Source organism: Manacus vitellinus, unplaced genomic scaffold (assembly GCF_001715985.3).
Source record: "Manacus vitellinus isolate BGI_N305 unplaced genomic scaffold, ASM171598v3 scaffold_13_pilon, whole genome shotgun sequence".
NCBI classification, from domain to species: Eukaryota; Metazoa; Chordata; class Aves; order Passeriformes; family Pipridae; genus Manacus; species Manacus vitellinus.
This window is the reverse complement of record NW_021938999.1, coordinates 8,767,443-8,837,952: the sequence shown is the minus strand read 5'-3', so window position 1 is coordinate 8,837,952 and position 70,510 is coordinate 8,767,443. Positions and strand designations below refer to the sequence as shown.

Here is a 70,510-nt window from a genome sequence, read left to right as displayed (position 1 = left end):
TCTTGTACATCCAGAGGCAGCTAGATATTTGTAAGAATATGCACCAAGTGCAGCTACGCAGAGAAACGTGAAAAATGTAGCACATACAGGTTTTGAAAGCACTAAATGAGCAGGGTGAAACACCAGCACTGTAGCTGTGTGCTCTGCAAGATCTGCAATGCCAGAATACTCGAGTCAGCTCAGAAACCGCACTTCAGAAGGATCTGGTAAACCTGACAGCTGCCAGTGAAAAATGACATCCTTTCAGGAGCAAACACCTTGCTCCAAGTCCACAAGTCAAGCACTAAGTGATCTGCTTTAAAACATTTTTAGTAGAACAAGCTCTTAGGAAGAGATGCTGAGCAAGAAGGGAGGGAATGTGAGGGAATGGAAGGGGCACGCATTTCTGTCAGACACAAAGACATAAATAGTTTGTTATGGCAGTCTTGAGTTGAGTGATTAAATCCATGTTAAAAACTGTGATTTGTAAGCAGATGGCTCTACAATACTGCGGCTGCTGCATGCAAATAAACAACACCAAGTACTAACATCAGCAGAAATAAGTTCTGGTCTTCTTAATGGAAGACCTTACTAGAATAATAGCAGATGGCCTGTTGGTATATTCAGCCTTCCTTCCCCCATATTACTTAGAAATCTGATGCCACCCTTCAATTTGTTTGTGTCTTACAAGATGACATGCAGTCTTTGACTCTAACTGGAAGAGATGCACTTCACTATAGATCAAAGAAAAGCTGGTTTCAAAGTACTTATTTTAGATTTGCAACCACAGGCTCAACTAGAGCAAACCAAGAGCAGGATGAGTGGCTTTTGGCCAGCCTTGTAGTACGGATCTTGTCAAGAGCATTCAGATGAGCATCAAAATTGGGTGACACATACTACCACTAGAATAAGGGCAACCAAAAGTTCACAGTGACCCATATAGGTGGTCTTAGAAAAAAACCCTATATTTGTATAGGGTGTATATATATATATATACACACACACATATATATATGTATATTTATATATGTACATACATAAATGTATATTTGGGCACACCTTCAAAAACACGGAATCTGTTGGAGTTCATTTAAAGAAGGGTAACTAAGTGCCTGGTCAAAGCTGATGTGATTTCTTAGGCTTGCAGGAGAAAGATTGTCATTTTCAAATTCAGACTGCCCTTCACAATACCTTTCTCCTCTTTTTCATCAAACTGTTACAGTAAAAAACTTTTAGATTTTCTAATAATCCAGAAATGCACTCACTGACCTGAGTGCCCCAAATGCCCCTGAGGAGAGCTCACCTGCTGCCAGTGGCCACACCGATCCCACCAAGACCAGCTTTCCACCTCCTTCCCTGACTTGGGACCTTCAAGACAGAGAGTGCGAAACCCCTCCAACTGTGCTATAGACTAAGACAAGGTCTTGACTTATTTTCCCAGCTACATGTTCTTCCTGACCTATTTTTCCTGTCACTTTACTTCTATCATCATAGTTTCAAGCCAGCATTTGGGGTCGTGGCTGCACTTCTCCCTTCTCAGCGAACAACCTTCTCAAAGTGGCTCAAGTGCCAACATCAACACAGACTTATTTCACGGGATCACAGGATGTGCTGAGTTGGAAGGGACCCATAAGGATCATCGAGTCCAACTCTTAGCCCTGCACAGCACCATCCTCAAGAGTCACACCATGTATGGAGTATCATCCAAATGCTTCTTGAACTCTGCCAGGCTTGGTGCTGTGACTGCTTCCCTGGGGAGCCTGTTCCAGCACTCAACCACCCTCTGGGTGAAATACCTTTTTCTGATATCCAACCTAAACCTCCCCTGACACAACTTCAGGCCACTCCCCTGGGTCCTGTCACTGCTCACCACAGAGAAGAGATCAGTGCCTGTCCCTCCTCTTCTCTTCACAAGGAATTTGTAACTGCAGTGAGGTCTCCCCTCAGTCTCCTCTTCTCCAGGCTGAATAGACTGAGTGACCTGAGCCACTCCTCATATGGCTTCCCCTCAAGGCCCTTCACCATCTTTGTTGCTCTCCTTTGGACACTCTCTAACAGCTTAGTATCTTTCTTATACTGTGGTGCCCAAAACTGCCACAATATTCAAGGTGAGGTTGCACCAGTGCAGAGCAGAGCGGGACAATCCCCTCCCTCGACCAGCTGGCGATGCTGTGCCTGATGCCCCCCCGGACATGGTTGGCCCTCCTGGCTCCCAGGGCACTGCTGAATCATATTCAGCTTGTCATCCCTGAGATCGCTTTCCATAGCACTGCTTTCCAGCATCTCATTCTCCCGTCTGTACAGACATCTGGGGTTGCCCTATCCCAGGTGCAGTCTGATTCTATTTGAAGCTCATTTTGGCAAGACCTATGGACAACAGACACACTGGCAAGGGGAAGTAATTTAAAAGGACACCTTCTCTGCTCTCCCTCTTTCACCCAGAAATCCTGCTCCAGGAAAGGCTTCGCATTGTTCCTGTGTCTCCATGCAGCAAAGCCAACATGGTCCTCAGAGTAGTGGGATGAAGGCCAGGAGGGACTGTCAGTTCATGCCAGAGGAGAGGACAGTGCCTTCCCCCATCCCAGTCAGGCCCTCGCAGGAGACACCCCCAGGGCAGGAGCCCCAGTACAGTGGCAATGGGTTGCACTTCCTGCACCTGATGGGAAACCAGGGTACTCAGCAGATAAATGCTTGCTAGCAAGAATAATAAAATGAAAGCAAACTCCTCTCTTCATCCTTATTACAAAGATGAGGAAATGGAGATAAAAAATCAGGTCTCCCTGATAAACTCCTGACCTTAATTACGCATTCTCATCAAACATGATATTTTCCTCCACTTCATGCTTTTAAAAATAACTCTGGGAATGTGGTTTTTAAGTGTTTTAGAGATGATGACACACTATAATACAGGGTAATTTTTCACTGTTTTGTGGATGATTAAAATAGAAGATCCAAAGTACTACTTACTATAATGTTAATCTCCCACACAAAGACTATCTGTCTCTCTTCCCCCAAAATCAATTACAGGCTTTGCTACTAAAATAGTGAATCAATCTGCAGACGTACCAGAGTCATTGATAACTTTGCAATCTTCTAACCCAGTCAGGCTTATTTACTGTATATATATATATATATATATAGACTCAGTTACTGGGCAGCACGCATATGTGAATTCATATTTCTTGCAAGTATTTGTTATTTTATATTAGAAATACAATTTTTAGAGTTACCCAATTCTTCCTTTGGGATCCTGATGCTGAGGACAATTTTTTTTATTATTTTGGGGAAGGTGTGTTCTGCAGAAAAAGGATACTTTGGCAAAGTTTAGCATACACTATAGTAAAGAGAAGTTATAGTTTTGGAAGATAAACAAGAATGAAAATACCATTATTTTTTAATTATAGCAAATAGTTTATGTTTGTACTATGATTGGTACTAGATTTAAGGGTCAACATATCAGGTTTGAGTCTGATACACTCATTTTCTTTGAATCCTTACAGGTGAGGCTTCAGCAAAGTGATTCTAATGGATGCTCATAACGCCAATGGTGAAACTCTAGGACTTTGCTGATCACAGTGTCACTACCAGTTTCACTATCAGTTGTCACTATCAGTTTCAATTACAATAATTCGTCTCTGGTCCAATGGATCAAAATCTGAGTGATTTTAGTAACCAAAGTTTGAGTAAGGGTATACTCTTTTGTTTGAAATCCATTAGGATCAGAAAGCTCTTTTTCCCTGAGCTGCATAGTCATAATTATTTGTGAGAGATGGACATATTTGGAATAGCTCCTGATACATTGATATGTCTAATATCATGTGACATCCCACTCCTAAGGAGAAGGGAACACCTGACATTTGTAGATGCTCAGTTGAACAGGAACAACAAAAGTCAGAGGATCCACAAAACTTACAGAGTTTTATTAGTAAATTACACACTTGGCATGGAATCTGGTATAAGTTAGTCCTTTATATTCTAGTAGAAGCACACATCCGTCTATTGCTGTTTGAGACATACACATTAGATATCCTTATCTACTGCGCTTCTACAGTAATAAAGGAGGAACTGGAACGGAAACGACTCGAAAATGTTGGTGAGATCATAGAAAGTTGTCCAGGTTTGATTGATTACATCTCGACATACAGTTCCTGATGCTTCGTCAGTGTTGGGATGTAAAATTTTATTCATGAATCCTACGGATGGGGATTTGAAAGGATATTTATCAGGAAGGTCGACTCTGACTTTCCATACAAAGAGAAAGGAGAAAGATAAAATACCCTTTCAGATTAATTCCAAGGAACCCGGTATCTATTGAACAATATATTTAAAAACAAAAATAAACAAAAGCTTTTGAAAACAAGTCATCATCTCTTACCTCTCCCTGGATTCTGACCACAAGAACATTACAGACTTATTTTCTTTGCATCTTCTTTAATTAATATGCCTTTGGAGGAGCAATGGCAGTGGTAGCAGGGACCACTCCTGACACTAACTGAATTCCAATAAACATCTTCTGTCCTCCTGCAGACAAGCTTTATTTGACAAGTGCTTCTTTCTGGCTGACTAATATGCTTTGGGTCATGTTTATGGTTAGCATAGATACTTGTAGAGCAGATATGACTTATTACAACATGTGCCAGTTGTAATGGAAATCTCATACTCTCCAAGAGAGGGAAAAAAGAAATAAGCAACAGCTTCATAAAGGAACATCTTTCAAGATGTTCTGCTTAAGCAATACCTAATTACAAACATACCAGTATTTTATTTTCTTTTGGACAGAAAGTGATTACTTTTTGAGGCAGAAATGCTTTGTGTTAGAGAGATGCTATAAATCAAATCCAGTAAGTTTCTAATAGTAAGCTACTCAAGAAATGCTGGGTATTTAAGAGCAACACAGTCCTATTTGCAATGAACTGAAAAATTGAAATGACAGTCGGTGCTAAGGTCTCAGCTTTTTCCTTATTATCCATGTTGTACAGTAATAGGTGAGGTGAAGAACGAAAAATGTCATTGTTTGAATCAGGAGCTCTCAGCCCTGTGGCTTTCATCAGTAGGTCACCTACCTGCTCTCAGGTTTAAAACTGTCAGCAATTATTTTAAGTTTCTGTGAAGAAAAGGGAGCAAGTTGGGCATATCGCCAGGAAAGCAAAAGCTGTTGGGAGCTCAACTCTTCAAGAAATACAAAAAGTATTGCAAAGTTGCCTTGACTTCTTGAGCACCATCATGGCACCACTGCTCACTCCTGTGAAGAAGCTCTTCAGAGAGAAGGAGGCAGTCATCTTACTAAAAATTTGGAAACTGAAAGACTGCTGTTGATAAATACATAGTACTCAGGCTTTTCCTCTTCGGTTACCCACTTCGGGTTTTTCTTTCTCCAGAAAATATATTTTTATTTATGTTTTATTTGCAAATTATTTTTTTTAATTTAACAATAAAGGGAAGGTTTAATAGTAACAGTAGGAATTAGAGTATATTGACTCTTACTGTTCAAGAGGGGAATTAATTCAAATTGTGCTTTATGATTGAAGCCAAAATGCAAAGGTTAATTTTTAGAACTCTATTTTAAAGCAAAATTTCTTTATCATTAATGATAAAAGATTAATCTTCAGTTTATTGTTTTTCCTTCCCTGAGGATGTGTATTTTTTTAAAACTTACAAAGAAAGGAGACTATCCAGTACATTTCCCTCAAAAAACACTGGTTGTAATTCTTTTTTGGGTTATGTGCATTGGGAATATATTTATCCAAAGCAATTTTTAAGTATTGCAAAATAAATAAATTATAGAATGAGAGACCAAGACTGGTTCTATGTAATTAGTTCATCTTCTGTTTATAAAAAAGCCTAGTTGCCATAAGATTCAGGGAAAAAATAAAGGCAACACATACAAAATTGGACAAATATCCTTATCGAATAAGAGGAAACCCAATTACACCAGTTTGTCTAACATCACAGATAAAATGCCAAAAGAAGAAAATTATTTGAAATTAAAGGAAAAAGCCATTCACAAGTGCCACTTGACCACATCAGCTACTCTCATGCATTTGGAAGGACATCAAGTATCATGGGCTACCAGAGAACCTGTCTCCCCAGCAGAAACCAGTCTAAGGTCTTTTGGTCTTTTACATGGACACATGGAAAACAGTGAAAAGTGAATATTATTCAGTAGTCACACGTCAAGTAAAAAATATTCTTTTATATATTATCTAATCCACTCTCCACTAAATTCAATGGGAAACCACCTGACAAAAAGTACAGAACAAAGCAAGAGCGCTACAAAGTGAACTTGGATACTTCAGTTTTCCCTATCCATTTTCCCTATCCAAAACTACACTTAGTGTACCTTTGACTACAAGAAATTAAGAAAACATAACAGAAATTGTCCCTTCCTTTTGATTGTACAATCTCAGGATTTTTGGAGCCTGAATCATAAGATTTAAGTGCAGATCTGCATTTGTGCCTTTGAAAACATGTTCCATAGGTGAATTTGTGACACAATTTATATTAACTCAAACAAGAGCCAAATAGTTTATAAGTTCAGGAAACATCAAAAAGCAACCTTTGGCTTTTGGGTTGTGTAAAAATCCATTCTCAGGCTGAGCAAATGCTGATACTGCAACATCTCACAGGAGGAAGCCAGGCTGGGCTAACAACCGACATGTAGTTTTATGCCTGTCTTTAGTGCTTCTTGAAGGTGGAGCAACACAGCCTGCTGAGCTCAGATGCTTTGTAACCATTATCTCAGGACAAGACAAAAGGGCTGTTAGCTCACTCCAGCTATAAAAGATCAATCACCTGGAGAGGCCCTAATACAGCTAGGAAAATCAAGACAAGCAAAACTCCCACACTGCAAATTTTGCTTCTGACAGCCAGGGTAAGATTATCACACAGTCTTTCTTTTCCCAGGGCAGTCTTTTTGATCCCATCCCATCAAGCTGATGATAAGTACAGCCTACATTTAGATCTCTTGAAATCCTTGCCCATATGAGCATTGAGTCTTGTTTTCCGGCAGAAAGAACGAGACAAAGAAACAGTCTCAGCATGCCAGGGCGGCTGGGATGAAAGCAGTCAGAACTGTGGACAGTCTGTGTCACGTGCTCACATGAAGAAGAGAGGGTGGCACAAAAGGAAGAACAGCCAAGCAAGAGGTACAGCATATGGTGGAAGGAATGTGTTAATCCACCCTAGAGAGGGATGAAAGCAGAGGCTGAGGTACCATGACCATGGAATTTATTCCTGACTTAAGCTCCCTACAAATGCACACGGCATTACTTTTTATCTTTATTCTCCATGCAACCCACCAGGAACACCCCTCAGTTTGTTCTTTTATTTGTTATCAAAATACAGAAGTCTTAGCGAAGGTTCAAAGAAAAACATCAGATTTATAAATGTATTTAGGATAAAAATGCAAATGACCACCTGCACAACTAGATCCACCTTTTCAGACTTGGTACACAGCTGCTTTCTACCTTATATAAGCTGACAACAGAAAATCTGTTGGAAAAAATCTTTTCAGCTTTGAATTTCCTTGTATTGTTCCATTGTTGTAAATATCAAATGGTAGTTTTGAAAAAAAAAATAGCCACTGCTGAGTTTTATTTTATTTTTTAACATTATGCATTCTAGTGAATATACCAAGTCCTTAAGGTGCTTATGCCTGTTCTTTCAGGCTGTAAGATTGAGAGCATGCAGCTGAAGCACTTCAAGAGGGCATTATTATTTCTTTAGTGTGTAGTTCCTGTTGATTTAGATCCTCTAAATAGCATCCTTGGAGAATGCAGTATTGAAATGAAAAAAGACCCATCTCATGAAGTTGTACGTACTACAGTTTCAATTAAATTAGTGTATTGGAATGGAAAAGAGACTTGGATTGTAATTACCTTCTTCAACTTTGCCTTGGAAGGACCAAAGGAATTGTCAATATGCATACACTTGCAGAGTAACTTGGAAGATCAAATCTGATACTAAATTATCCTGCCTACATTATGCCAGAGAAATAAAGTATTGAATGTATTTTGTCAATACATACCATATTGTTTGCATTTTGACTGCAGACTATAGATCCATTTGGACCAAGTACTTCTTATGACTTACGTTAATGCATACACTTCTTTAACTTAAAAAAGACCTCCAAACCAATTTTTTATCTAAGAGCCAATAAAGCCAAGTTCAGGGAATAGGATCTTACATTGTGAAAGCAAACACACAAAGAGCTGAAGAACATTTATCATGATAAAGGATCCATCACAGCAAAAAATCCACCATAGATCTTTTAAAGCTCTTTACTAAAGAGACTACAAGCTGATTTTGACATGCTAGTTTTTTTGCCAAGTAACTGCAGTCTATCAAGATGTTAGAACTACCTTTAAAGGCTTTTCTTGCTTGCTTATTCTCTGACAAATTGATGGGCAAGAAAATTCAAGAGCATCACGTATTCTACTGTGAGTGACTTAAATAGCAAGGTAGAATCTTTGCAGGTATTTAACATCTTTGACTCAGATTCAGTCACAAACAACTTTAACTGATCTTTGCTATAATTGTATACTAAGATTTACAGAAGCCTTAATTGCTAGTAGGATTGACATTTGTTTTCCAGAAAGACTCTATTCACAACGAAGTCTTACCTATAAATCTAGGATTTGGAAGAGCAAGAGGAATGAGCCCACCAATTGGTGGTGGTGATTTGGTTTTTGAAATCAAAGGCTTCCTGCAAAGTTAGACAATATGATAGTTTTTTTAAAACAATGCCTAAGGCCCTCTAGCTCTCAAGTGGAGCAATTCCATGTGTTAGAGAATACATAGAGCCCCATCAGGGCAACTGCAATTTGGTTTTGGCAGTCTGAGGATAAGAAAAGCAGGCCTCCTCCCAGAGCCAAAAGCAGGCCTCCTCCCAGAGCCAGCCAATTCTCATAGTCTGAATACCTTTATTTCTAACCAGACAGAGAAGGAAATTTGTTGTGCTCAAACCTCACTAAGAAATCTCAAGGCAAACACAACCAAACTCTCAATACAACAGCAAGTTACTTTAGTTAGCCCTGGCTTTACAGACCAAGATAATAGTCAAACAACTAAATTTACCTCCATAAGCATTTAACTTCAAGGACCTCTACAGAAAACAGCTAAATCATAAACTACTCAGCCAAACTGAAACTTCACATGCCCTAACTCTGCTTGATTCTCCATGTTTACCACTACAAACTGTCTTGTATATCTCCAGCCACTTCACTGACAAAGATGAAAATGGTTGTTATAGGAATTGTTATTATATTTATTTTGGACTGATTTTTCCATTAGCTTGACTTTAGAAGTCAAAAAATTAATGCTTCACATACAAAGTAGCCAGGATGCTCTTCAAAGTAAGGACATCCATACATACAAGGTTGCCACAGAGTTTGTTTTGGCTAAACAGAGAAGGGTGCACAGGTCTAGGCAGATGACATTTCTTTCTTATAAAAAAAGAAGAGCTAAAAAGTTATTGTGCAGTCTTCAATTATAACAATCATACTTTTTCATATGCTGAAAATAAAGCCAGAAAAAGCCAATCTAGAGGTCTGTAGGTCAGTAGGTTAGGAGGCTGTTGTGTTGTGATCTGCATATATAAATGGTGTGTAAGTGCATCATAAATGGTGTGTAAGTGCACACACAGAAGAGGAAAATGGGGAGAACTGTCTGTGCACAGATGTAGCAAAAAGCTTGTAACTAGAGAGAAAAGTTTCCTAGGAGTAGAAGTAATTAATCTCTGCAAAAGCTTGTCCAATGAAATGGCAAATTCATCACTACTTTATGGCTTTAAATAGAGTGCATTTTCAGAAGATGTGCTCCCTTTCAGCTTTAAAATATTAAACTCTACAGGATTCACTTACATAATGTGGAAACTAATCCCATCCTCAGTGGAAATTCTTAGATAATTTTTGTCGCTTCCTGTCAGGCAAACAGCCAGATCAGGTCATTGTAATGCTACTTCCTCCTCCACCCCTCAAAATTTAAGCAGTGTGTATTTTATAACCAGTATAGAAGGGAGAAGGGAAATTACTATTATCTATCTTGAAGGTAAACTTAAAGCTTCTCTCAGACAACAGATGTTTCCAAAATCCCAAATAGAATTTCTTCTTAATTCTTAAGAAAACTATCAACCACCTAATTTCCTTTTGGTTTTGAGAAAACTAGTCTTCTTCCCTGTTTCAGAAAAGAAGACAGAAAATTCCATCCTAGTAATAATTCAGGGAACAAAACTCACTGTTATTGTACCAAATGTGCCCCAATATAGTCTTAGTAAGGATACATACAACTCTTTACTATAGACAGCAAATAAATTCCTTTTTCTTTGACATGCTCCTGGTTATTTCCCTGGGAGCTGGAGGACTTCTTGAAACTTTAAAGCAAGTTACAACAATGGATTGGGCCAAAACTTTCCAAATGTAGCTAGCAGAGTGGTTGCTAGGAAAATCAGCTCAAACACGGGTCATTCTGGCCTGAATCTTGGATGAGAGGCTTCCCCAGCTCACAAGTACCGTGCCTGAACAGGCTGTGCAGTAGCAAGTAGATCACACTAGAAGCCTGGCAGATGAATTCCCACTTTTACAACTATCTCAATGGGCTACTAATGCAAAATAATCCTCTCAGTAATGAGAAGGACAGGAATGCACAGAGCAGCTAGTAAGGAATCCTACATGCAACAGAGAACACGAGGTACAAAACACCCTTGCTGCCTTCCCCAGGACTGTGGTTATGCTGTGCTTACTCCTACCCACTAACAATGTGGTGCCATTTGATCAGCACTGACCCAGAGGGTGAAGCGCTATCGCTGAAATTGGTGATGTTCCAACTGTGACTCCTTTGCTCTTCTGAATCTTGTCATTTAAATTTCAACTCAGCTAGCCAATGCTTTGTTTGAGATCTGATGGGAACATAGGAAAACGCAGCATGATTTACGTGTATTAAATTTGAAGGTCTGAAGAAGTGTCCTAAAATTAGACCCTTGGCAACAATAATCACCATAACTATTCATTTTCCATTGCATTTTTACGAGATTGTTTCTACAACAATACTTTAGGAGGGTTGATAAAAAAATGTGGAAATGTAATCTCATTACAGAAGATGTGAAGGTAGCTGAGGACACAAACCCTTGCAATTACATCTTTGAAAAGGCATACACTGCTATTATTAATAGAAGTTCAAACCAATTTGAATTAAATGCACAGGATATTAATCTACTTAAAACCAGGATATAAAGCCTGTGGAAAACATTGCTTTAACAATGTTTATTTTTTAAGATACATCTATTGTTGTTTTATAAAACCACTGGAGTATCCGGGCAACTGACAATCTGAAAATAAGTCAGGCAATGCTTAGTTTGGGATTTGATGGGAATGCAGGAAAATGCGTGATTTACATATATTAAACTTATAGATCTGAAATGATCTCTGCAAGTGGTCTCTCTGAAAGGTTGTAGCCAGAGCAGGGTTGGTCTCTTCTCCCAGGTAACAAGTGACAGGACCAGAGGAAATGGCCTGAAGTCACACTAGGGGAGGTTTAGATGGGATATTAGGAAAAATTTCTTCACAGAAAGGGTGGCCAGGGTTTGGAACAGGCTGCCCAGGGAAGTGGTGCAATCACCATCCCTCAAAGTGTTCAAAAAGCACACGAATGTGACAGTTGGGGATATGGTTTAGTTGGTGAACAAGGTGGAACTGGGTTGACAGCTGGACTCAGTAGTCCTAGGATTTTTTTCCAACTTTAATGATTCTATGATTCTATGAAAATGAAAGCAACACCTTCCCTATTTGTGACACACAGCTCTATTTCAAGTAAGCTCACATTTCCTGAATGCAGCAAGAACAGTTGTTATTTACAGACACACAGTAAAGTGCTAAAACATCTTTCAAGGAGCCATTTAGCTTTCAAATTTCAGCAAGGTCCATCTCCCAGTGATCGGCTCCCAGCTTGAGCAACAAAAAGCTTCTCCTTCCATATGGAGAAGACAATCCCACTCAGGTATGACAAGCAACTCTCTTCTGTCACCGCATACTTTAGCAAGCCACAGTGCACTGCCAAATACAGTGGTTCCCTCTAACCCCCCAAAGTACCCACTCATTTCTGCTCCTGGTAGCCTTGCACACTCCTAGCTATGGCAGCACTGCAATGACAGTGATCTGTACAAATCTTTTTCCTCGTTTCCTGTTCCTTGTATCCCAATTATCCCTGAAGCTGAAGGAACAGCCTGAGGTCCTGAGTATATTTTGAGATTAAGCACAAAAACTGGCAAATTAAGGGCATTTTAGCTACACGTGGCTATGTAGAGTAGCATTTCTGTCTCATGGAGAGATTATTTTTGTTTGCTAAATGATGTTTGTTAGCAAAACCAAATACCTGCATATCCATCTAAAGCATACTTTAAGAAGGATGTTTTTCTATAAAACATGCCTCAGCTGACATACAGATGTCACTGGATTGAAAGTAAAAAGCATGTCCTATATAAGAAGGGATTAGTAAGGAAAGCAAAGTTTTTTAGGAAGAAAAGTTAGGATGGTGAATATAGACAAAGAGTTTGAGATAACTGGAAGCAGTAATTTTCACAGACTGGGCTTTACAATTTTTCATTACACAAAACTAGATGATGCATTTAAAATGCAGTATGTCGACTACTACAGGGCCAACACACACTTGAGCATTTATATTTCATATGTGCATCATCCAACTAAGAAGAGTGAATATTTCAGAAAATCATCATATGTGAGTCTCAAAAGCATAATTACTTTGCTTTTCTCAATTTGTCCTCCATTTTTTTCTTTTTAGACAGCAATAAATAGAATGAATACGTGAAGAAAGTAAGAATGCTATGAAATTTAATAATAAAGCAGCAAAAGGAAATCTGCTAACTTTCTAAGGAACTACACTGTTTAAAACAATGACACCTTTTCAACAGTAAGCTTTCAAGTTTCATTTTGCTCTCTCACACCAGACCTGAAAGTTTAACAAACAGAAAAAAATGTCAAAATAAGACAATTTAAAGATGAGCAAAATTTGTTCTTCTACTAAAACTTAACATACAATATATATTTAAAAAACCCAAGGATATTATAGGTAAACCAGTTACTAAAACAAGCAACCAGCCATGAGAGATCTTGAAGTTTCCTAGTTCTCAGAAAGAGTGTTGCTGGAAACCCTGAAGTTATGATTTCAAGCAGCGTTGCACTAAGCAGCTGGTCACCCCAACGAGACAGCACAGGACTGCCACCTTGTGAAAAACAACACCCATCAGAGCTGTGTTAACAGGACAAAAACCAACTCTCCTCAGAGACTATTAAATACTCTTCCCCTACTTTTTAACAGAAGTAATCCATCTATCAATGCTCTAGAAAATTAACAGATTAAAAAAATCTTTCAGCATTTTTTATGGTATAAAATTCCTGCTAATTTTGAACATGAACATGTGTTGTCAAAGAACTTAAAAGGAATGAAATACAGAATGCTCACCAATAGCAGAAAATACAGTTCAAGGCATAAACTATTATCAAACTTCCTATCTTCCCGAATAATAACCTATTTATAACTAAAAGAAAAAATTGTCCAACTATTTGTCTTTTTTTCCCCACCTTAAAACAATTCAGCCATGCTGTGACTGTTCAGCTGTTTTTATTATTCCCACAGTTATTGAAAAATAATCTTCTTTCTTTCTGAGAAAAACCTAACCTGAGCCTTTAAACAGCCATTATGGAAATGTTTGCTATGCTATTTGTTTTTACCTTGGATATTTCAACAAATTAGTGTGATTTTATTCTAAATGAATAACTGACTAATAAAATTTACAAGAAATGATCATTTTAATGCTGTTGTAAGACATTTCATTGCCAAATGACACCTGCTGAGGAATTAACCTAAAGTAAGCAATTATGGTTCTATTGAATCTAGAAGACCTTGGCAACTTAAACCAGGATAAACAGAGTCCTTTCTGTCTGTCTTTAAGGAAAACAGCTAATAATTTACAAATAACTACAATGGAAATATTTCAGGAGCAAAATATTAAAATTCATTTTTCAGTGGATTTAAACAAAGTCCTAGGAGATACTGATGGAATTTGGACACCTTTCTTTATGAGTAATCACGATACAACCACCTTGATTTCTGGACTGAATTGGCTAACACTGAATATTACCTGCAAACACTCTGAGGCTCATCAGCAAAAGTGAGAACGTAGTTTTATTCTATACTCTCCTTTCATACTTCAGTAATTCATGGACATTCCTTTTTAATTAAACTTATATCAACTCAGCCTGCTTTTTAATTAGCAAAATAAATTAAGAATAATTGTATTTCTAAATTAAGTATAGTAATAAATCTCATGATAAAATATTATCCCATCCTCTAATATTGGTTAAAAAGCCCCAACAGGTCACAGACATCTCTCTGTATGTAATTTTTCTAATGTCTTGTGATGTGGAGCTCATTAGAAAGGTATTGTGCTCTAAATTTTGGTGGACTTTTTGCATTCACTTTTCTCTACAAAAGAAATGCTTTAAAATTGCAAATATTTAAACCCAGTTCTTTTCACCTGAAACATAGCTGCCATCTCTGTCAAAAGTAGGAAGTGTGAACAATCTCTTACCAGTGTTGACGAGTAAAGGCATTCAGAAAAAGTAGCAACAGACATCCTGGACAAAATACCTGTGGACTTTATGCACAGGAATTTTTGCAAGGAAATTTTTTTTGCCAAGGGAATGAACACCTGCTCCTCTACATAAAGCCAGAAAAAGACTCTGGATCTAGAATACAATTCAGAATGCTAGCCAGACCCCCACACTTCCCACGTTACCATTCCAACTCAGTAGTAGTATTTCAGGGCACAAATGAAGTCGTACTTATGAGGCAAATGCTCTTAACGTTGCTTAGGATTTTTTTTTTCTATGGCATCCAAAACCAAAATTGGAAGCAGAAGGCACACAAGACTTCCCCTCCCAATCCATCATACTAAAATCACAAGAAAATATCCTGGACACTGCAAGAACCACACTGGATTCTTGAAAAGCAACCCATTTCAGGTTGTCCCCTCAACTTCATGAAGCAAATAGGGAGTGAGTGAAAATGGCTTTCCCTATGGTACACACATTGGCAACAAATTACCAGGCTGGCAAGAAGCAAACAGTAAGCTGGCAAACAAATTCAATACAAACACACCTACTCATTGAAGAGTGGCTTTAGGGTTTCCTTAGGAGAAACAAGGTTGCAAAGACATTGGACAGGATAATCTCAGTTCACCACATTCATCATAGTGTTAGTACAGGGAAGGAATTGAGCCAGGACATTGATCCGCATATTGTAAAAGAAAAGAATAACAGTACTGATCCAAGTCCATAACTCCCCAGTACTGACCTTCTGAGAAACAATCCCATTTCAGAGTGACTTCAGTGGCAATAATCTGGTATGCTTGCATAGATTTGGCTGCAGTATTTTCATTACAGGAAAATAATGAATTTATAGAGGCTACACAGTACCTGAAGTTTTGGACACCACCCTCCCCTGCCACATATTTTAGTAATCAAATATTTTTGAGTCTTAATAAAGTTATTTACTGACAGGAACCATTACAGCCTTCATTTATTCTGATGATAATGCAAACTAGATGCTTTTAAATATATATAGAGAGATAGAGAGAGACATACACACATTGTATTTTACCTTTGTAAAACAAAATATATACACCCAAGTCCCATTAGATATATATAAATATGGAAAACATTTCAAAGAATAATTCAGTAATGCCATTAGTATTTCTTGAAGATTACACATCAAAGATCTTTGAAACACTCAGTTCAACCTGGGAGTTCACTCAGAGCCAATTTCAGTACAAACTTCTGAGTACACAACCACAGGACATAGGAGCCTGATTATTTAAGAGAGTATTCACTGGGCTGTAATCCACTGTGGAACCACTCGTCTGACATATGTAAATGACTCTGCTTCTAAGAGGTCACATTACCAACTGCAATTTACCTTTTGTTGTACAGTAACATTTATTCCCCAAAGAAAGTACATGCACACAGCCTCCGCTGTGTTTTATAAATATCAGTTTGAAATAAAATGTTCAAAAGCTCAAGTGATTTAAGAGCCTACATTATGTTTGCAAAAATAAAGTAAGCATTTACTGACAAAAAAGTAATGAAAATTCACTGGGATGTAGGAGGTTTTGAAAACATTGTATTTTAGTAGTGGTTCATACCGTGACCATTAGGAAACCTAGAAGGAAGTGGCCTGATCCAAAGAATAAATATGCACACGGATAAATAAACACAATGCTTGAAATCCTTTTTTTCAAAGGGAAACCTCTGAAACATACTTATAAACTGTCATACCTTCAAAGGCATGTTATATAATATTTTATTACAATGAAAAATGATTGTAAACATCTCCCTCATTTTACATCTATTACAGAAAGGTGTTCTCACAGTTCTCCTCATATTCAATTTGTTAATTCTCATAAATTCAATGTATGGAGTATCTTCACATTATAACATATCAGATCTCGCATTCAGCTGCAAGAATATAAGCAAAGAGTTTACTTCCCCGATTCCAACTGGGAAAATTAGCCCTCGCATGATGCAAAACATACTGTTTCACTTCAGAGTCCAGTCCTGAAATAGAACTGGGTTTTCCTACCTGTAAAAGTATTCAAAAAGAAAAAGTTACCACATAAACCTCTGTATTTCATCACTGTTTTCCCACCGGAATGTTCTGTTTAGAAAAAGATAAAAAGTTACAGCATTTACTACAATATAAAAAGCCAGCTCCAGAAGTTGTCTATACATAGATGGAAATGGAATATTGAGCCTATATATTAAGAATGGCAAAATAAAGTAACGAAATTCTAGCAATTTTTGAGGAACTGTGACAGCTAATAAACACACAAAATACATCAAGATCCAGAATATCGATTTTGATTTTAGTGTATCAGTAAAAGTCCAGCCAGCAAATATATAGAATGGAACCAATACATATTTTACAAGCTCGTGTCTTTGGAACACTTTTCTCCAGACATAAAATGTGTAATGTCTGTTATCTGCTAGTAAATACTTATGAACATAGGTAAATTTCCAGATCAGGAATAAAGAGATGATGGTGATTAAGCTGTACTGCACGGGGTGCTTTCGCAATGACAGAAGGAATTTCCTGATTTTAGTAGGCGTCAATAAATGAGGGAATGAAAAAAAAACAGTAAAGGACAGAAAATAAAACAGCTGAGGAAAGTGCAAACACGCTTCATGGCTACTTCTGTCACCAACAACTATTCCACCATTGATGATAACAAAACCAAAGAAGACAGTTACTAATATGATGTACGGCCAAGTTAAAGCAGTAAGTATAACTAAGTTTTTAGGTGATATGAGATATTTAATAAGAAACTGCAATATTCTGGTCAAATCTGAAAATGATCCTTTCTTGGAAGAAATCTTTTCGTCTTTCTTCTTCTGTAATTCAGTCTTCCAGGCTTCATTTAGCTTTTCTGCCACAACATTTCCAGCACAAAAAATTGTCCACACAATATTTGTCTGACGAAACATGAAGCCACAAAATCCCAGGAGAGCTGATGTTTTATGGTTACCATAAAGGCACATTAAATAGGCAAAGAGAGTAAAAAATACTGAACCTGGATCCGTATAATAAAGAAATGTAAAAAAGTAAAGGGTGGGAAACATTGCAAGAATTAATGTAGACAAGATTCTCTGGAAGCCAGACACAGCCTAGAGAAGAAGCATAAAAATACGGTTAGCCAATGTCAGACAAAACAAAATAACAAATTAGAAGAAAATTTGTATCATTCTTGAGAATTCTGTTAACACAATATAATATCTCCTATGCTCTTTGGTTCCATTACTGCACAAATACTGTTTTGTTAACCTCCTGCTATGTTAACATAGTATTGGACTCCAATCCAAGTGAAAGTACAGAACATTACTGCAGGTGAGTTAAAAACATGGCAACAAAAATACACCAACTTCTTTCATATGTCAGGTGTGCACATATTTGTGGCATTAAAATCACGGTGGGAGCATAATTGGTCCCATACCTAGGATGAAAGAGCTACACTAATGGGCAAAAGGAAATAAAATCAATGTTTTATGCCCCTGCAATCTCATCATCAGATTCTGCTTATCTGTGAGACAGCACCGTTCTATGCCTCTACTATCACCTCTTTTGAACCCAGTACATGAGCGGCCAGCTCCAAGTTTCTAATCTACAGTGAAGCTTTTATTGTTTATCCTCATTATAATTCATGAGTTAGAAAAGAAACTTTAAAAAAGATAGAAGACCATGCAGTTAAAAACTCCTCCCAATTATCCCACTCACAACATGATGCAACATAAATCACAACATTAAAAAATTTTGCATGATGTCTCTGAATGATGCAGCGTGGGGTGAAACAGCCACTTACCACCTTACAGAAAAGAGGAACAGATAAAATGTTGAGCTCAAAGAAGTGTCAAAAATACCACTACATTTCCCAATGCTTAGCCTACTGTCATAAACCCTTTTTCTACATTTATATTTCCACTTCCGAGTATAAAATTAAGTGTTCTGAAAATGGAAACAATTTATTGGATCTGATCCAATTCTGTAGAGTGGATGTGCTTAAACATGAAGATGCTCCTGTAAGAAAATACATCAAAAGAAATTTTCTTTATAGAAAAAAGTGTTTTTAAAGTTAAAAGTCAAACACTAAATAACTTTACTAAAGTTAAAGATTTTTGAATAGACTGTTAACCACTGAAACAATTTACCTACTGCAGTGGTGTATTCTCCAGAACCTTAAATATACAGCATTTTTGTATCCAAGTTGAACTGTTATGAACTGGATGTGTGGACAGCTAGACAGGTAATAACTATCCCACTGTACCCACAGAATCTATACTGGGACCTGTCCTGTTTAACCTCTATGACTAGAAGGCAGCAAATGTACACAGTCAACAAGTCTGTAGTTGACACTATTGCATACCACTTGGGTGGGACCAAGCAATTTGCTAAAGAGCAGAGGTGCCACGCAGATTGACCTAGACAGGTTGGAGGAATGGGGCAACAAAAATATTACAAAATTCAACAAGGACAAATCCAAATGCCTGCAGCTGAAAAGGAATAAATCCCCACAATGAGGGGCTGCTGCTCTGAGGAAAGGGACCAGAGGGTCTTCACAGATAGCAAGGTGAACATGAGGTGGCAGCACGCCCTGGCACTAAGGAAGAGCAACAGTCTCCTGGACTTCATTAACAAGAGTAGATCAAGAGAAGTTATTATCACTCTTTACTCTACTTGTTAGGTTGCACCTAGAATACCACGTCCAATTTTGTGCCCTGATAAACTGAAATGAGAAGTTCAGACTGGAATTACGGACAATCTTTTTCGCCGTGAGGCCAGTCAGTCATGAAGCAGATTGCCCAGAGAGGTTGTGCACTCATTCATGGAGAGTTTTCCAGGCTCCAGTCCTGAGCAACCTACCTGATCTCAAGACTGGCCTTTGCTGGGGTAGAGCGTGGCCTTCCTAAGGTCCATTCCATCCTCAATCATTCTCCAGTTTTTTGCAACTTGAATTATTCTCCATTTCTAAATACTGACATCAAGTCAGGTATCGTTCTAAAGAACTGATCTTAGTTTAAACACAGCCCACAGGGCTGCAGGATTCTGCAGTTGAAGGTTTATGAAGAGTCTTAAGCAATTCCAACTAGATGAGCATTCAGACATTTGGATATTCAGTCTGTACCCATACTAACTAACTTTTCTCTCAACAGGACTCCTTATAGTTATGTGCAAGAGTAAATTTTTAGAAGATTGCACCTTGAGTGAGAAAAATAGAAATTAAAAAAAAATTTAGAGAAAAGGAATGGGTTTCCTTGGCCAAACTGGTGGCAGCACTTACAGTCATATAAAACTGAGGACAGCTCACGTATATAGTATGTAGTGAAGGGGACATATACTAAGCCATCAAAGTTGCTTGTACAACTGCATAAAACTATTTTACTTTGACCATACCTTATTCTTCTGATGGATCTTGAACAGAAGCAAATACAGTAAATAGAAGTTCCCAGCGCTGAAGAGGAGGTTGATAAACCTGAGCATTCCCACAGAGCACACCACGCTCCCGGTCCATCCGAGGAGCCACGCCGCGGGCTTCACTACTCCCACCGAGACCAGGTACAGGCCGGGCAGCGTGGTGATCATGGGGTCCCACTGCACGGCCGAGAGAGAGTGAGACAGACACAGAGAGAGAGAGGGAGAGACAGAGAGGGTTACGGAGCAGCTCCCACAAAAGGGGCCAAAGACGTGCGATGGTTCGGGCACACCACCCGCGCCACGGCCCGCTCTGCCAGCCCGGCTGTTCCGCGGACTTCTGGCATTATTACACCGAAGGTTTTGAACGCTGTGTGCCCTGGCGCTGCTGCCCCACCAAGGGACAAAACGAGCGTTCGGGCAACAAGGACGGCAGGCGAGTCCCTGCGCTCAGACATCCCCGACTCCGAGCGACAGCTACGCTGCTGCGGCAGGGATGCTGTGAGGATCTGACTGCCGGACGGCCGTGCAATGGCTGCGCCTGCGGGACGTTGGAACACCTTCGTCCATGTAGGCCGCGCTGGCGGCGGCTGATGCCGCGAGAGCAGCAGGACAGCAGGAAGGCGCCGCTCATTGCCCCGGAGACCGTTAGGCCGAGAGGTCCCGCCGCCCGCGCCCGGGGGACGGCCGCCCTTCCGGGGGGGCGGCGGGATCCCCTCGCCGTCCCGGCAGCTGCCGGGCGGGAAGGGGCGCGGGGGGTGCGGCCGCCTCTGGCCCGCACGCGTGGGGGTTCTCTGTGGGAAGAGCTGAAACCCCCGGTCGGAATGCCTGGGGGTTGGTAGAGCCGTGTTTTCGGCGGGACAAGCGGGCGCCTCTCCGTGTCCCCAGGATGGAGCGGACGCACCAGCTGGAGCTGTTCCCTAACTACAACGTCACGCTGCTTCTCTTCCGACACGTGAAAAATGCCGCTGCTCTACGGAAAAAAGCCATGGAAGGATCCCTCGAAGGAGCACTGATAAACCCTGCGATGGTGAGTGAGCCTTTGTGCCGTCCTGTTTGCGTGGAAATCCTCGTGGGAGCTCAGGGAAAAACGACCTGTGCTTGTAGTCGCTGTCACACGACTTTATTTGCGTTACATTTCCTCCACGCTCTGCTCAAACACCCTTCTTTGATTTCATTATTGTGTCCTACAGCGTAAGGGTTCGTCTGTGTAAAACAAAGAGCCATGGCAGGATTGGCCAAAACAATTAATTTTACATCCTACTAAATCAATGGCCTTGATTAATTTCACATCCTACTTGGTGGAGCTATTTAAATCTACTTGCTTCATGCTGTCAAATATGTACTATTTAGACCCTTTTTTCCTCATTTAAACCCATAACTAGTTTCAGAATCTAGTTTTTTTTTTTTGTTAGAATTAGTAAAGCAGTAGTTAGGGGAAGGGGGAAAAGTAATTGGCAATTTATTGACAAAAGATTCATTAACGTGGTTCTTTTTTCAGAAGATTTCAGTAACCTGATTGAGAGAGGGTAATCTTTATTTTTATGACAAGTATTACCTCATGCAGGAAATAAACACATTGACTTCAGAAGAGCAAGACTTACTAAAATAACGAGGAGGATGCTGTTTTGTTCACTTCTATGACTGCAGACTTAGGCAATCAAAATTAAGTGGTCAGGAGTTTTTTCAGATTTTCATAAACAGTATGTTAAATTTATGTGTAATGGTTTCTGTCGTATTTTACAGATTGTAGATCCTTTTCAAATTCTCGTGGCAGCCAACAAAGCAGTACATCTACAACAGATAGATAAAATGAAGACCAGAACTCTCTATGCAGAAATTATTTTCAACCTTTCACCAAACAACAATGTAAGATTTACTGAATACACTTCTTTTTTTTTTGCTAGAGCTTACTAAGATCCACACAGCCAAACTAAAATTCAGAGTTTACCTGCCTAGTAATAGAAGTTACTGTTATTTTTAATAACACTAATATGCTGTTATTGTTTGTAGCTTGTCAGAATTGCATTAATGTAAAACATTTGTCAAGTTATACTCTTGGTGTGTTTGACCCAGTAACTAAAAAGATTGCTTATATGTAGCAAGAAAGTGACTCATAATATTTTTATGTTTTTTATCTTTTCTCAGATTTCAGATGCATTTAAAAAGTTTGGCATTTCAGACAGTGACACAGCAGTACTCATTGTTCTGCTGGATAGCTACAAAACTGTAAATCTGGAAGATATAGCATCACAAGTGGAAGGCCAACAGGTTTCTCTAGATGAACTCCCCCACCTAACAGACACTGCCAGAGTTAAAAAGGTATGTAGCCAAAAGAGAAGAGAAAAGGGATAGTTTATTTAATTGTTTGATTAAATATCAATGGACATAATTAACTTAGGATCTGTATTTCTTTAACTTAGGATCTGTATTTCTTTAGTTTCCAGTGAACCTTGATTAGTTATTTCTTAAATTTTTTTAGTTGAAACAAGTTCTAGTTGTCACACTTCAACATCACAAACTTTAAGTCTTCAAATTATTATCATTGTCATAAAAATCAATTCCAGATTGCTGCCTACCATTCAGGCACTTTTGCTTCCTGTTTTCTCAGTCAAATATCTGTTTAATTAAAAATTTCAGTCCTGAACAGTTTCATAATCTTAGGCACATAAATAGCCCCAGTATGGGTGGCTAAAATAAAAACGTGCTGATTAGCCGTTAGGAGCTGTCTTAGGGCATATGTGCTCTTAACAGATTAGATAGGTATCTTGGAGCATGTGTGTTCTACATGATAAAATTCAAGTAACTTAAATCATCTTGATCGTGTCCATCAAAGTAATGATAGGAGACACATGAATAAAATTGGACAGATCATAGCATTTAACATGTGGAGCCAAAAGTGCTGCTCTCATTCAGTTTCTTGATTTCCTTAGTCTTGCAGTTTCAGAATTTGCTTGGTTCCTCAGTCCCGACTTTGTCTTGCAGTCACAAGAAGATAGGAATTTCCAATGTAAGAATGGCGGAGAGGGGAAAATTTTTTCATGTATGTATGTATTTTTAGAAGCCATGTGATAATTTTTTCCTTCCTTATACAGCTTTTCTGTTTTTCTTGTTCTTTTTTTTTCTGCAGATATACAAAGTTACTCCGCAAGAAGAAAAAATCAGCACCTTATTGGATAGTGTTGTTTGCAGAATGTCAACGAAAGATGTCTTATGAAAATGTGGAAATACATTTTTTAAAAGGAAAAAGGACTTTTTAAGGTGTAAAAAACACTTCATTGCAGTTCATCTTGCATTTCAGAGAAAGTGGAGTAGCACTGAGTAGTTTGATGACATCTGATCTTTAACCAAGCTTGGATACCAAGCTTAGTAATCTTATCTGTGTTCTAAGCACAGAGAGCAATTCCGCCATGCAAAGCAGAATTTGCCGTTGGTATTTCTGTCCTTTTTCTTGACAAGGGAAAATTGCCAGTGCTCTAAGCTGAACATAAACAGAAGGATTGGAAATCTCTACTTACTTTTCTCTTTTATCAACAATGTTTTGCCAGACAGGATTCAAACATTCTAAATAATTTTTATTAACCCTCCCCGATTTGTTTTTTCGGTACACCTGATGGATGATACTCTTTTAAGGATACTACTGCCACAAAAGGTGTTGAAATGTTGTCCAATACAGTAAACAGACCAGTGAACTGACATATAGACCTACTTTTGTCTGTGTTTCTGTATTAATTATGGAAATCCCTAGCTTGTGTTTTGCATTTTGATTTTGGTTAAGTCTTCCCTCAGTTTAAACCCAAGAGTACAAATACCATCTTTTTCTTACCAACCAGACCAATGGCAAATTTAGTTCCCAAGTACCAAAGGAATTCCAAGATTTATCAAAAGAAAGGATTTGGGAGAAATCGCTGTGCTGACTTCTTGCTTTAAAGATGGTTTTACAGAATGCATCATCCTCTCTAAAAGGAAATGTGAGGCAGTAGTAAAAAATGGAGCTTGGAAGGGCTTGCGTCTTTTAAAAAAAGATGTGTGTAACATCAGGATGTGAGAATGACCATGGAAAATAAAATACTTGTTTTCCTTTTCTGACAGTCCAGTTGGTACATGGAACATATCATAAGATTTACTGGCTGAACTACAATGTTTTTGGTAGCTTAAAATAACAGCAGACAGCTTTGCTTAAACCACAGCCTTTTTTGAACATGTGTAAAACATCTGTCCAGTGTCTTTAATACAGGAGAAATAGTAATACAATGATGACTGCATAAAACTTTTGACACACAAGTTGTGAAGTTGGGGTTACAGTTTCTACTTCTCATTAGTCTGCTTCACTGCTGCAGAAACATTAAAGAGTTTGTTACTGTTGACATAAAGTAATTTGGAAAATTTTGATTTACTGTGAGACCCAAATGAGGTATTTTCATGGGTGGATTTACAGGAAATTATTTTGGGAACTGAAGCCTCCAAAGTAGAACTCAGGCAGATGATTTGGGTCTGTTAGCAATGAAGACTGTGCCCTGCAAGACCATAGGTTACCCCTAGTCCTAGTTGCATTATTCAGGTTAACCAGTTATTTACAAAAACTGGTAATAAACGTAGATTTTGTTGACCCTGCAAAGTTACTTTTGTATTTCTGAACACACTAAAAATTAGTAAATTTGAATCTCTAATGTTACTGTTAAATCAGCCAAGGCAGTTTTCCAGCAAAGCAAAAGTTTAAGAAAAAAAGATAGGTTTTTCAAAACATTTAATGTTCTGCTGCTGTCTCCTCTGAACTTTCATACCTGATCTCCACTATCACAAGGTGAAAGAGGAAGCTGAAGTATTTTCAATACTTTATCTAGATCTGCAGGGCTTCAAAGGTAGAATTATATCTGCAGGATTTATAAATACAACAAATCCAAAATTATGATGTGTGGTCAGTTCTAGCTTTTTTTTTTCCTAGGTGGGGTGGTTTTTGGAATTTGGGGGTTTTTTTGCCTCTGCTGCCTTTTCAGTATTGCATATATGACAAAAGCTGAGGAAAACCAACAGTATGTACTTCTAAGTTCAATGCCTAAAACCTTGTCCACCACAAAATTCACTTTCCTGCTTGAAGGCTTTGCAATACATGAGTTTCTTGTGGGAGAGAGGATGAAGGGGAAGAGGAGACAAGGCAAACAAGAAACAGATGTTACACCACCATCCTTTACAATGACTTTGGAACACGTGGTAAAGCCAGCAGACTGTTGCTGCTTGAGTTAAAAGCTTTCAGCCCAAGTATATGTGACAGATGTCCCACTGCTGGCCTGTCCATCACAGAGCAGGTATACCCCTGGGCATAAAGCAGGAATGTGGTTCCATACTCACGGAAGACCTTCCTACCTGTCATGATGGAGATGGTTATCCTCCCTTCCAGGATGGTATCCAGCAGCACACCCAAGTAGAGCAACATTGGTAGCATTGGCAGAGTGCAGCATCAATGGAGGATCACCAATTTCAGCGCCTACACACACCTGCTGAGAGCAGGCATGGGTGTCTCTGGTGCTACACTCTGCTTTGTACACACTCCTGGAGCTATGCCGTGGAGGTCTTCTCAGAGGCATTTCAGTTTATGTACCCCTGCTGCTATGGGTGGATATCAAAATGGGGTACATGGTACTTGTGTTCTCTACAGGTACTACATAATTACAGATGTGTATCTATGTGAGTATTCAAAATGTCTTACAGGATTTTTTTTTGGGAGGCATACTGTTTGTTTATTAGTTTAGGTAGTGCTAAAATTTGGGGTTTAAGCTGAGTTTAACTCCCAAGGCTTGAACTATTGTCCCCAGCACTCACTGCCCCTCAGAACTGCATGTCCATTAACTTGTGCTCATCTGGTGTAGACAACCATACACCTAACAAAGAGTTTAACAGAGACTGCTAACTGGCTGTACTTCCAGAAAGCTTGCAGGTTGTCTGAGTGGGGTTACTTCCTCTTCCCTGAAAAAGTGGGAGTATGGAATACCTCACATCAAGAATAGGCTGGTGTATGTTGAGGCTGGTGCTACCATGAGACATTAATGAATTATGGAAAAGGAAGCAATGGTTGAAGATAAATTAAATATATACAAGAGTGAAGACTGAGCCAGCTGGTTCTGTGACAAAGGATGCTTACAAATACAGCTTATTTCATGGTTTTATTCCTGAGTTTACAAAGTCATTACTATAAATTAAAAATATGTGGATGCAAGTCCTGTATAAAGTCTCTTCAGCGACGTAGATGAATTTCACATGTTCAGAGACCCTTCTTTGCCTGCAGGACAGCTGGTTTTATTGATTTTTTTTTCTTATGTTGTCATGACATGGCAGATTATTTTCCTGCTTGTGGTGTATATTTTACCATGGATTGGGACAGGCAATCTTGGCAGAGGTAGAGACTCCACATTTTAAGCTCAAAAATGGAAAGCTGGGGTGGACATACAAAATGTTGACCAATAAAACAGAAGTTGAACTCTTCTTTCTAGAATATTGTGCTTCAAAGTTTCATATACGTGCTGAGGGTAATATACACACGTAGAGGCCAAACAGGTATCTGTCATTCACAAATCATGGTCTGTTAAATTCACTTCCACAAGTAGCAGCCATTTAAGCAGTTTCAAGTAAATTGAAATACATGGAGACCATTATTTGTACTTCTTGGGTATGAGTAATCGACACAATTACTTATTTAAATACTTGACAAAGAAAGCTGCTAAATTGCTTCTATAAGGATGAATTCTTTCTTGACCAGGCTCCCCAAAGTGCCATTAGAAGGATCACGATGATCACTGTGTAAAGGGTATGGACTGTAACAAGATCATCTCCTCGCTGGTGCTTGAACCCAGAGGTGCTGTGCAAGTTCTCACTTTTGTTCCCATTGTTTTTCTGCCTGTGAGCACGGAGAGAATGTATCCTGATATAAAAGAAAGCAAGATTGAGATTAAAAATTATTCTTTTTTATTAACAGTTCAACAGTGTTTGTAATGAAATCCAGAGTGTGCATTGTATTGTTGACTAGATTTGGGAAAGCGCTCTTCAAATTGTATGAGGCTAATAAAATAATTTCCATAATTGGAAATGCAAAACATTTACCAGCCATTTGGTATTTCTCTCCCACTGACAGGCAGAGACTGGGTAGGGGCTTGTTAGAGGACACAGTGCTCTTACTCTTCACTGTTGATGCAGATCATTGTATGAGAAAAAACATACCCTTTCATTTTGCAATATTATGAAAGTGGCAGGATTCAAATAAAAAATTACCAGTTTCCAAAGCTTTCATCCATGGTAATAAGCACAGCATGTGCTATGTGAGCTTCCCATCCTGCTCTGATGTGTTTTTCTATCTTTGCTTTTCAGAGGGGACTTCTCTGCAGTCTGTGTCAAGGTATTCATTAGCCAAAGATACCAATCAGGAATAACTACACAAAGCATATCCGCAGGATTCTCTGGAGTAACATTTGACATTGCTTTGCCACCTTTCCCAAATGGTTTGAAGCTAGAAGTGTTAGCCTGTGGCAACAGACCTCCAGTTATTGTTATTTCCACTGAAAATTGCCTGTTAAGCCCCAGTGCTAAGTCCTTGTTCCTGCTGCCTGCCTTTCTTTTTTTTTTTTTTAAGAGAAAAAAAGGCTTAATATTCACAATTCCATCTGAACTGGAATGCTAAAAGGAGATGAATTAATTTGTGATCCTATAGCTTAGGGAGGGGTCTGAGAAGTATTAGATGTATTACAGCTCTGGTTCATACATGTTCCTGCTGTTATTACTGCAGAAGAGTAGGGGTTACCACAAATGTTAGTGGAGATACAGTCTATGAATAAAAAAGAACTTTAAGCCAGAAATTACATACTTATGCATGCTTGGAAGAGAGCTGTCAAAGCTGATTTGTTAAAAATAAAAGAGTAGGAAATGCAAAAGGGAATTCATCAATAAAACAGAAGTTCTGCAGTTGAGATTTTACATAAAGTAATTGCAGAATTAGAAATAGACATTTAACACTTGTATGAGAACAATTTGGCTTGTATAGCTGCAAATCAAATAACACAGCTCACGATCATCTGGAGCATCATGTGAAGACCATGAGAGGAATAATTTGCCAGTCGTTTGCTTTTCTGTTCCTACCTGAGGGGAATGCAGTATGTGCAGCTTACCTCCTGCAGGCGTTCATGGTGCCTTGATTGGGTTCACACTGCGTCAGATTTCTTCTTGCAGAGAGGAAAAAAGCCTTTTTTATCCTCTTGTTGCCTTGCACAAAAGGGGAAAATCTTCACTCAGTACAGACAAAAAGAATCTTCCTTCCAAGCCCACGAACTTAACCAACAATAATCTGGGAGCACTTGTTATGTGTCAATGAAAGATCTCAAATTAATGGTTTCTAGAGCTGATTTTTGACATAGTTCTTCAAGAAATTCCCTTGAGCAGTTCACAAGGCAAGTAGTGAGTCATCCCAATGACTGGCTTCTTTTAGCTGCTGGGATCTCTTCTTATAAACAGTAGCTCACTGCTGAGGTGTTGCCAAATTCATAACACCACAAGTAAGGCACAGATGGAGGGTGCTGCTGCTGGAAATTATTTTCTATTAGATCACAGGCTGTTTTGGGGTAAAACTTAGTTCCTTTCTACAACTGCAATTTGGTTTAACTTGGCTGGAGTGAAATTTGAAGCCACTCTCACTTACATATGCTCTAATATTCAAACACTTTTATGAAAAAGTAGGTGCCTTCTTTATAAACTATTGACTTATAACACGATCACATTCAATAAGCAGTCAATAAGCAATATATTAGCACAAAAAAACCATTTTGACATTTAGGGTTATTAACAGTCATATACATCCTATTATTCCCTGACCACCTAAAGCCATTAACAAGAGGCTGTGCCCAATAGCTGGGTGTGGCATGATCAGATGGATTAATGGTGGTCTTAAATCCAGTGGTCCCGTAATTATTTGTAGGGCTTGTGAACAAACACACTTCAATTTGCACTTTGGGAAGACAGGCCAAAGCCCTTCTTTCCCAAAACACTTTTTTTATCATCTTTAAACTATTAAAAAAATTTAAAATAACCACATTTCTCATTTAAATGTTACTTTCAGCTTATTGTCACATAGAATTGTTATTAAGACAAATCTGAAATTGTAGTTTTGGTGCATTTCTAAAGGCTTTTGCCTTTCCTTCACATAGCATTTATGTTTCTATATGAATAAAACTGGTTCCTTTAGTTTTATTAAAACAATTAGCAATTTCCAAACATGTCTTGGAAAATCACTTTACACTCCAGAAAATTAAGACTGAGCTTGTTCACCCATGTTAGCAAAACTGTGCCACTTGAACCAGTGGAGCTACTGAGGACATAGAATCGTTCTAAATTATTAGTTATATAAGAAATATAGAAAAATATAAATATTACAATGACTTGGAGGAAGAAGTTTGGACATCAGTAAAGAATTACTGACTTGAATCAGTTCTAGCTTTTTCAGACCCGATCCTGAGAATATAGGCAGTTACAACTTTTGGATTCTGTTTTCTTAAGTAACATATACAGGGTGGTAGATGCACTGAGTTTTCCCTGTATGTATTTAGTTTTCTTGATACATTTCTTTTACTCTGTCTTAAGATAAGTAGCACTTACAACATATTTGCCCTTTCCCCCATCAGTTTCATCTTGGTTTTCTAGATCTTACTGATGGCTTTCACTTTTCAGCTGAAGCAAGCAAAGGGAGGTATGTACAAGCCTCATTTCAGAAGTGTGAGAGTGTTGATTTTTGATCACATAATTCACTCTTGAAATCTCCCAACTTTTATTCTTCTATCATAATTTTCTTTGTGAAAAATTTTCCTTTATAATGTGCACAGGCCAGTGTTATTAACACAGCCACAGACCCTTGCTCAACTTACTGAAAAAACCTTGCTGTTGAGCTATTACTGAGACATTATATAGGCTAAAGCAATGCAAGAGAAGAACAGTAAAAAAGCGGGATTGAAATTGTTACATCAATAATAGCAATTCAAGGACTAATGAGGAAAACACCAAAGAGAAAATCCTGAAATAAAAAGCTGGAAGACAGAAATTCTGTAATCATGAGGTTTGGCCTTTCTTTACAAGCAGCTAAGCCTGACAGTTCCCTGTGCAACTGACCACTGCCAGCCAGGAGGAACCCCTGGGGTGATGTGGAGGGAGAAGAGGTGGGAGGTGAGCATGTTAATATTCAGCCCAACAGCCTATCTATCCATGCCATTTACTATGCATATTAGCCAATACATAAGATACTTGCTTTATACTCAAGTTACAAATAGATCCTGCAGGGCTCCATGAAAGATAAAAAAAATACAAGTGACCAAGTGGAGAAAGGGTTATGGAATATTTTATGCATATGAAAATCTGCAGGTTATTATAAACTATTCTTATTCAGCTGATAAATTCCAGCCCAGTGATTTAGTCATCCCAAAATACTTAGAACAGAATACATCACTGGAACACAATTTCTGAGGCCATGCGTTATTAGGAGAAAACCATAAGCACTGTGCAGCACTAAATGTGAGAAGAACTGTGAACGGTGGTGTTTTCTACTAACACAGGTCTACTTTTAAAACTATTCTATCAGTCAGCCCATATTAACTGGCAGTAGCCAGGACCAACATCCAGGGATCTTGCTGTTCCTTATGCCACTTTAGGATTAGATATATATTCCCTTTACAGAATCACAAGATCCATTGGTTTGGAAAAGACCTCTGAAATGATAGGGTTCAAGCTTTGACTGATCACCATCTTGTCAACTAGACTATGGCAATAAGTGCTGTGTCCAGCCTTCCCTTGAACACCTCCTGGGGTGGTGACTCCACCACCCCACCAGCCAGACCATTCCAATGTTTGACTACCCTTTCTGTGAAGAAATTCCTCCTGATGTCCAACTTGAACCTCCTCTTAACTTCATTTTTGGCGGAGTTAAGTTACTAGGACAATCACAAAGCCGTGGAGGAAACCAAAGGAATTGGGCTACCCCGCAGCCAGCACGGCGGCTGCGCCTGGAGTCACCCCGCTCCCTGGCATGGCACTGAAGCCGAGACTCTCAGTAACACCCACACCTCTCCTGAGGCTGCTGCCACCCCCACGGCTGACGAGGCCGGCCAGGCAGGGGGGGGACACGGCGGGGCCGGACCACTGGAGAGGGCGCGGCCGGGCGGCCGTTGGGGAGACCCTGCCAACTACAGGCCCCAGAATGCACCGGGAGGGCTCGTGTATCCTTCGAACCTGCCAATGAGGGCGCGCGGGACGCGCCACGTGAGCGGGGCGCCATTTCAAACGGCCGGGCGGGTGCGCAGCGGCCCTGGTGGGAGCGGTGAGTGTGGGAGGGCGGCCCTGCTGCTTCCTCAGCGCCGCGGGCTGGGGGGGATTCTAGAGGCTCTTCCCCGACGTTTGGCGGCCGAGGCGCCGTTGCAGTCGGGGAAGGGGCGACCCGTGCGAGCTCGCCTGAGGTGGGGCGGTGGGAGGTTGGCGGGACTGTGAGCTGTGTGACATCCCGTAAACGACCCTTTCGGTGGTCCTCAGCGACAAGGTGAGGAGCAGTGGCCATAAACTGAGACACAAGAAGTTTCACCTCAACGCGAGGGAGAACTTTACGTCGAGGGTGGCAGAGTACCGGAACATGCTGCCCGGGGAGGTCGCGGAATCTCTCCGGAGACATTCCAAACCTACGTGGACGCGTTCCTGTGTAATACGCTCTACGTGACCCTACCTTGGCAGGGGGGGTTGGACGGGGTGATCTCCAGAGGTCCCTTCCAACCCTAACTATTCTGTGAGGCAGTCCCTAAATATGACAGTTTTCAAAGGGATTGCTTACCCCCTCGCTAATTTGGCAGTATCATCAAAGTCCATGACCCTGTTGGTTTTGTTTGGGTTTTTTTATTTAACATATTGCATGGCTAATTCTGTATTTTCCAGACACAATGGAGGAAGGAAAAGAAACGTCAGTGTGTGCGAGTTATGTGGCTGAAGAAAAACTGTACTGCATGAGCAATGGTAGGTGGAGAACATTCTCTACCTGGTTTATACCTTATTATATCAGTAGACATCCTGTATCTGCTTTGTGTCATGTTCTGTGTACTTGTTTCCTTGGATGGGCAGCTGTTGGCAGTCTCAGAGGTAGAAGCCTCCTGAGGAGCTTGTGGAGCATGGCTCCTAGAGCTTGTGTATCAGTGACTGATGTCATCAGCCTTTCTTCTGTATATCTCATCTGAGCTCCTCCCTCTTCCTTATCTGTCTACTGCTGATTCAATTAATATGTGGGGTATATAATAACTAACAAGAAAACTAATCTTTCTCGCTGGCTCCTGCTACTGTCCTGTGATGGCCTGAACCAGAAAAGAACTGACTGATGGGACAAGTGCATTGTCACATAGCTGTAGATTATATATTCTCACTTATCTTGATTGGAGGCTACTGATAAGATACATTCCATCTTCCTATTATGGATGCTTAGAAATTAGCATTGAGCTATTTCATGGTAACTTGGCATCTCACAATTGTCATATTCTGCAGTGGGGTGAACTTATTGCCTTCTACAACTCCCTGACAGGAGGGTGTAGCCAGGTGGAGGTCAGCCTCTTCCCCATAGCAAACAGTGATGGGACCAGAGGACACAGTCTCCAGCTGTGGCAGAAGATGTTTAGATTGGTTATTAGAAAGAATTTCTTCACAGAAAGGTTGATTAGACATTGGAATGGGATGTCCAAGGAGGTGGTGGCGTCACTGTCCCTGGAGGTGTTTAAGGAAAGTGGATGTGGCACTCAGTGCCATGGTCTAGTTGATGTGGTGGTGATTGGTCATAGGTTGGACTTGATGATCTCAGAGATCTTTGCCAACCTAATGGATTCTGCAATATGCACAACAGTACCTTAAATTTCCTGGACCTAAAACATGTTTTAATTTTTTAAACTTGGTAGCTATATTTTTTTTTTTTTGCCATCGAACATCAACTTCACCAAATTGTCAAAGCATAATGCAACTATTTTTATTGCAAAAAGTGTGACAAAATCCTTGTTATAGTTTCAGACTTTCCTCTTCTGAGTGATGAAAAGTTTGATTTTGACCTTTCACTCTCTTCAACAAGGTAAGTAAAAGTATATTTGCCGTAAAAACCTTCAAAATGGACACATGAAAGATGCCAGGCTAAATTATTTTTCTTTGTAGTGGAAATGAAGATGAGGTTTTTGTTGGAGCTGTGGGACACAAAGAAAGATGTATTGCTGCTTGTATGGAAGCAAACAAGAGCATGCCTGCTTTTGATGATAAACTCACGTGGAGCCCACTTCAAGAAGAGAAATTTGTAGAAATTTTCAAAGAAGCTCATTTGTTGGCACAGCAAATAAAGACTGGAAGCAAGAATGAAGAGACTAACACAAGCCAATCAGAAGAACAGAAAAATAAGTTTACAGAAACATTTGTGGAGGACTCAGAGTCAAAGCTGAAAATACTGAGAAACAAAAGGATAGAAAAAAGTCCCAGAGCTGTTAAACGGGAGACATACAATGTGCAGGATAGCCCAGCATGTCTGCTGCCACCTTGTTTTCAGAAGGCATCAAATAAGCTTTTGTCAGATGGCAAAATACATGCTCTTCCCACTCCTCCAAACAGAAGCCCTGCTAAAATTTGTGTGTCTCCTACAAAAATCGCCAATTTGCCTCTGACACAAGAACAGAAATCTGAGGAAACAAATATAAAGGCAACTGGCAAACTGGCAATGGCAAAACCTTCGTGTACTCTTGGAAGAAGCAATTTGTTGACTGTTGAAAAGGTAAAGTCAGCTTCTGGGCAATGTTTTCTTTAAAAGTGGCCTTTATGTGTTTTAGGAATGTTTAATCTACAGTCTTCAAAAGTGAATTTTAATCTTCTGATGCTTCTCTAACTCATAAGGTCCTTAGGCAGGAAACATATATAAAAAAAGGAAAAGTAGGGCAGATGCTGGTATAGTAGCCAACTAGCTTGTTTATTATGACAATGTAGAGCATCTGCAGCCAAATTTCTGTTGTATTCTGGTTTTGTGAATATTGTAGTTCCTGGGTTCTGTTCTAACTGGCTTCTAACACTGCTTTGTTCCTGGTAAAATTACTGCACTGTTACACTTAATGTATACTTCATTTTACACTTAATTTTACTCTGACTGTGTAAAAATGGCTTTATTTGCTGTTAACCCTTGTCAATGGAGGTGAGGCAGGGATGGGAAACCCCACAATTATTTAGATAGGACAGGGAAATCTTTTAGGTCTAGTTCTGCCCACAACTTGTCTCAATCATGAAAAGCACTGATTACTGGTATTATACTTACATATAACCACATATATGGCTATGTGACCAAATGCAAATGTATTCTAAATGTATTCTAACTGGCTTATTAAGAGCCATCAGCTATAGAAACTAGGGGACCCTTTGATTCCTTTGTGGTATAAATCTCTTCTTGATTTTGGACGCTATAAGAAAAGGCACAGTCTTAATGCTTTAACAAGCCAAATTGTACCCCACTCTCAGAACAGTCTGCATGATGCAGTCTACCATTGTAATGTTCATCCCTTGGAAGCCAGAGTAAAGCAGAGGAATATTAAACAGAGAGTCTAATATTGTAAGGAACAGCTGTTACAGTATGGAACAGGATGTGGGTGAACATGATTATATAAGATTTGTGCTCATGAATTGTTGCAGAACTGTCCAATGTCTTGGTTCAAACATGTTCTGGTACTTAGCAAATACACTCACTAGACTAACTTCACACTGTATTTGTCTAAACACCAAGGACTTCACTGGGTTCAGGGGCTTCTTCAATGATGATTGGTTTTGTTTCTTAACAAAATCAATGTGTGTGTGTGGTTTCTAGAAACAATAGTAGCTTTTAAAATGTTGCATTGAAATTTGCAGCTCAAATCAGGAAAAAATACTAGTATTTCTACAAAAAGAGACTTGAGCAGCAAGGGATCATCTGAAGATCTAATTTCTGATAAATCTAGTGTTGCTTCAGATGTCTTCGAGTCCTCATTCAGTGGCAGTTCCTCAGTGCAAGACACAAAAGCCCTTCCTGCACTAAGTAAGGTAATGACAAGTATTCTTAATATGAAAATAACTTCTGTAATATTCTGATAGAAAGAAAAATTAATATAGTTTACTTTCTAATTTAATTTAAAGCTATACTGTTGCGTAAAATGGTTTTAAAGAAAAGTAATCTATGCTTTATAATTACCATTCTTGAGTATGTGCTCTAACCCTGCAACACAGGGAAATGTACTTAAGAGCAACTGTAAATGTGTTAGATTAACATGAGTTGCTTTTATTTTTAAAGTACTAGCTTGCAGGTAAGTGATCAACAGTTTTCTGTAAGACACAAAGTTTTTGATGTGTGTAGTTAACTATACCATATGAAAAGGTTGCCATAACTCATATGAAGGTAGTATACCTACAGCTGTCAGTTGTTTTGAAGCTTTAGGTGCCTGCTTTAATGCTGCATGCCGCTTCACTGAATCACAGAATGATCGAGGCTGGAAGGAAGGGACCTGTTGAGGTCATCTAGTCCAACACTCTGCTTAAGCAGGACCACCTGGAGTCATTTGTCCAGGACCAGACAGCTTTTGAATATCTCCAAGCATGGAGTCTTGGCAACCTCTCAGGGCAGCCTGTGCCAGTGCTTGGCAGTAAAAAAATTATTTCTTGATGATCAGAGGTAAAACCTCCTGCATTCCACTCTGCACATTGTCTCTAGTCCTGTCACTGGGCACCACTGGGACACTGGCCGTGCAGATATTTTTATATATTGAGATCTGCATTGAGCCTTCTCCAAGCTGAGCAGTCCCAGTTCTCAGCCTTCCTCAGATGAGAGGTGCTCCAGTTCCAGTCCTTTAATCATCTTAGTGGCCCTTTGTTGGACTCTTTCAGTAGCTCCAAATCTCTCCTATGGGGGAGCCTGGAACCAGACGTAGATCTTCAGGTGTGGGCTTCCCAGTGCTGAGCAGAGGGCAGGATCACCTCCATTCACCTGCTGGCAACGCTTCTCCTTTGTGCAGCCCAGGATAATGTCAGTGTTGTCTGCTCCAAGGGTGCATTGCTGGCTCATGTTCAACTTGTCCACTAGCGCTCCCAAGGGCCTTGTCTGCAAAGTTGTTTTCCAGCTGGTTGGTGCCCAGCATATACTTCCACCTGGGCTGACTCCTTTTATTCTTTAATCCCTTTAAGTCTATACTCAATTTCTGGCAGGAATAAAAAGAGATCTGATGTTCTAGGTCTGTATAATAATCCAGATACAATGATCTGTTTTTAAGAAAACTCGCTTTTTAAACTGTATCTGAGTCGGGAGCTCCTCTAAAATTCACAAATGAAAAATTTTATAATACCAAGAAAAGTAATGGCAAAATAATGTGTTAAATAGATGGTTTTTTGCTTTTGAATAAGCTGTGTTTTTTGATTCAGCCTGGCGTAAGGAAGATGACATATCTGAAACTTCCTGGTGTTGCCAGTGGTCTCACAAGAAGGACTACATCATCATCTTTGTCATCACTTTCCAGCGTGAATTCAAGTCTGAATTCAAGCTTACCCATATCTCCCATAATAAAAAAAGGTAATAATTCTTACTACAGATTTGTGCCACAAATCAATTTTGAAGTAGTTAAGCATGTGGGTTTGGGAATGTTTTAATGGTGTCCAATATATAAGAGCAGTGAGAAATGTTTTGAATGGAGAATAACATTTTCTACGCTAGCCCTGTAAATCCCTGTGGACTAAAGATAAATGTTAGACATCTATAATTTGTAAAAACTAGATTGATGAAAGCCTGATGCCTACATGTGAGGGTCTGACACAGCTAGAAAAGTAAGCTCAGAAAATTTTATACATAATCTTCTCTATTATAACCAAGAACATGAGCTTCTGAATGCTCTAAGCTTGTCTAACTGGTATTAAAGGGAAAAAAACCAACTGAACAACACCAAAACAACTGAAATTTGGAAGGAAGGGGGAAGCAAGTTTCTGTAGGCCTAATAAAAGGATAAGCTTTACTCAAGCAGATTGGAAAAAACACTTTTGGGGAGATAAAGTGAATACAGCCAAGAAGCTAATACTATAATGAGGCCATCAATTTGACCCTTTCAGTAAGTCTCAAAAGATCAGGAAAATAGTCTCCTAAAAGTACTGACAGGTTGTAAGCATCACAATTCTTGTACATCTCTCAAGATACCAAGTTACAGCAAATTTGTGTTTTGTACTTTGCTTCTGGGAGAATAATAATGTATTACTAAAAGCTTAATAAGAACTATTTTATGCAATATAACTGTCAGGATTCATCCTATTAATGAAAGTAACCTACAGACTCAAAAGTACGAACTGTACAGAAAACTGGAAAAAACCCTTGTGGGGTAGTTTAGCCTATGGCATTACTCACTGTAACTCAAACTACTACCTTCTTGAAAGGCTGCTTAAGGGAACAGAGTCAGCTATGCTGGGAGAGAGTGCTGGAAGTGTAACTTGAATCTGCAAGCTGTATTGTCATTCTGTGAATATTCTTTCGCTTGATTGCAGTAATTCAGGAATTTGGTGAGAAGACTTTAAAATAAAATTGCGGGAAAATTTGGGGAGTAAATTTTCAGTAGTTGTTTGTGTTCCCATAAACTTAGGTTGTTTGAACATAAATTTAAATGCTGTAAATTGCCATTTTTCTTTACTGTGTGAATGTAATTATTCCACTTAGTCAAAAACTTAGCGATAAGCGATGATTCAGAAGTACAACTTAACTTTCTATTTCAGGAAAATCAAGCATGTCATCAAAAGTTAGTGCGAGTGGCTCTAGTACAAGCAGGCTGGCCCTTGTCAGACCTACCAGAGTGTCATCTCTGCAGGCTGCCAATACTGAGAAATCCAGGAAGCAAGTGAGATCAGCTAGTACTCCCAAAATATCTAGTGCTGTAACCTTGGCTAAATCTTCATCTTCTGCAACATCATCTGAGGCTGCAGGCAGTGGAATTCAGAGACCGAGCTCTGTTCCCAGTCTGCAGCAGCTATGTCAGCAGAATAAAGATGGAAGTGCAGCAAAAGGAAGCCTATGTCCAAAGCTCAAGGCTGGACTTTTGTCTGTTTCCACAAGTCAAACTAAGGTTCCTGTGAAGACTCAAGGTAAGCACATCCTTTGTGACCTGTCTTCTAACTTGCTTATTAAAAGAAAATGCTACTTTGAATGCTTGTTATTTGTTTCATTACACTTCTGTCCGCCTTTTAGAAGGAATTAGTATTTTAACTGAAACATATTTTTTTTATAAAAGAAATAAATATGAATCTGATAGCAGTTAACAAAACTTTTCTCTTTAGATGCAACACCAAACAAATTGGCACCAAAAGCAACATCGTCTCTTGGATTAACATTTTGTGGTACACCTGGAAGGTAGGGCTTAACTGAAAACTAAATTCACTGGGGCATAATTCTTAGAATGCAACATGGTTGGGTGTTGCAACAGTCTTTAAAAGTTTGAACTTCATTGTCAGTCCTTGAGACCCTCCAGGTTAGATGTGTTAGTGCCTACTGGAACTGATTTAAAACAAACTAAACCCCACAACTAAACCAAACAACCCTCTCTGACAGTTTTCTTAGCAGTGCTAAATAGACTAGAGTCATTCATGGAAGAGTTCTAAGAAGTAAAGCCCTTACTATGCTGTGATTATCACCTTTAAGCTGATTGCTGTTCCGTTACTGACGGAAGGGAAATAGATTTCTATTGTTTGGAGGAATAGTTTTATTCCAACTGTTTCTAGAAGGTTTTGGCTAATGCGTGTTCTTTTTCTAGTGCCATGGCAGTCAGCACTCCTATGAAAGCCTCAGAAGATAAGGTCTTTCAGAATTTTTGTTTTCCTGAGAGGCCTGCCTCCATGACTCCTGCCAGTCTGAAACCATCTGGCTTACCTACACCTGTCCGCCGGACCTCAGGATTCCCAGCAGTGACCCCTAAGACTGCACCAAGAATGGCATTTTCTTCACATGCTGCATCTCTTCACCGAAGTTCCAGCTTTTCTACCAAAAAGACACTTGCAGCTGGGTAATTCAGAATCCCTCATATATTAAATGACTATTGTAGGCACACTGCCTCTAAATTAATTTTAACGATGACTCTTGGGTTTCAAGGACCTCTGCTAAATGTTTATAATGAAGCATTTGAGCATAGATGCTGTATAGGCCTAATAAAAATTTATATCTTGTGACTAGTAAAATGCTATAAGCCTTACTAAGGTGAGTCAATATCTAACATTAAAGAATTATAATTTTAATAGGAATTTATTTGTATTTTTTGAGCTAGGGAACAACTAAAACTTGTATCTGATGCTCTGTCTGAAAGCAGATTTGGCGTTCGTGCTACTTTGCTATCACCTTCTGATGAAGGAAAGTAGCTGATTAAAATGCATATTACTTTTAACTTTTGTTTTATACTGTTACCAATGGTCTCTAAAATTACACTTTTTTAAAGCATCAGTCAAAAAGCCAAGGATTTAGTTGACTGAACGTTAGTTTCTGAGCAGGTTTACCTGTGTTCTTGTTAGTTATATTTGTTTTCTGTGAAAGTAATATTGCCTTTCTCATATTATCAGCTCAGCATCTTCTGACAAGGGCCATATATATGTGTGCAGGCTTGTTCTGTGGCTGCTGCAGAGGAACTGTATTAAAGCAGGAATGATTCATGGTTAGAAAACTGTGTTATGTTACTTAGGCCAAATGTCCCAAATAGTCTTTTCTCTCAAGGAAACAATTACTCTGTCTACATTGACTTTATCATACTAATTAGATTACAGCCTCTGGTCTTCCAGCTGGTGTCAGTACTTCCTTTCAAGCAGGGGCTGAAAGGGGTTGCTCAGTGATATGCAATATCAATGACTGCATGTGTGAAGTTTAGGCTGCATGGATACGTCAATTAAGATTAAATTCTTCATCAGCCTGAAGTCATTAACTCTTCTTCTTTTGCATGGGTAGGCTATACATTTATTGCAGCATGAAATATTTTGTATTTTGCAGGTAACTAGCATTCTATTGGCTGAAATATGGAAATCTTTTTGATGATTAAAACTTGTGGTTAAAAAAAGGAGAAAATGAGATGAGGGCGTTGGCTTAAGTAATTCATGTTGATTAAAGAACTCAACTATTGCTGATGTTCTTTTTCCCTAGTTCTAAACAGAAAGAAGAGAGTAAGACACAGATATCTTCTGAAGAAGATGATGTATCTCCTCCACCTGTGTTACCTCTTGCTCTTACCTTCTCACCAGAAAAATCTGCTACAGAAGTAGTAGAAAGTGAATTAAAAGAACCTGAAGTACAAAATCAGCTGGTTGAAGAGAAACAACCTGAGGTAAATGACAATACATTTTTCTACAAAACTAAGTTAACTGCTTGAAACCAAATTATTTGAACTATTATTTTCAAGTAGAAAACCCACTTTGGTACACATGAAGTTAAAACGGATTAGCTGTAACTGTGTGCACCCTCTAGTGCCTATTTTTAGCACTGAACATATGTTCAGTGTTTCCACTATGTTTCCATCTCAAAGCTGAAAAGTCAAATACTTGCAGATTTTGTATTAAATTTCCACGTTGGAAAAAGTGCTGTGAAATCCTTGTGGATTTGATTAGAAACACAGTGTCACCGGGCAGATCCTGTTGCAGCTGTAAAGCCCTTTTGGGGATAAAAAATCCCAATAACCCAAAACACTGCTGTAGCTATATTCAGTCTCCTAACAGGAGTGCAAATCTGCATACAGCGAGGGAGAATTAAACCCCAAAGTCCACATAGCAGTCAACTTAGGTTAAGTGTTAAGTAATTCTTCCAGTGAACACTTTTCCCCTCTCTCAGGAATGTACTGGCTTCATGTTGAAAGCTGGCACTCCACAGGCATTAAGGAGAAGGGCATGAACTGGTAGTTCTGAAATATTAAACTGTCAAAGTGGTTATTGATTTACAAGTACTCAGGTGTAGAATAATCTGTAGATTAATTACTTGATGTTATTGCATTAGTATACTCCTGGTTAGCTTGGTGACACAAAGTATGTTAGAGAATTGCTCAGTACATGTATAGGGTAGTTACACTGGACAAAAGCATAACTGAAATGTGAAGCTCTACATAACAGTTTATATGGCTAAATAACATTGCACAATAATTGGAGTTAAGTCATTTAAATATTAAGAGTTATTAATCTTCTGTTTTAAATTTGAGTTAAAACAATTTTTCACTTAAAATCAGATTTATGCCCCAATGAGCTCTTTTTCTTTGTCTCACTGCATTTTCCCCATTGCTGGCAGAGCAAGAGCTAAGGTTTTTGCACTGTGTGCAAACAATCCTGCATGAAAAACAACCAAGCTGTAAATGAAGTCTGTCCTGTGATTATTACATCTGTATAAGCTAAATTGACTGCCTCAATGTTTATGGAGGAAGCATGGTGAATAGAGTGGAAAACCTGAACTATTTTTTCTTTTAAAGGCCTTACTGGTAGACATTGGAGTAGACAAATCTCTCTCACGCACTTTTGAATGTGAAAGTAGACCTCTGATTGACCTTTCCAACACTCCTGAAGTGAATAAGCCTGTATTCTCTGGGCAGATAAAGGTAAGATGTGAATAAATCTTCGGGTGCAAATATGTTAGCAGAAAAATGTCAGCTGGCTGCATACCCTTGTCGGCAGAGCAGCTCCACAATACTGTAGGAACTATTTAATATTAGTTCAATATGATATACATCTAAGGTGTTCTAAGTAAAGAGCATGTTTAAAATCAAACAATGTGTCCTAAGTAGAGCTCAGTGAGCAATCTGCAAATAGGAAAAGGAGGAGGATGTAGAAAGAACTTACCACTTAAAGCAGTTGTTATAGAATTAAACTGTTCTGAAGCAGAAAGTGAATGTTGTCTTCAGGAGAGTGGACATGCTTACTGTTGTTTCTCTCTTTTTGCACATCTTCAGTTCTTGGCAGCAGCTCATTTTAATCAAAAAAGAAAGGTTGTCCCTACTGTTTAGCTCCTCTCCTAATCCCCTCTTCATTTGGAAGATGTCTGTTGGAGTCTACTCTAAATTTCACAAGCATTTCTGGGCGAGTGTGTTTTGTACATTAGTGGCTTGAAGGTAGATGCCTTTAGATATTGTGAGATGAATAGTGGTAACTATGAGGATGTGGTCTTTGACAATAGATGTAATTTGGATCAATTTAATGTCAAGTCCTTCAAAGTATGTCAAAAGAAGAGGCTCGCAGAAGTCTGACTTCTGGGGGCATGTTCAGAGGAGTTCACAAGTGCTCTGCCCTGACTTGGATGGCAATGTCACTTGAATATGCACAGCAGTGAAACTCAGAAAAGTCTTTAGGCTTTTAAGGTGAGTATGGGCAATAACCACCTTGTGAGAACCTTGTGCTTGCCTAGGAATGAGCTTATGTTTAAAAACCTGAACATAAAAGCTTGAGTGTCGTGCTTGTATTGTTGTGCTTGTATTCTGAATAGCAATTCCAATAGGAACCCTAAACAAAAAAAAAGTGCCCAAGAAGACTGTTAATAGATATTATAGCTGCTGGTAGCCATGTACAAAAACTGACTACACTAGCTAAATGTTATTGTTTTTCTTTCAGTTAATTGATTTGAGTTCGCCTCTTATCACTCTGAGTCCTGATGTAAACAAAGAAAATCTGGATTCCCCTCTACTCAAGTTCTGAACTTGAACTGAAGAATTCTTGGCAACTGTGATCTTTACTTAGGTGTTACTCTTCATTCATACAGTTTTTTTTGAAGATGGCTATAGATTATCTGATGAACTGCATTAACACAGTAGAATTCCAGTAGTCATGATAGAGTCTGATAATGATTTTGTTCATGGATGTGCTGCAATGTGTATATTTAAACTATGTTGCTCTAAGGCAAAATATTGGAAACCTGTCTATTTCCTACCAATTGTCCTTTGATTCCTTATCTCCTACGTACAATGAAGTTTTAATTTAAAATAAATGAGTTGTTTACCAAACTGTTGTACAAAATAGCAGTGTTTTATTACAGACTTCAATTGTAGTGTTTCACTAACAAATGTTAATGTGTAGGTAAAGCCTAGTGGACTTCAGAGTGGTGTAGCAAGTTTGAAAACAAACATTTCATTATTGAATACCAGTGAAATAAATCAACAGCACCACCTGAATTTGTGATGCAAAGGAGAAAGTAACAGCATGTTACTGCCAAATGGTTTAGTCTTAATAGTTGCAGGTTAGACAAACTTTCGCACTCTGAAAAGAACAGAAAAATACTTTCTTACTTGAATGTGCCACAGCTGGAGACTTTACATACAGGGAAGTGAATAGAAATGAAAATGCACACAGTAGTATCTCATAAATGTTTAAGTGACAAGCCTGTCTTGCAGACTAGAGACTTCTGCTGTGTATATACTAGCTTTAATATATTTATGAAAGATTGTCAGGAGATGGAAGTCTCTTGACAATTAATACCAGTTGTTGGTATTAATTCAAGAAGTGGTGGAAATTGGAGACAAAGGATTTAAATAGGAAGAGGTGTTCAGAGGAGTTCGTCAAACATTTTGATGCTGAAAAAGTCGCCTGCCTTGGCTTTATCTGAAGGTGTTGCCTCCCTTGAGACATCTGCCTGTTCAGGGGCTCCTGCAGTGTCACACTCCACTCTCAGTGAAGGCCTTGGGTGAGATGCTGAAGATTCTTAGATGAAACAACCATGCTTACCTGCTCCTGCCAAATAGGAACCATAAAAATATGGAATTTGTATACTTGCTTTGGTTATTCTTGCTTTCCTTCTGTGATGAGCAAGACAGCTTTTTCAACTGGAGCATTTATTAAAACTATTTGAGACAGTGCTGTGCAGTTAAAAGCAATAATTGAACAAGTCTTTAAATGGAGGGGAGAAATTAGTTTAGTTGCCTATTTCTAAACTGAATCAGAGGGAGAAGTAAGAAAAAAACCACAATTTTTTAAAATAAGTGATGTGATTTATTTTTTGAGAAGAGTTAAATGGGTTTATGCCCTAAATGTCAAGGACTTGCAGGGGAGTCAAGCACTCTGTACCCATTGAGAACTACATTTTTGTGTATGTATGGTTTCGTGGACAGCAGCCGTAAATCCTGTTTTTGAGTGTGGCCATGATAATTTACGAATGCCGTGAGTCCTCTGCCAGCTGAAACTTGGGTAGCAAGGGGGTCGCTTGGCTGGCTGAATACTTCTGGGGTTCACCACCTCTCTGGACCAACCCAACTCTTCACAGGGGTTCAAACACTGAGTTAACACGCTGATGTGTCTTCATGTAAGAGCCAAATTCCAATCTTCAAGGTACGAATCAGTTGCTCAAACAGCAGGAGTGTGGTTAGCACAGGTCTGCCTGTGCAGATGAATGGTGGTAGAGCTGCTCTGTAGTACTGGCTGTAGCCAGCTGCAATGAAGTTTGGCTTATGCAGTGGTAATGGACATGAAGCAGTCAAAGAGGGATGTAATGTTTTCTTCTGGGTCTTCCTTTATCCAATTCAGCGTGCTGGGTCCTGGGGCTCAGGGGCAGTGGGAGCGTGTGTGTGAGGGTTCCGGTTGGCCTGATGCGGGGCGGGTTGTGGGCCAGAGAGCTCTTCGGCTTTTTCCACTGAGCGAAGGAGCGGAGGGGAAAACCCCCGGCACTGGGCCGGGTGCGTTCCTCCCTCGCCGTGCGGGCACCCAAGGCCCGCGCTCGCGCTGCCGCCGCCGCTGAGGGCAACGGCGGTGCCTGAGCCCGCCCCGCCCAGCGCGCAGGCGCGTTCCCCCGCGCGGCGGTGTCGGGGCGGGCCCCGGCCGGGCGGAAACGGCGGCGGCGGCGGGGAGATGCTGGCGGCGGCCGCGGGGCGACGCGTGGCCTGCGCCGTGTCCGGCGGCGTGGACAGCGCCGTGGCCGCGCTGCTGCTGCGCCGCCGAGGTGCGGGGCGTCCCGGGGGTGGGAGAGCCCCGGCTCCGGCGCTCCCGCCGCGCTGTGGGGGCCTCGCTTCCCCTCCCCGGCCCCTCTGGGCCGGTCCTCGTCTCGGGCAGGGCACCGCGGGGAGCCGGGTGCTAATACGACATATCATCCTGTTAGACTGCCAGAAGAGCTTGGTTTTAAGTTAGCTGTTAGCTACAGGAAAGAACGCAGCCATACAATAACTATACTGTAAAGCTTAGTAGGATGTTTGCTTAGCACAGGCTAATCGCGTCTTCTGAAGGAAGCAGTTAGTCAAGAAAGTCTTGGAAAACACAGGTTTTGGGTCCAGGCTGTAAGAATTTAACTTTTTAAGTGATTCTTACCTTCGTTTCATAGGCTACCAGGTGACAGGCGTGTTTATGAAGAACTGGGACCCCCTGGATGAACAGGGAGCTTGCTCCGTTGACAGAGATTGCGAGGATGCTTACCGGGTTTGCCAGAAGCTCGATATTCCATTTCATCAGGTTTCCTACGTGAAGGAATACTGGAATGAAGTATTCAGGTAGAAACACATTTACAATAGATGGTATTTCAGTATTTTAATGTGGTACTGTGTTATGGTGAAAAGCAAGAATGGACAGATAATGGGCAATGGGAATGCATTGCAGTATTGTCAGTGCTAAGAGGAAGTCCTGAAACCTGTTAAATATTGGAGGAATTATTTTCTCTCTGATTTGTATTTAGGTCAGAATTTATATCCTAGTTTTAGTATGTTATTTTTTAAATCAGTAGAGGATTTCTCCCTAGTTGTGCGTGTGTAGCAATTGGTTTGTTGCAGCTCATGTCTTCAGCTACCCATGTACTGGCCCAACCTTATTGCAACCTGAAAAAAACCCATTTAATAGGGTGCTATTATTTATTATTGTCTGTGTGTGTAACTTAGGCAGTACATTTTACATAATATGTACTGAATCCAGTTTACCACAAAACGATCACGAGCTAGCCTTTCTTCTTTAAACTATGACAAATTTGAAATTGTTTAGACTCTAAAGGGAGTGCTCAGATTTTCTGTGAATTTGTTGTACTTTAAGGGAAGTTCTGCATTGGAAAGGCTGAGAGTTTTTTGTGGGGGAAAGGATAAGAAGGGACACATTAGTATAACAGCATAATTGATCTTTATGCACTGAACATAAGTACATAGAAGTTGTTCCCTGATCTTCATCGTTCCCCTTTAAGTAGTACTGTTATTACTGAGGAATAGCCTGCTACTTCTACTGCATGTTGAAATGACATCAAGCTGAGCACCAAACCTTTGGGCAGTCTGAAGAAAATAGCAGGACAGCCTTGTTCTGAGAAAGTTTGCTCAATTTTTCCCTTTTGGCGTGAGAGAATGAATAAGTGTTATCAAACTTCTTGAGGTGTGTGGGGTGTCCATAAATGAACCAAAGTCCACAGAAGTTCAGCTTTGCTTTTGCTTCTCACCATTTATTAATACAGTGTTTCCAAACATTCTGTTACAAATGTCTTTCTTTGTTTCAGAATCCTTTTTTCTTTACTGTCATCAATGACCTTAAACTTACTCCTCTGGATCTCTCTTTAAGGGGTTAATCATCATAAAACAGCTTTTATCACAAGAACTATTCCAGGTCTTGTCTTTTCCATGGTTTGTGCAAAGCCTTTTTCAGATCTTTACATCAAAGAGAGATCCAGTAGGCATCCTCCATTGCCCTTTCTCTAGTTCTGTGCTTTACTAGAAGCTCTGAACTAATGTGAGCCTGGCTTTATGTTGAGCCCTATATAAAACTTCCAGTGTACCATAAGAGTGTGGTGCTGAGCCAACAAGAGGGAGGCAGCTCTGGGTAGACCCAGGTGATTTAATTATTAGTATGAGTTGTCGAATTCAGAACTTCTGAATAAGGAGTTAGACAAAATAAAGGACACGTTACTTTATTTCCTGTTTATTGATGTAATGTATAACATGGTAAGGAAGAAGCAATTGATTCTATTCCAGGTGGTGAAAAGTAAAACTGAATACTAGGATTGCTGTTGTTCTTTTAAATCCAGTCTGTGCCCTCATTTCCTCTTGACTTCACTGGCTACTGAGGACAAGCAAAATAATGCAATGATTAGACCTTTTGGTATCTCAGGGCATTGCTGTATGCTGGTTTAGTTGCATTAGTTATTATTTCAATGTTTTCAAGCAAGTAATGCTAAGTACTGTAATTATGCAACAGTGTAAAACTACAACATAACTTTGAGAAACTTTGAATTTCTAGAAGGAAAGAAAAAGGTCAGGAAAAAGTATGTAAAATTAGGGCCCATGACTAATTAGTTATGATGACATTATTGCAGATGAAGTTACTGTCTGTGCCACTGTGACACAGTAACTCCTGGTGTGTACTGCACCACATTGCCCTTTGAAGAATTAAATAGGGTCATTTAATTCTAAAAGTAAATATTTCATAAGAGATGAGTAGGATATGCACAGTGGGCAGCCATGTCTGCCCTGAGGGAGTATTAATTTAATAAAGCAAGGTTACAAGATTATAAATGATCATTTGACCCTGTTCTCAGCGCACTTTGGAGAAAATCTTCCAAGCATTGTTTTTTTGCAGGTTAAAATCTAACAGGTATTTTATTTCTGACATAAAATGCTTAGTATGATGAGAACTCAGCTTCTCATGTTTAAACAGATCATCCAGTCTCAGATAGTATTGATGTTGATAGACTTTGAATCTTTATTTTACAGTGACCTCTTAAAAGAGTATGAATTGGGAAGGACACCTAATCCTGATATTGTGTGTAACAAGCACATCAAATTCAACTACTTTCTGCATTATGCTATGGATAACCTTGGTAAGGAATTTTGAAGTATGTCAGTACAGAGTGTGTGCCCTGGAAATGCTTACAGGATACAAACCCTTTAAAAAGTGGGGGAAAACATGAGTTTGTATGCATGCCTAACTCACATATCTCTGCGGCAGTATTTCAATAATTGCAAAGTAATTTGGTTTAGGTTTGATTTTACAAATAGAATCATAGCATGGTTCAGGTTGGAGGGGACCTTTAAAGGTCATCTAGTCCAATCCCCGTGCCCTAGGCAGGGACATCTTCCACTGGATTAGGTTGCTCATGTGTAGGAACAGATTTAATTCAGGGACGTGCATTGACCTGACCATTAAGTTTTACATTCTTAGGTGGTCCTTAAAGCACAGAAGCACAAGTACTGGCATGCTGGTGAATAGTTTACATTATTTAAATAGCAGGAGTACGACTATTGTCAATGTAAGACTCCCCTATAGGTTTTCTTCTTTCATTGCTTTCTGCCTTTCTTACTGGATGTTTGCAATCCTGTTTTGAACTGTGAATTTCAAGTACATGCCTTTGTATTTTGTTTGGCTTGTGTTTTCCTTGATAGGAGCAGATGCAATTGCTACTGGGCATTATGCTAGGACCTCCTTAGAGGATGAGGAAGTGTTTCAACAGAAACATGTTAAAAGACCACAGAGGCTTTTCAGAAACCGTTTTGAAGTTAGAAATAGTAAGTGGTGTCTTCATTTCATGTTTTGTCCTAGATACAAAGAAGGAATTTAAACTATATTTGATGTCACAGAATCAAGGATGTTTGTTACCGTACACAAAATGATAACCAGTTAAACCCCAGCCTTTGTAGAAGGTTGGTTGTGCAAAAGAGCATATTTACATAACTGAAAATGACCCTGACTTGTCAAGTATTACATTTTCTGTTTTAAGAGCTAGATGAATGTCTGATCTATAGTGAGAAGCGTGCCATACCCAAAGGGAAAGAACCTTGCAAACTATCACTATGCAAAGCTGCCATGGTGATGTTTTTGCGTTACAGGTTCCCCACTTCGATTTGTTTGTTCTGGACTTAAAGAAGTTTATTTTTTTCTTTGTTTTAATTTTATTTCTGGAAAGTTGAAATGGCCCCAGCAGAACCAACATATACAACTATACGTGTGAACCAACTATACATGTGGCAGACTGTGATTCACAGTTGTAGTATTTTGTGATATTCTAAACAGTCTTCTTTGGCTTTCTACTGAGATTTTGTATTACTGGTTGTGACTGAACTATTGGCCTGTGGTTTGTGTTCATTTGAATCAAGAAACACATAAGTAGTGTTTGTACAACAGCAGAGCTGTTTGTTTTTAAAGGGAGTGGACAGAACGTGACTGAAAAACTCTGATTTTGTTTGATCAGGGCAATCAGAAGATTGCATCTGTTTCAAAGAAAAAAGTCAAACTCTCAGCGTTGAGAATAACTCCACTGATTGTTCAAATCACTGATTTATATCAGGGAGATTTCAGGGCAAAACAGTGTGGTTTTGAGGAGCAGTATACTCTAAGGTATTTTAATCTTCATTCTGTCTTTCACATAAAATGTGAAAATTGTTTTCATTTTTTTGTGTTGTTGATGTCCTTTCCAGTGACATATGCACTCTTGCAATAGATGAGACAGTGTAAGACTTTGTAAGATTCTGCACAGTACAGAATCTGAATATTTCTAGATCTTTTTAGTGGTGAGAAAATACCCAAACATTTTCAGTTAGATTTTGAAAAACTAGTAAAATACTGTCTTTAACATATATTTGGAAATAATAAAACTAAAATGTTGTTTGTCAAAATACTAAAGGAAGTTGAGCTATTAATGGTAGTTATGTTGAGATGCTTTATGTGTTTCACTTTGCAGCTGTGAAACTCCTTCAAGGGGCTGACCTCTTTAAGGACCAGACCTTCTTTCTAAGTCAGATCTCACAGGATGCTTTGAGGAAAACCATTTTCCCTTTAGGGGATTTAACTAAAAGTTTTGTAAAGAAGATAGCAGCAGAACATGACCTTCATCATGTGCTAAAGAAAAAAGAGGCATGGTAACACTTAAACTCTTTTGATTTGTATTTCTCTCTAAATCAGACTTTCCTGAACTTTTTGAACTTTGATCTGTGACAACTTGTCTGCTTCTGAGCACCATAACAGAATAGGTTGGGAAACATTTTTCTTTGCTGTCTACTTCCTTAAAAGTACTTTTATGAGTTTGTGGTTAGTTGTGTATTTTAGCTTGCAGATGTTTTGTCTGCTATTGTACCTCAGAAGAACTAAGGTGAAGGTGAATGTGTAGGATGCTGTGAGCCTGAAGGAAAGCATCCTCTGTCACAGCAGTGGAGAAGCCTTTGGTCTTTACTCTTCATATCTTTTAAAGGCTTCCTCACTATAATTGTTTTTTGGTATGTCTTTAGAAATTGGATCATCCTGTTTTTCCACAGTTACTTTTAACAAAAAAAAGTTATGTTTTTCTGAGAAATAACACCTCATGAGTTGATCTTAAAAAATGTAGTGGAGGCAGTAGTTGTATTGCTGATGCTGTCTTGATTGCTTTTCATGTTTATATTTATCCTCTGTAAATGGGTATTTGAAGAATGTTGGCAGTAACTGAAAGAAAAAGGAAAACCTATTTGTTTTTGAAAGTTTTTTTTCAAGCGATTATTAGTAGATATTATTTCAGATGTTTTTCTCTGCTTTTATGGATTCAATTCTATGTTTCCTTTTCAGAGTATGGGAGTCTGTTTCATTGGTGAAAGAAACTTTGAAAATTTCCTTCTTGAGGTGAGCAGCACTAAATCTGTGACAATCTTTGTTTTGTTCTGGTGTTCAGTTTTTATAAAAAATCCACAGCAGTTTGTGGCCCACAATGCGTAGTGATGTCCCAACTCCCTTTGAAGTGCCAGGCCTAGGCAGAAGCTCACACCAACAGCTTGTAGAAGTATCATGCCTCTCCACCAGCAGTCAGTCACTCACTTTCTGTAGCAAAAGGAGTGAACATGCACTTCTTTGTGTACCAGGCTCTGACAAATGGTTGGGATGTGAGTGGGGCAAATGGCTGAGTCCTGTTGTCCTCTGGCATGTGTGAGAATGGCGAAGTGAAGCCTAAAATTATTTCTTAAAAGGATTGCTCTTCCTACTTTTCTCTCTAGAGCAGCATCAAGGAAAAGTTGCTTGGGCAGAGTTTGCTTCTTGAAAAGCTATTTTTCAGCTTCAAGAGAATGTAGTGATGGAATCTAAAATATACTGTGAGGTTTTCGTGGGCCATCTTGTGACTTATCTCTTCCTCTTTGGTAGTATTTGGAACCTCAACCAGGTAACTTTGTTTCCATTGAAGATAAGAAGGTGATGGGAACACACAAAGGTAATTGGCTAACCCACCTTAATAACTTGCTTTTAGATAAATGGAACAATACTGCTTATATTTAGAGGCACCAATTTTGTGAAATTCCAGAGAAGTCTGCAGGTTTTCCCCAAGTTTTTGTTAAATTGTGGAAACTTGCTTTACACTATATAGAGCTTTAAACTACAACTGATTATTGATTGATTATTCCATGTTGCAAGAAAATAAATGGTAATTGTTAGAGTTGCTCTGTTGATACTGATTGTTATTTTAATACCAAGAGACCATTGTTCACTTAATTCTTTCAAAATGACTGTACTTCCAGGTTCTTTAGTACCTAAACTTTGCAGAAAAAATGCACCATGAACCTCAGTGATGCTCAGCAGGACATCACCACACATGGGCAGCTTAACTTTCCTTTTCTCCTGTGTGTCCTTCCTTTGCTGTCCTCAGTTTGAGCTGCCATAACCAAGCTCCTCTCCCAAGTAATTTATGGTAGTAGGATGTTGCACTGGTACATAAAAGTAAGGGAAACTGGCAAGACTGAATGGTAGCAAAACCACAAACTGAAACTGAAATAAATGTTTTTATTTTATAAAACCTATGAATGCCATAGTTGAAATGGACTAGTGTGAAATCATGTGCTTCAGGTGTGGATGAAAACTTTCAAGTAGATGTTAGTTTAGTTCATAATTGGCCCACTTCTCTAAGACAGCTTGGTTTGTTATTCTTTGTTTAGTGGTAAAGTTTGGGAAAAATGATTTTAGTATTATTTTTCTGAAAGTAAAAGATTAAAAGTTGCTAGCAGCTTTCCATTTTCATCTTTCCTTAGGTTGGTTCCTGTACACAATAGGCCAGAGGGCTCGGCTGGCAGGCCTCCAGGAAGCTTGGTTTGTTGTAGACAAAGATGTCAGCACTAGAGATGTCTATGTGGTGAGTTAAAACACTGGTGTTGCAAATGACTAATGCAAGCAATTTTGTGTCTGCTGCTGTATGGAATGTGATCCTAAGCTGAGCAGAATTCTTGGCTTTTCTCTTGGAGGAAACAAGAACCAACTAGTGTAGCATCGGCCGACATGAAACATCTTATCCAAAGGGGCTTTTCTTGAGTAGCAAATTGGTTTAGATTTTGTCATAGAACTTTTCCAAACAAAGGGCAAATACTGGAAAGAATCAGCTGGTCTACTGAGCTCTTATTTTCTACTCTAGAGCATGAGGGTTTTGTCATAGTTAGTATGATAATAACTTTTATAAAATTATAAAAGTTGTTATAATAGGGTTTATAAAAGGTGTAATATCTTTGTTTATGTATTGCTGCTTTGTTTTTCTAGTAAAAGAATTAGTAGCCAGTAATACAGTTTTACCATTTTGAAAACTCAGGCAGAATATATATAATACTGCAGATAATTGGTGTGTTAATGGCTAATCATATGAGATGATTTGGAGTTCTGCAGCTTGCTAGCATTGTTAGTGTTTCTTGCTGTTCATGCAGTTGTTATTCTTATTTGATACTGATGTGATTATAGTGAAGGTGTTCTGCTACTTGTTGATGTGCCAGTGGTGGTGGGAGACCATAAACAAATGAGAATTGAGAAGAAACAGACAGGAGCACTAAGAAAATTTTGTTATGCCCTACAGTAAGGTTGCATGTGTGCAACACTGTTGTTGGGGATGTGTTCATTTGGAAAATTGGAGAAGAGAGAGGTAGCATCTTGTTGAGATAGGAGAAAGGAGGACAGTAGACTTCTGAACACAGCCTGAAGAAGGCAGAAACATGGTTGGAGGGAAAAGAATACAAGAAGTGACGACTTTGAAATGCAAAAGACTGACAAATAATTCGGGCTTACTTTAGCCTACTTTAAGTGATAATAAATGCTTGCTTTCTTACTTATTTTGCCTTCATTTTGATATGGCTTGATGCTTCCTCTATATTTCATGCTTTACAAGTCATACACTCTGGCAAAAACATCAGCATTAAATAAACATGTTTTAAGGCACCATCAAGAGACCACCCTGCTCTGTACAGAGACCTCCTGCGGACAAACCGAGTGCACTGGATAGCAGAGGAACCTCCAGCAGAGCTTGTTAGAGAGAAGATGATGGAATGTCATTTCAGGTTTCGGCACCAGATGGCACTGGGTAATCAAGCCTTGTTTTATTTTTTCTTTTGCTTGATTTGTTAAACTCTGTTAGTGTGTTAATGCAGTTTTGCAGAAATTGTTAAAATGTTTTGGCTTGTCTTTCTGTAGTGTCTTATAAAACGGTATCTTGACTTAGATCTGTTTAGCCTAGTTATGAAGGTTTTTTAATGTGAACATAGGGATTAACTGTCAGGTGTTTGGTCATTTTCTGCCTAGTGCCTTGTGTCCTGACTCTAAACCAAGATGGGAGTGTGTGGGTAACGCTAGTGAAGCCAGCAAGAGCTATCACGCCTGGACAGGTAAGTTATTAGAAGTAGTTTTCTGTCCTTTTTTGTGTTTTAGCTGATCAGGCTAATAAAACAGAGTAGCTTTTTTATTAACTGGAGTAATTAATTTATTATTTAATACTATTTTGTGTGTTTTGGGGTTTTTTAAGATTTAGTCAGAATAAATGAATGTGCTCACTATTCAGCAGGTCTTGCAGAGCCTTGAGTTGGTCACCATGCTGTTTGCAGCTGCTGAAAAGATTCTCCCTGTGTTTGTCTCCTAGTTTGCCGTGTTCTACAAGGGTGACGAGTGTCTGGGCAGTGGGAAGATCCTGAGGTTGGGCCCATCTGTGTATACCATGCAACAGGGCAAAAACCGAGGGGAAAATCCAAAGAAGGAGGAGATTGACAAAATAGAACCAGCAACGTAACACGTGGCATTGTTTATTGAAGGACTTGGAAGAATTTGCTGCCTGAGAATAATAAAAACTGTAATAAATGTGGCTCCTGTTGATCTCTATGTTCTTAAGGCCAGTTGACCGTAGAGTCCCAGCTTGACTGTTAGCACTGAATGAGTTTAAAACTTAAGCCAGTGCAGTGCCATTTTGCTGGACTGTGTGGTGCTATTTATGTTAATACATATCAAGGGATGTCTTAAATTGTTAACTGTAATAGTAGTTACACATGCAAGAATTTTAAGATAAAAATCACGTCTGAAATCATAAATATCTCTTATGTGGAAATGAAATGCCTTTTTTTACCCCTTATTTAAAGGTGCCTATCTCTAGTAAAGTACGTATGTTGTTTTACACTAAATGTATCTTTGTGCTTTGTACTGAGGAAAAGGAGTGAAAGGTGTTCAAATTCAGCATTTTGAATTAACTGCAAGCAAGAGATATTTATCTTTAATTTTATATAGTTTTATAAAAAATACTGTGGATTCTTAAACTGTATTAAGTAGCGGTTTCCCACATTTACAGAAATCAGAATTACAAATCTTAGGGACTTAAAAACAGTCTGGAATGTTAAATGTTTTCACACAACTGACTGCTAACTGCTGGGGGCTGAGGCTGTTTGGTTTGTCCCCTGGAGAAAAGAGTGCATTGCTGTGCTTCAGAAAAATGCAAATTCGTAGGAATTTCCTTGCTGTGTATTTAGCTTAATATAGAGCTGATAATAACTGGATCTTGCCGTATCTCAAAATTAGGAAGAGCTGAATACCCCACCAAATTATGTTTATAAGGATTGGGTGCATATTGAGGACACCCTAAGCTTATAATAAAACTTTATTACAGCAAGTCAACAAAAATGAATTCCTAACTGTCTCCAAACTACAGCTCTGCAGGAGCAGGACTTTCCAGATGAGTGTAGAATTTTGAGATTTACATCCACTCTGGGCAGTAGGAAAGCTGTAGCATGAATAGATCTTTTCAGCAGATCTGAAGGCTTGGATTACATGTACATCCTTTTCTTTTGTCTTAGTGTCTTCTAAGAATTCTTTTTGTTTCCTCTGCTAAGAAAAGTAAAAGGGAGAGAAGACTTTTCAGTGTCTACCTCCTGATCTGGCAAAGTTAAATACAGTTCAGGGAGCCCTATGGGAAAAACCTAGACAGTTAAAATCTTACTTGGCATTACAGTAGATCTACTTTAGAGGGGAAAACCATCCTTTTTCACTGGTGCTAAAATCAATTAAATTTAAAGTCTGTCTTTAGATCTACTGTCCATCCATGTGCAGGTTAACAGTAAGGACAATTTATGCTTCATGTGAACTCCTGATTTGTATTAGGTTAGTTGTTATGGGTCCTGGTCATGACTTTTATGTGGTTACATTGCAAAATGTAGAAATAATTACTTAAGGAGTTAATGCTCCATGTTGTCCTCACCTGAGTTTTGCCGCAAATGTCCCAATTAAAATCTTAACAAATGTTTTGTGTTATACTAGTGTGGTTTATACTACTATGTCATCTCACAATCTGCTTTGGTAGAGATATGTTCAACTGTGAGGACACGAAAGAGGACATAGCCACCTGTGATTCCTGGATTTATTAATCTGCAAGATAAGTTCTCAGAGCTGCCTAAAACTGTCTGCTTCTGGGCGTGCCCAAACCCACCGAAACATGTCAGCCTGGAGACATTGTGGTACCCAACTCTGTGCAGGCTGAAGGAACTAAGATCCATACAACTGGTTCCCATCACCCCTGGGTTAAACTCAGTTGCTCTTAAACAGTCCTCTGAACCTGGTCTGAAAATGTTTTCTAGGCAAAAAAACCTACTTGTTGGATTTGGATAGGCTTTACAAATGCTTTGAGAACAACAACAAAATCACCCAGTAATTTTGATAAATTTGCTATTTTTTTCAAGAAAATGTTCATCCTGCCCTATAGGCTCAGTAGTTACTTGTGGTTTTCTGGGCTTGAGCATTGCTTCAGTGATGGGTGGAGCTGCTGAGTGGTTTGAGCTCTGCTGTACTGCCTGGGTGAAGAGCTGCTTGCTATGAGGACACTGAGAAGGCAGCTCACTCCAAGGATGGTTCTTTTATGCAGGAGAATGTGTTCCCTGCAGCCTGAATGTGTTTCCATAACGTTTGAGGACAAAAAAGACTTTCGTCACTATTCTTCAGCTCTTTCTTTTTTTTTTCTATTTTCTTTTTATCAGATGGACTCTTTTCTTATAAATCCCATTCTGAGGACAAGATTTCCTGGTATATTATCCCTGGGATGGCTTTGCTGCTGAATTGCTGATACAGTGTCTGGTGCATCCCAAGCCCAGTGGATTCAGGGCGCTTGCTTGGCCTCAGGCACAGTCGGTGCAGTATTTTTTAGTGCTTTTAATACTGTTATGGTGAATTTAGGAGTTCTGGCAACAAGATCCCAGGTTTGCTGAGAGCCACTGAGCCAGTGTCTCATAGCAGGAAAGGGTAGCCATGTCCTTCTTGTAGCATAGCTGACATGGGATGCAATGAACATCTGCTACAAATCCTGCAGGACAGAGACTTTTTACATATGCTCTGCTTCCCTCATTTTGTTTAAACATCCTTTACATTGGATACAGTAGCAATCCAGGATGGCTAATCTGGAAATTCATAAATTAACATGCTGCTCTTCAGTAGAAACCTCTCTAGCAATGGTCTCCATTCACTTTTAAGGCTCAGGGACTTTGATTTTTATCATCAGAGCTGAATGTCATGGTTCTGCTGAAGAATCCTCATCTGAGGTAGAGGTGAGTATAGGCACTGTTTGGTCAGTACAGACTCATTGTCTGAGAAGGGTGGAGGCTTCTTCTCAGCTTCTGTGCAGCACAGCCTCTTGCTGTGGTGATAAGCAAAGACCTTTGACATCATGAATCAATTGCTGCTGTTGCTCCCAGTGAACCTCATCATACTGCTGGGAGCTAGGAATTAGTGGGCATTTGTGAAACTCAAATTGCAAATAGCTTCTTGCATGGGATGTTTCACAACAGGTTGCACACGTCCAGCAACACAACACTTGCATGTTTAAACCAGCATTTCCAAACAGCTTGTACTGTTCAGAGGGCTTGGTAAATTTCTCTTTCCATCCCATGTGCTTCTCTTGGATAAGGGTCTCAACTACTGACCTCCTGCATGAGATCTCATACGTAGGGTCTTTGGTCAGGGGAATTTCATTCTGTCCTGCATGGGTACACAGTTTCTCAGGGGCATCTGGCAGAGCAGCCTATAGAGGCACATTTCTACTGATGGAGCTGGCTGTTACCTTCAAGATGAGCAGCACCATCACCATTTCTGTTGTGATAGTAACAAGTGTGTTGTTTCTGTAACACCAGTCTTCCCAAAACCAGTGTGCAGTAGTGCTGAGAGCAGTGCCCAAACCCCATGCTCCAGCTTGCCCCAGGGCTTGCAACCTGCCCTGGCCTGACCCAAAATGGTTGTGAAAATGCACACGGGCACAGCTATAACAACTTGGAAACAGGGAAGTAAAAGAGTGAGGTGAGAGCAGAGGTTGGTGCTGGGGTCAGGCAGCCATGCTTCCTACAAGGAACCATCACTGACACTATCACTCACACAGCCTTTGCCAAGGCTGGACTTTGGCCAAGCTTAGGTTTGAACTGGGTAAGAGCAGTCTGATTGGAAGGTGATTTTTTTTTTAAATTTATTACAGAAGGTTATCATCAACATGCTTTTTAAAATTCACTGGCTTTTCAATTTTTTTGTCATTTTTCTGCCATTTTGGGCAACAAATTGCAAGCAGGTTATTTCACTTTAAAGTTAGCATTAAGCTCTTCAGGTCTCGAAATATTTGGTTTCAAAGACTCACATGCATGACTACTCAGAAAAGGATTTTTCCCTTCCAAAGCAGAGAACATGATAACAAGATTAGGATCATGTAACTGAAAAACCATGACTTGTGTGAGCTAAGGCTGGGACTGAATTGAAATCTCTGTTGTGCCCTGTGAATATGTTTGAAACCTGCATTGCTGAATGTATAATGGCTGAGAAATTGCACTCCAAGTGCAGTTTTATTCCAGAAGTGCTTGTGTAAAACTTAATTGCATTCCTAGCTTTGCTGCTTCTTGGCAGTATTCCTGCTGCGGCTGGTGCTACAGAGCTGGAGGACAGGGCTGTGCCCACGCAAGGGGAGCAGGCCTGTTCTCTGTTCTGTTCTATTTTCACCTGAATAGGATCCTTGGAGTGTTGAGATGTTGCACAGGCATGGTGGAGGTTCTCATTCACACTATGGCAGCACAGTATTTACAGTCCAGCAGTAAAAGCATTGGCTCTCTATGTTTGGATTGGCTTTTAGGCTTTTAGAGAATCTTTCATCCTCCCGCTTCAAAATCAAGTGTTCATGTGCTTTAGCTGCAAACCACAGGGAACAAAGCTGATGTTGTTTTTATAAAGCTCCCCCCCTTTTTAGAATAGAACTATCTTTTCAGCATACTTACAAGCAAAAAAGTAACAATTTTTTGGATGCAACATTTAAATTCATACTTTTATATATATATATATATATATATATATATTTTAATTCATCCCTATGGTCAAGACTGAGCTCTCTCTAGAAGCTGGGAGATGAGTGCATGCAGCCTCCTGTGCAGACTTGCCCCTGCAGGCAATGAAATGGGACTCGAGTGCAGCTTTTGCTGCCTGGAGTGGAACATCAGGGTCATGCTGTTTTGGAGTTTAGGATACCACTTCCCCTTCCACCTTTGTTTCCAAACCACAATTTTCAAATCTCTCTTTCTCCAAAAGAACCTTTCAGCTTGGAGACTTCAGCACAGGAATGTCCAGCAAGGGTCTCTGCTCCCCCTTCTTTACGTGGAACAATGTCAGGTTCTGCAGCCAGGGACAGTAGAATGAGCTTCAGGGGGATCTCAGTGCCACCAAACAGCCTCGGGTCAGGCCATGGGAGCATGTAACGCTGTCTGCTTTGCAGCCATACCTTCTGCCAGCTGGATCCCCTTCAGAAGATGGAGCATATGATACGGAGAGTGCACAGCAAAGTGAGTTTCCTGGCTGCTCTCCATAAGCACGTGACTCTCTTATCAGTCACATTTCTGGTACTGTCCAAAGAAAAGAAAAGGCTGAGGTGTTGCCACAGCTGTGAGCCAGTCTCGGTGGGAACTGCCACCAGAGATCACAGAATCACAGAATCATCAAGGTTGGAAGAGACCTTCAAGATCATCTAGTCCAACTGTCAACACTGCACCACCATAATCTCCCCTAAACCATATCCCCAAGTGCCACATCCAGACGCCTCTTGAACACTTCCAGAGATGACGACTCTGCCACCTCCCTAGGCAACTTGTTCCAATGCCTAACCATTCTTTCAGTGAATTTTTTTTTCTAGCAGGATGAAGCCCTTCCATCTCCTGCCTGCTGGTCCTGATACTAAAGAGCACCTCTGGAGGTCTGGTGAGCTGGAAGCCAGGAAGAAGTTTCTGAAGGCAAGAGACTGTTCAAGGGAACAGCTCATGTGGAGTGAGGCTACAGTGAAAACATTGTGTGTGGGCTGAGGAGCTGGAGCCAACTGATCTGCCAGTGAGGATAAGCACGGATCAGAGAAAGTCAGGTTGCAGCTGAATATTTCTTGGAATGCCTTAGATGCTGATTCTTTAAACAAATCCTGATTGTTTAATTTCTCAAGCAAAGAAAGGCCAATAGCCCTGACTACTACCAAGGCCAAAAACACCCCCAAAACCAAACAGGTAAGCAAATGTCAAAGCAAATTCTTGCGTGTTCCATGCGAGAAAAGGAGAAAAATGGATGAGGGAGTAGTTCCTGGCCTTCTGGACTGGAAAATGGTTGTGTTATGAGCATCGTTGTAGCATGCACAGCTGGGAGACGATGGTGACTAGGTAAAGAGGATGTCCCACTGATGAGGAACATACTGGCAACCATGCATAGGTTATGAATAGAATTTTAAAAACACTTCCTCTGCATTTATATGTATTTACGTGCTTTAATGAATTGAGCAAAATGAAATTATCTATGATAAATGCAATAATCACAGGAACATGGCACGCACTGATGATGCAGGGAAGTGAGGTGCCATTTCCAGATTCAGCACCAAGAGGCACCAGGACATCACATTCATCCCTCCCAACCGTGGATAACATTGCTGGGAGAGGGTGACCATAGGAAGGGCAATTAACACATCCATAACTGTGACTTTTTCCTGGTTTTTTTAGACTTTTTCTGAGTCATGACCTTGAAAGTATTGCCCCTCGGTGGTTTTGCTCACTGCAGGGACAAAGCTGCAGTCATTTCAGCACACTGATGAGCCAGCTGAAGAGCAGCACCTCTTAAGAGCCAAACTCCCATCGGGCTGGGCAGCAACCGTGGTACTGGTCAGGCAAGTGACAGCCCCAGCAGCAGGGAAAACACACACTTTTTACACTGACACAGTTCAGGTCCTGCCTGCCCTCCTTCTCCTGCACTGGGCTGTGCTGGTCATTAGCTTTCCTGGTCACTCTTAAACATTCTCTGGCTCTTGAATGACTGGAGGCAAAAGGGAGATGTATTATTTTTTCTTTGGAGAACCAGCATCAGATTCTTACACTTATTGGAATGTGTGAGGGTTCTGATGAACACTAACTTTTGGGTTTGGTTTGCTGAATCTCTGGGATATTTTTCCTTTCTGAGATGTCTTGCATATTACTAAAGGTATAGCATCAGCTAGAGAGACTTGAGAATGCAAAAAGCTAATGGACTCCTTAGTCTATGTAGTTTTCCAGCATATAGAGTAATTTCTTCAATATAAAAGAACTTCCAACTCACTCTGCAAGTTTTAAGGTCCTAGAAGCAATGAAATACATGGAGAGATACCTCTTAAACAGACCCTACCTGGAGAAATGTTTTTCCAAGGGGCTGCCACACTCTGGGCTTTGATAATTCAGTGGCACTATTCCCATTCAATAGCATCATCTTTTGAGGATGCTCCCAGGAAAACACCAGTCTTGTAATTACGGCACATCAGTCCCTGTGGGGAAAAGCAACAGAAGACCTACTTCCAGTAAGAAGATTAATTAAAAGTGACCTGACTACTCTGTTGGATTTCTCCAGAAGTGCTGTGGGGGCTCATGACAGAAATTCCTCTGGTGCTTTGTATTCCTGCAGGGCTCCTGGGTTTGTCTCTGGGGTTGCTGTGAGGTGGATGCAGTCTGCAAGCAGTATTGGTGGCAGATCTTACCCAGCAGTTCTGGCTGGTTGTCTCAAAAACCTTCAAGTTGGACTCCTAGACAAATGGTGAATTCTTCCTTTTCTTTAAGAAGTCCCTGGGTAGAAAAGACAAAGACACTCAGAGGTATGTAGCACTGACTTCATGGGAGCCAGCTGTTTCATCCCTCTGTGCATCTGGTTCTGTTTTGTTTTCAATGAAATTTGGTCAGAACATAAAAGGGCTCACCCATGTCCTTGGGAGGAGGGAAGATGCCCCATGTTTTCCTCTCCCATGTAGAGATTCCCTCTCCTGCCTCCCAGTCTCCTGTGTCTTCCAGGGCTGATGAACACAAGCACAGCAGGAAAATCCTGGGCTGTGCCCACCACAACACAGGAGGAGAGACTGAGTGAGAACCGATGATGGAACATTTCTTCTCTTATTTGAAGGACTTCAGTGAAATTTGGATCTAAAAAAAAGGATGAGTACTAGCACAGCTCTCTTTGGCAATCTGTTAATCTCAAAGGCTTCGTCCCCAGCCTTGCTGCAGCTCCTGCTTGTTGGTAAAGCAAACTCAGTGGGTCTGGTACAGCTTTGTTACACTGAATGAGGATTTGTGTGAAACTATAAACATCAAAGAGGGATGGATTATAAACATAAAAAAGACTGGTATAGATAACTAACCATGTGGCATCTGGTGGACTTCTGACTGGTGCTGAATTAAAGGTAGTTTTAATTTTAATCTATTTACTTAAGGTGGGTTTTTCTATTGTTCACACATTTTTATTTCTCTCTCCTCTTTAAGAGTACACAAAGGACTCCATAGGTCCTGTCACACCAGTCAGCTCCATGGCTGTTAGCAAGTTGGCTATATATAGTAAAACTGTGTGATTGATCTATTACAAGTTTGAAAGGTTTCAGTTGTGGCTTTTAAACTGAAGGGCACTTAATGTACTATTAGTATTTATTGATATAGTAATACCTATAGAAATGAAGCAAGAGGTTTTCCTACACATTAGCCCAAGGGGTTGATATTTTTTCAAACTGTTTTATTTGGGGGGAGGGTGGGAAGGGGGAACCCAACTTGTAAGAAACTAATACTGGAAAGCACCTAAGTGGACACACTGCAACTATTTTTAATAAAAGAGAATGGCAGCACCTGGAAGGCTGGAGCTCAGGGTTCATTTCTGTTTCATGGGTGGATCTGATGTAAAATGACAGGTTTGTGGATGTCAGGATGGGTTCCAGAAGGCTTAGATCTTGCTGGGCAGGGGCAGTCCCACATTTTGGCCAAGGATGGCCCTGGGACACACAGCAGCTGTCAGAGAGACAGAGCACCTCTCACCTTAAGCAGAGTTCTCTCCCTAAGGTACGTTTCAGTTCTGCTCCACCTCTATGGTGTCTCCTGACCCAGTGCAGAGGCTGGGGTCTCACAGCACCCTCAAGAAGTATGGTCCAGAGAGAAATCAGTCAGTGCCTCCCTTCAAATAAAGACAATATGTTCAGGGTATGTAAACTTTTTGAGTTTGAAGGAGTGGATACTCCATTCACAGAGGTCTTTGAGCAAAGGGATGGCAGCAGCAGATGTCTGACCAAGCCCAGTACAGAGCTCCAGGGGGTTCCTGGGGGCACTTACAAATGCCTTGAAGTATTTAGAAGACAATAGTGAATTAACATGGTCTCTTTGCCATACACACTTCCAATTAATCTAATTTTCTTTAATACAGCACCTGGCATGGTGTATAAAGAAGCAGCAACAGCAGATGGGACGTGTCTTCAGTAAATGGTTTGATGCTGCCCCCCACTCTGTTCTCATATGCAAAACACAGTCAGTGTGGGCTGACATTAATTGATATGAGGTAGGTGCAAATCTTGCTTGGCAAGAAGGGAAGTGTTACAAAAGCCCTCTTGGGCTTAGTTTCATTTCGTATTTTCATTCATGGTTTGAATGATGAAACGAAAGGTAGATTGTAAAGGCTGCAGATGCTGCCTCCAGGCATACTCATGGACAGAACAAAAATCCAAAACGAGTATGAGAAACTGGAGGATGGATCCAAAAATCAAGAGACTAAAATAGAAAATGAGTCCAGTACCAATCGCTTCTTTTAGGGAGGAGAAGTGAGTTGTATATGTGCAAACAGGAGCATAAAGGCAGGGCAAAACCTCTGCAGAAGAGGCTGTGGGGCCCAAACGCATCCTAGGCTGGTCCTGGTGCTACAGGTGGTGTCAGTGTGTGGACAATGATAACACCTCACCAGCACTGCTGTGGATCTCCTTTTCTGTGATCCTCCTAGACTTTGGCAGGAGCATCCTCTACAGCTGAGCAAGCTGTTTGGCTAAGCATGGTAAGGACATGGACAAACTAACTCATCATCCTAGGAAATGCTACTACAGGCTATTGGCGCATGTACTGGAATTATCATATAGGATTTTTAAGACTGTTTTAGACAAATCGCTGAGTATGTTTGAACTTGAGTTGTTGGAGGGGCTGGGCTACATGACTGATTATGTTATTGCAGTCTTACCATGCCATGCTGCTGCCACTGGTCCATATCTTCTGAGCTTTTTTTCTTAAAATTTGCTTAGGCCAAATGCCACTGTAAAGATCAGGACAGGAAAAGTTAATGAAATGGAGAATCTTTTTAATTATTTTCTCCTTTTTTTTTTTTTTTTTTGGTGTTGGTAGGCCTACTGCTTGCATTTTGTGGGCTGCTCCAGTCTCTTCTCTCTCTCTGCCACTGCCAAAAAGGTTACATCAGACCTGGTAATGGGTTGAAGAAGAGCAAGAAGGAAGGGTAGAAGGTACAGCAGTGTTTCTGCACAAGGAGCAGTGACAGAGATCCAAGTTGTTCAGGTGGAAAGAGACAACCCAAGTGCTCTAGAACAGAGCCTTCCTCCCTCTTTGACCTGGAGAAGGTGACTGAGAAATGATTGCTTACTGCCTCCTGCTGCAAGCAGTGAAGTTGTCCATTGTAGGGGACAGGAACGAAGCTGAAGATGAGGAAGAACTTTTTCTTGCTGCTTGTGACTGAGTCAGACAACTCACCGTGTACTAGAAGTTTACATGGGTCCAAAATGCAACATGATAGACATATGAGGGAAAGAAATGTGTTGCTGCAGACAAGCACAACTCCTCCCTCTGGGGAGCCCTGAGCTGCAGCGTGCTGGGGTATGTGGACCCTGCTGGGGCCAACTTGCCATGTAACATGCGGCTGATAATCCTCTTTTCCTAAACATCTGCTGTGGGTCGCTACTGGAGACAGGATCACAGGCTGGTCTGTCCCTTAACTATCCTGCTTATGTGAAAGCCTGAGGCTTATTTCTGCTTTTCAACAGAAAAGTGAACTAATACTTGAGAAAAAACTCAAGTATTAGTGTTCTGCCAAAAAATGCACTTGCACAGTAAAATTTAGAACAGTTTCCCTCGGGGCTAATTACTTGAGTTTGTTTAGTGGCAAGTTTTAGCAGAGCTGCTTGCAAACTGAAGATCCTGTCTTTGATTTTGCCCCTAAATCATGACAGTAGCCAGGCACTCTCCACCTGACTTCACACTGGCCAGTTGATACTGACAAATACTTTTATTTCCAGAAAGCTGGCAGACATGTGCAGGTCACTGCTGTGTCTTGAGAGATGCATGAATGAAGACTTGCACAACAGCCTGAAAAGTATTGACTGAGCAAGACCACGGCTTGGCCTCAGCTGGCTTGGAAGAGCCAAGAATGTAGCCAAGGGAGTCCAGAAAGGCCCTTGTCACTGCAGGCTGTCATTGGGCTGGGCTGGCTGGCTGCCTCACCCCCTCTAGCTGCTCTCCAACCTCCTTTTCTAAACCTGGTGCTTTCCTGGTGATCTGCTTTGCTCCGGGTTAGCAGAGGGTATTTCTCTTCAATGGACCATTTCCCATGTCTGAAAAATGCCACAGGTTTGGACTGAAATGCAATGCATGCAGTGGTACCCTGTGCCAGCACAGGGAACAAACCACTGGGCTAGAAGGGTTGGAGGAGCTGTGTGTGTTGGCTCGTTGATGCTTTACAGCCTCTGCTTCCTCAGTGAGAGTGAGGGCTACGCATATGTTCCTCGCTCCCATTACTTTCTAAACCCCGGGAAATGCCATTTGGACTCTCAGCATTATGCACTGCACTTAAAATAAACCACCAGAGGATGAATACAAGTTCAAAAAAATTCTTAATTTATTGTAAATTCTCCTTTCATCTGTGCTGCAATTCCAGTGTTCTGAACATTAATAAATATACATTTGTTAAAAAAAAAAACAAAACAACAACCTCCAGTGTCTAATCTGCCATAAAGCTTTTAAAAAGTCATAAAAATAGGTTTTAATTTTTTTGTAATTAATACAACTGACCCTCATTTACTGCAACAATTCTGATCAAAATAAAAACTACCTACATCTCACTGGGACAAAATATACATACACAGATGTAAAAACAACTAGCATGGGTTATACACAATGCCTGAGCACACAGCCAAGTGCCAGACCTTTAAAACATTCAAATTTTTTCTCTGTCAGAAAATGTCACGCAATATGTTGCATAATTTTTAAAGGAACAACATCCTTCCTCCCTCTCCCCTTCCAAAGGCCTCCTTGATACTTTTGGAAATGCATAGGAATATAATGAAATTAAGATTACAGCATATAGTTTTTCATCTTTCCCTCAACTCTTGCATTTAATTTAGCCTGATTTTCTGTTTTTTCCCTTTCACACACATTTGTACAAGCAACGGCCAGTATTTTCCCAAAAGGGCTGCTATGGCAAGCAAGGAGCTCCTGAAAGCCTTGTTGTCAGAGAGCAAGTCACAGCCACACCATTGCCATCCTTGGAGTCACATATTCCCACCACAGGGAGCCACTGGCTGAGCTCTGCCCCAGCTGGATGCAAACTTTTTCACATCTTGTTTTTCCTTTACTTGTTCACATTGCAGGAAGGTGAAGACAGCAGATAAGTCACACTTAACTTTCCTATACTTGTGAACTCAGCACATTTTGTGGGAAACATGAAACCTTAAGGCTTCCATGTGCTTTTTGAAACACCAAGAAGGCCAGGGCTTTGTCAAAGAGCTGGGCAGTGAAACCTGGACATCTTTAAAGACTTGTATTTCTGCTTTGATTAGCAATGTGCTGAATCCAGTGGGAAAAACAATTAAAACACAATAAAATAAAATACTGCACCTGAGGCAGAACTTTCCCCGTGGGAGGAGGGCCCTCTTCTTAGGACATGCAGAGTGCTGGTTTGGTTCAGAGCCAGACCAAAGTCAAAACCTATCATACAATCAGACCACTTATTTTCTTGTTCTTGGTAAGGGAAATACCGATTTGACTTCTTCTGGACAGGACTGTGTTGAAATCTTACACAAAGTTATGACTTCTTTTTAGCCCTGAAGTTCAGTTCCTGAACATTTCAATGCACTTCAGAGAAGGGGTCAAAACACCAAAAAATGAAAAAACAAAGTCTTGTGGGTTTTAGAAGAGGTTATGAAAGAAACATACTGTACCCTTAAAGTGTTCCAAAATCTGTCAGCAAAACTTATAAATTACAGTCATGGATTTTGATGTAATCTTTACTGTATTATTTTGAAAACTGCACTGTGTCTGAAGGTGGCTTCCATGCAAACCTCAATTACTTTACCAAATGCCAAATTCAAGTAAAATTGTGCAATGTTCATATAAAAAATATCAAACGCTCTTTTTAATTGATTTCCTATTATCAAATTAAGAAGATCAGTATAAATGTAAAATATACAAAGAAACTTTTTCTTTAGCAACACCATACAAAATATATAAAAGTATCTACACTTTTTATATATATATAAAAGATTTCTTTTTTCTTAAGACAATGTGTCCATAGGGGGTGGACAGAGATGCTGGCATAGAAACCAAAGGACACTTGTTGGGATATTCCTCCCTAGAGCCCAGCAAGCTGAAGGGTTCACACTGCAGCCATCAAAACACCAGAGACATCTAGTGCTTGTCTTCAGGCTGATGGATTGACTTATTGTAGGTCCACTATGATAATAACATGTTTTTCCTTGGTTCTCCCCTGTAATAAGCAAACCCTGCAGCACAGTCTGTACTGCAAATAGGTATCTGTCCATCACAGTGCATCCCTGTGGCCATTTCCATGTGTTTTCGGAACACGTTCATGCCGTGAGGAGCGTACCACACAGCAACCTTACTGCAAGTGCATCTGGGCACCGTGTCCCCACTGTGAGTGGTCAGGAGTGTGCCATCACATGAAACCGTGTGGGAATCAGTGCCCACTTCACCCTCTTCACCACGTGGCCACTCTGATGAAATCCGAGGCGGGAAGGCGGCGACCCTGCAGCGAGGAGTCCGGAGCCATGCAGAGGTGATCACAGTTTCCTGATGGTTCAAATTGAAGTTTCATTACTGCCCCTGTTAGTGAGAAGAAGTAATCATGCAGGCTTAGGGTTAAACAGGCACAGGCAAACCACCCCATCCAAAACTACCTAATCCTTTTCAGTAAGGGCTCATGCTCTGTGAAGTTACCATGCCTTGGCAATCCAGTGCTTGCAAGGGGGATGCTGCCCTCCAAGGGAAGACCAGCTGGGAGAAACAGTTCCAGGAGTACACAAGAGAAACAAGCTTTAGAGGAAGTTCTACGGAGGGCTTGTGTTTGGCTAACAGTGAGGATGCAAGGTTCACACACAAATGTTACAAGCTGTTACAAACCTGGTGTTTCAGACAGATTCATGCGATCTGCTGCCAACAGCAGAGTTTTCTATTATGCAAAAGGTGAGGAGATAATATAGTTGCTTAGTACAAGTTGGCTGATTATTCTTCAGTAATGACTGTAGTACCTGGTAGCAGCAAGTAGTTATGGCTTGTTAAAGACATCTCTGTTTCCCAGCTAACCAGGATCTATTTCATCAGCCAGTTCCCAGCAATCCAAAGATCTGCTTTTATAGTGAGCTGGGAACGGTCTGTGCACCAGACAACATGGGTGTCTAAAGCATGGTGGGACAGTGCCAGAGTTAAAGCTGGGTAAGAAATACTCTCTTGGTTTGATGAAAGGATGAGACTACTATTTGTGTTAATAAAAAATGAAATTATATGCATAAAATGCTTGCACAGACTTTACATATGGACATTGTTTTAATTATAAATGCAAGAATTATGATGAGTAATGAGGTTTCTAAGAATTCCCTTTGGCTGAGAGCTTGCTCAGCCTTTTGTTAATCTTTGATTTAGTTTACAATGGCAAATTCACACACTAATTGCCATGCAGCAGGTGGGAATCACACACCTGGTAATTTAGGATTAGTAGCTTGACTTTCTCTCCAGCCTTGGGATCTCCTGCCCCATTAATGGTTTCCGTCTGCCCAGATGGACACCCATTCCATGCTGTCCCCAGCCCAGTGACTTTCCCTGCCAAACTCCCGTGGCAAGGTAACAAGGCAGAGCTAGGTTGCTCTTGTCCACAGTGTGCCAGTAACACATCAGCTTGCCAATTCAGAGCATGCCAGGGTGACCAGTAGCACGTGTCTGTCACAGTACCTTGCCTGTGATACCTGTTTTAGCCTTCTCATCAGTGAAACACCATGGCTTGGGGACATGGTATGGACAAACCATCAAGACAGTTACAGTGAAGGACTCTGGTCCAGTCACCAGATGAAATTTTTGCTCATGCGGGAGTCTGGGGTAGGAAGGCAAAGGGAGAGACCAGTTGTGGCAGGTTGGCCAGGGCATCCTGATATGGCACTTACTCTGAGTCTGAGGTGTCAGCATGTCCTGTTCCCACGTGGAGGTTCATGGCCATACCATTGAGCTGGTCTCGAGACTGCTCCCTCCGAGCATTTTTTACTGTCACACCCGAGTCTGAAGGAGAGCGGACCCCATCATTTGTCCCCAGGGAAGTAGTCCTGGATGAGATCGTGGTCTGGTTGTAATCCGACAGCTTTTCCCGCAAACGATTCTTTAAATTCTTATCCACCAGTGGGGGAGGGTAGGTAACTTTATTTTTCAAGATGCCTGTTACGGAAAAGAGGGAATAATGAAAATTTTTACATGTATCAGTAATTTCATTTATCAAGCTGAGCACAACCAAGAAATAACATTTTATATTTCTTACTAAGATTCCTAATTTGTCACTTTACTCCTAACCCAGAAGATTAGACTTCAGCAACTACTTACTAGCTTTCCATGGCATACCTGCTTACATAGGTTGGAGCCCTTTGGAAAGTATTCTTCCCTGACAGAGCTACCTTATGAACTAATTAATGCTCATCAACCCCCCCGTCTCCCAGTCCGACTGTGAAGCTAGGTTGGCTGCGCTACCTTTCCTCTGCTCCGGCTGCTGGTTATTCTGGTGGGACAGAGGTCTGTTCTCCTTCTGCTGCCCTTCGTTCTCCTTGTCCTGTGGTGTTTCGTTGTTATGGTTCACCTGGTTTTCCCTGTGAAGCTCTACGTTGACCTTGGTCTCTACTTTGAGTTTCGGCTTCCCGCCGGGGTCCTCGCCATCGCTGGCTGTTACGCACTCTGTGGGCCAATAGGGTTTCACATGATTGGGGAGGGTATCAACTGCAATGCAAAAAAACACTAGCTCGAAAAACACTTTTGATATGTTCTCTCAGCTGCTTTCTGACCAGTCCCATTCCCTGTAGCAGGGGAGGAGCTGTGTGTCAAACCAGAGCAATCCTTCAGATGGTCCTTGCCGGACTGCACCGCCCTCAGGGTGCATTAAACCTCTGAAAACACAGCAGGTAGCATGGCAGGATGTCCAAACCCTTCCCAGAGCAAGGTTGCTTGCTCCATTATGGAGAAGATGAGGCAAACTTGCCCTCTCATCTCTCCAGGGTTAGAGATCCCTCCTTGGGAAGGCTGGTTTCTTAAGGCTGGGGGCACCCAAGGCACCTTGTGCTGTACCTGTGCAGAGCCTCAGCACACAGCCTGGATATTTGTCATTCAAAGCTGCCTTTCATTAGGACAGGACCGACTATGCTTAGAAATGCCTGAATCCTGCCACATGACCTCCAACTCTTTAGGTCCAGGACCTCCCCAACACCACTGAACACACAGGCCTGCATTGCATGAGGACGGGCAGGTATTTCCTACCCCTGCCCTCAAAACAAGCAGCTTCTTTCTCCTCTTCTTCATATGAGATTTTGCTGGCTGGATACTGCCATGTCCAAGGGCTGTGGGGACCTATCTGCAAAGCCCACTCTGCCTGAGGGCACTCAGCATTCAATACTCAGTCACCCCTGTGAACAAGCCTTTGGGAAGAAGAAAGGTCTCTAACATGGAAACAACAAGGATCTCTGCTGAAGCAAGGCACAGAGGTAGAGATACTGCTTCAGCTGTATGGTAGTCTGGCAAATTTCTCCTATCTAATCTAA

General features: G+C 40.3%; 5 protein-coding genes across 9 annotated transcripts in view; 3 read left to right on the top strand and 2 right to left on the bottom strand.

Moving 5' to 3' along the window:
* Window positions 1–15,518: 15,518 nt before the first annotated feature.
* On the bottom strand, window positions 15,519–20,644 carry LOC103755627 (putative Dol-P-Glc:Glc(2)Man(9)GlcNAc(2)-PP-Dol alpha-1,2-glucosyltransferase). Its single transcript, XM_029958061.1, has 3 exons — window positions 20,364–20,644; window positions 19,993–20,260; window positions 15,519–17,711 (listed from the first exon to the last, which is right to left on the bottom strand). The coding sequence occupies exons 1-3, from the start codon at window positions 20,642–20,644 to the stop codon at window positions 16,656–16,658; spliced, it is 1,605 nt and encodes a 534-aa protein (XP_029813921.1). The 3' UTR covers window positions 15,519–16,655.
* Window positions 20,645–20,770: 126 nt separating this feature from the next.
* Window positions 20,771–24,383, top strand: TPRKB (TP53RK binding protein). Its single transcript, XM_008921586.3, has 4 exons — window positions 20,771–21,040; window positions 21,757–21,879; window positions 22,159–22,332; window positions 23,141–24,383. Exons 1-4 carry the CDS (start codon window positions 20,900–20,902, stop codon window positions 23,225–23,227), a joined length of 525 nt encoding a protein of 174 aa, XP_008919834.1. The 5' UTR covers window positions 20,771–20,899; the 3' UTR covers window positions 23,228–24,383.
* Window positions 24,384–31,269: 6,886 nt separating this feature from the next.
* Window positions 31,270–43,026, top strand: GTSE1 (G2 and S-phase expressed 1). Its single transcript, XM_008921596.4, has 12 exons — window positions 31,270–31,351; window positions 31,954–32,031; window positions 33,058–33,121; window positions 33,202–33,805; window positions 34,921–35,091; window positions 36,460–36,607; window positions 37,789–38,154; window positions 38,347–38,419; window positions 38,820–39,068; window positions 40,187–40,367; window positions 41,493–41,618; window positions 42,625–43,026. The coding sequence occupies exons 1-12, from the start codon at window positions 31,270–31,272 to the stop codon at window positions 42,706–42,708; spliced, it is 2,226 nt and encodes a 741-aa protein (XP_008919844.3). The 3' UTR covers window positions 42,709–43,026.
* Window positions 43,027–44,838: 1,812 nt separating this feature from the next.
* Window positions 44,839–54,021, top strand: TRMU (tRNA 5-methylaminomethyl-2-thiouridylate methyltransferase). Its single transcript, XM_018068022.2, has 11 exons — window positions 44,839–44,938; window positions 45,314–45,479; window positions 47,667–47,773; window positions 48,336–48,458; window positions 49,631–49,803; window positions 50,488–50,541; window positions 51,055–51,121; window positions 51,933–52,033; window positions 53,095–53,239; window positions 53,458–53,540; window positions 53,792–54,021. The coding sequence occupies exons 1-11, from the start codon at window positions 44,848–44,850 to the stop codon at window positions 53,936–53,938; spliced, it is 1,257 nt and encodes a 418-aa protein (XP_017923511.2). The 5' UTR covers window positions 44,839–44,847; the 3' UTR covers window positions 53,939–54,021.
* Window positions 54,022–65,310: 11,289 nt separating this feature from the next.
* The window catches only part of CELSR1 (cadherin EGF LAG seven-pass G-type receptor 1), a 168,077-nt gene continuing 162,877 nt past the window's right edge, over window positions 65,311–70,510 (bottom strand). For 3 of the 5 annotated variants that reach the window (XM_018068021.3, XM_018068017.3, XM_018068016.3), the window contains exons 33-35: window positions 69,453–69,695; window positions 68,882–69,146; window positions 65,311–67,550 (exon numbers count right to left, since the gene is read on the bottom strand). In XM_018068021.3, coding sequence (XP_017923510.1) covers window positions 67,526–67,550; window positions 68,882–69,146; window positions 69,453–69,695 — 533 coding nt within the window. In that variant the 3' untranslated portion in view covers window positions 65,311–67,525. The remainder of the gene's footprint in view (window positions 67,551–68,881; window positions 69,147–69,452; window positions 69,696–70,510) is intronic. The other 2 variants (XM_018068018.3, XM_018068019.3) reach the window with 1 other exon arrangement.

Bases quoted from the DNA above. Each gene is read 5' to 3' on its own strand.
- GTSE1 (XM_008921596.4), top strand. From the start codon at position 31,270: ATGAGGGCGCGCGGGACGCGCCACGTGAGCGGGGCGCCATTTCAAACG. The intron at 35,092-36,459 runs GTAATGACAAGT...TTTTTGATTCAG, and splicing joins CCCTTCCTGCACTAAGTAAG to CCTGGCGTAAGGAAGATGAC. The intron at 41,619-42,624 runs GTAAGATGTGAA...TTTTTCTTTCAG, and splicing joins TATTCTCTGGGCAGATAAAG to TTAATTGATTTGAGTTCGCC.
- TRMU (XM_018068022.2), top strand. From the start codon at position 44,848: ATGCTGGCGGCGGCCGCGGGGCGACGCGTGGCCTGCGCCGTGTCCGGC. The intron at 49,804-50,487 runs GCATGGTAACAC...TTTCCTTTTCAG, and splicing joins ATGTGCTAAAGAAAAAAGAG to AGTATGGGAGTCTGTTTCAT. The intron at 51,122-51,932 runs GTAATTGGCTAA...ATCTTTCCTTAG, and splicing joins GGTGATGGGAACACACAAAG to GTTGGTTCCTGTACACAATA.
- TPRKB (XM_008921586.3), top strand. From the start codon at position 20,900: ATGGAGCGGACGCACCAGCTGGAGCTGTTCCCTAACTACAACGTCACG. The intron at 21,880-22,158 runs GTAAGATTTACT...ATCTTTTCTCAG, and splicing joins ACCTTTCACCAAACAACAAT to ATTTCAGATGCATTTAAAAA. The intron at 22,333-23,140 runs GTATGTAGCCAA...TTTTTTCTGCAG, and splicing joins ACACTGCCAGAGTTAAAAAG to ATATACAAAGTTACTCCGCA.
- LOC103755627 (XM_029958061.1), bottom strand. From the start codon at position 20,644: ATGAGCGGCGCCTTCCTGCTGTCCTGCTGCTCTCGCGGCATCAGCCGC. The intron at 20,261-20,363 runs GTAATAATGCCA...CTTTTGTGGGAG, and splicing joins CAGCGTTCAAAACCTTCGGT to CTGCTCCGTAACCCTCTCTG. The intron at 17,712-19,992 runs GTATGGTCAAAG...CTTCTTCTCTAG, and splicing joins AGATCCATCAGAAGAATAAG to GCTGTGTCTGGCTTCCAGAG.